Genomic DNA, 72,089 nt, shown 5'->3' with positions numbered 1-72,089 from the left:
GGCTTCTTTTGTTAAGACTTTTTGTTTTTGTCCTTCTTATTCCTAGGGTTTCTAGTCTCTTTCTTTTCAACCTTAGGGGGTTCTCCTAAAATAGATTTGCCTTTATCTAAGTTCTCACTAGCTATTTTAGTTTTAGCTTCATCATTCTTAGAATTAACATTATCAGCAAGTGAGACAAACACAGTTGTACTAGATGAGGTAATATTAGGAAAAGATAAATCATACCCCAATCCAGTTTTGTCAAAAGCAGCTTTCTAAAAGCTTAGCATCTCATCGTGCTTTGCACTGGAAGTCCTCTCTAGTTAGGCTCTAACCTGGAATAGCTCCACTTCAAGCTTCTTGGTCTTTTCAGCCAAGAAATTGTTCTCAAACCACAGTGCTCCAATGGTTTGATTGGCTTCATCAACCTTGGTAGAGAGCTCCTCTCAATCTAGCTCAACATCACTCAGCTTCTTGGTGGCCAACCTACATAGTTTCTTATGCTTCTCAAAAACTTTGTACAACTTTGCATAGGCTGTATGGATGTCATCTTGTTCATCCATTTTCTCAATCTTAGATTCCACCAAGTCCTCATCATCACCTACTATTGCTGTAACCCCTTCAGTAGGATCAATTGTAGTAGTGAAGGCATTCAAAATTCCCTCATCATCACTGTCATCTGACTCAATCTCAAGCTCAGTGTCACTCAAGGTAGCAGCAAGAGCCTTGCTTTTCCCAACCGACTTGAGACATGTTAGACATTCTTGTTTCATGTGTCCAAAACCTTGACATCCGAAGCACTTTGGTCCAAAGGGAATAGTGTACTGACTGCCATCCTTAGCATCCTTTTTTCCTCTGTCTTGGCTTTTGAATTGAGTCAGACTAGATTGCTTACGGTCCTTATCAAACCCTTTCGCATTGGCATTTTTCATGAACTTCTTGAACTACTTAGCAATGTAGGATTTAATCTTGGAATCTTCATCATTAGAAGACTCATCAGTCTCATTACCTTTGGCCTTCAGTGCCATGCTCTTACTTTTGCTTCCTTTCCCAATTCTAGTCAAACCTAATTCATAGGTTTGCAAGTTGCCAACTAGCTCTATCAAAGGAATAGAATCAATATCCTTTGATTCTTCAATGACAGTGATCTTGGCATGAAATCTCTCAGGTAGACACCTTAGCACCTTTCTTACAACCTTGGGTTCGGAAATGGTTTCCCCAAGATTAAAGGCTGAGTTGACTATGTCCTTGAGTTTGGCATAGAACTCATCAAATAACTCATTCTCCTCCATCTTTATCTCCTCAAAGCTAGTAGTAAGCCTTTAGAGCTTTGAATTCTTGATAGCCTTGGTTTGTTCAGAGGTTGTCTAAAGAATGGTCCACTCTTCCTTAGCAATTTCAGTTGAAGATATCTTCTTGAACTCCTCCTTAGTCACCGCTCTGAATAGTGCATTCAACGCTCTGCTGTTGAAGTTTGTCGCTTTGATCTTGGCATCATCCCAATCAACCGGTGCTTCCTTTGGCTTAGTCCAGCCAATCTTCATAGCTTGCCATACCTTTTCATCTAAAGACTGCAAGGAAGCTCTCATGCATACTTTCCAATATGCATAGTTAGTGTCATCAAATAAATGAGGTATAATAAGAGATTGTCCTCTATCCATGACAAACAAGGGTAAAAAATGTATTGCCCCTTTGGTAAATTAATTAATTAAGTCAATTTAATATGCAATAAGCATTGTAGCACAAACAAATCACCAACTAAGTTAAATGCAGTATAAAATAAATTTGACATAAGTGATTTGTTTACGAATGGGGAAAACCACCGAGGTAAAACCCCACTGGGTGAATTTAAGGTCACCACTCCCGAGAATCCACTATTATCAAAACAATCGGTTACAAGTAAAAGGAATCTCAGTACCTAATACCAACCTACAGTTGAACCCTTACTCCAATACCTAATTAGACTTGTATTGTAGCGGTGATCTCTCCTTTCAATGCACATATCCTAGTACATGACTAACCAATGATGCATGGATCCCAATACGTGACTAACACACCAACTTGAGGAAGATGTTGGCTGCAAAGTTCTTCAATTCATCCAACAATGAAGATCAGGAAGCTCTTTGGTCACAAAACCCTTGGCATAAAGACGCAGTAGCTTCTATAAAAAGAAAGATGAAGTAGGGCAATTTCTGTCTCCGGTCACACAATGAATGTATATTCACCTTACATCACCTTTTGACGGCCCTTAAAATAATCCTTATATATGTCTAGGGTTGTGAGAAAAAAAAAAACCCTACACAAATACTCAAGGATATGCATGTAATCAAATATGGAATTTATGATTTTGTAATTCTCAACAGATATAGCTTGTGTCGAGCTTTTGTTGAGCTTCAATATTAAACCTCAATAGAAATGATTTTATCGAGACATCTGTCAAGTTTTAATGAACAACACTTTTTCACTTGTTTCTTGGTCAGATTTGCATGGCTTTTGTACTAAACTTGAACACTTATTTCTTGAAGTACTAAACCCATTCTAGATCTACCCAATTACAAGTAAAGTGCGTTTTGTCAAAGGATAACCAATTATATCAAAAATGTCCCTAATAGAAGCCTTAGGAGCTATCCTTCCAATCACATCTATGCCCCAAACTGAGAATGGCCATGGAGAAGTCATGCTATACAACTCACTAAGCAGTATATGGTTCAAGTTGGCATGTGTCTGACAATCGTGGCAACTCTTTATATAGTCCACATAGCTGGTCTTCATAATATTCCAAAAGTACCCTATCCTTAGGATTTTCTTGGCTAACATTCTTCCATTCATATGAGGGCCATAAATCCCTTGATGAACTTCTTCCATTACTTTCTTGGCTTCTCCCTTCTTCAAGCAATGAAGGTGTATGCCATAATAGGATCTTCTATAGAGTTGTCCTCCACATAGGATATATTGTGCTGCCATCATCCTAATGGAACGATATTCTGTCTTGTCGGAATCATCTGGATATGCCCCTAGTTCTAAGAACTTCATAATGTCATAGTACCACGGAACTTCCTCTTCCTCTATGGTCATTACTGAAGCTTCAATCTTCTTTTTGCACACTTCCTCATAACTTCGCTCAATCTCCAAGGGTTGTGTTCACACTCCCTCAGGTATCTCAAACATGGAGGATAAGGTAGCTAAGGCCTTGTTTGGATGCTTTTTTTTCATCACTCAATTTCCATCACTCAATTTCCATCACTCATCACTCATCACTCATCACTCATCACTCATTACTTATCACTCATCACTTATCACTTAAAATACCCTACCCGTTTAGCACCATCACTCACTTGTCATCACTCAATATTTTTCACACTGTTTGTGGGCCCCATACCTATCACTCGGTGCAGTTTTTTTTTTTTTTTTTTAGTACCCAAACTCATCGAACCCAATAAAAAAATTAAAAAAAAAAAAAAAAAAAAAAAAAAAAAAAAACCAGAAACGAAACCCAGTGAAAGAAGAAGAACCCATGAAATCGAACCCAGTGAAAAAAAAAAAAAAAAAAAAAAAAAAAAAAAAAAAAAAAAAAAAAAAAACCCACATGCAGTGAAGGAAGAAGAAGAAGCCACCTAGTGTGAAAGGAAAAAGAAAAAAAAGAAGATGAAGAAACGCACGCACCAAACCCAGTGAAGAAAGAAAAAAAAAAAAAGATGGTCCAAAGTTACAACTGAGTCTGACAGTGGGTCCCTCCATGTAGTATTATTCACGAAAATGTCATTGAAAACAAAGTTATGGAAACTGAAAACAGCTAAAATATGTTTTCAGTTTCCATAACTCATAACTCAAAAATCAGAGAATTAAATTATGGAAACAAAGTTATGGTGGTGCCAAACGGACTTCTAGCTATGGGTCCCACCATTTTTGAGTTATGAGTTATGGAAACAGAAATATGAGTTATGGAAATTGATGAACCAAATAGCCTCTAAGGCATTCGCAAATTAATTTTAAGCTTTAGGGATGATTATGTATTCAATTCTGAAAGTTCAAAAACGTGTACAAAACACCTTTGAACGTTTAGACCCCCAAAATACAACTTAACCAATACAAGCAATATGTCAAACAACTAGTGTGCGGAAACTTAACACATGCTATAATACAAAATTGGTTAAATACTATCTAAGCCATAACAGAATAAAACCACAGCAGATAATATAAAGGCAAAGATAGAGAGGAAGGAAGATGCAAACACAAAGACAACACGCGATGTGTTATCGAAGAGGAAACCGAAGTCCTCGGCGAAAAACCTCTCCGCCGCCCTCCAAGTGGTAATCAATCCACTAGAAAATACAGTTGGGATACAAGGATAGCAATAGACCCTCCAAGCCTAATCTACCCAGTGCACCTAAGCCCTCCAAGCTTCTTGCTCCAACGAGGTTGCGCCGAACCTTTTTCTTTTCTAGCTTCCCGGATTCCGCTACTAGACCGTAGCATCAACCAATGAAGATTGGTTCCTTCCTAACTGCTTCCCAGAAATCCAAACAACTGTCTCACAGTGATGATGATGGTGAGAACTAGGTTTGGTATAATGCCTCTCAAGGATTTGACAATGGAGAGGAAGAGAGTAAGGGAATTTGAAGAGACTCTAAGGTATAGATTGTGGGTGAAACAATCTTGTTTTTCTTTAGGGTTTCTCTCTCAAAATTCTCTCTGGAATCTCTTTTTCAATCGTGGGTAAAAGGGGTATTTATACTGGAGTCGGAGAGGAATGTGAAACGTCAAGTTTTACAAAACAGGGGTGGCTCGCGGCTTGACTAAGTCGCGAGATCCAGTCGCGAGTTAACCGTATGGCCAGTTGTCCTGTTTTGTCCTATAGTGCTCCAGCTAGCATGACTGTTCATCTTCTAGCATGCTTGGCACGTGTGCTGCTTCTGGCGGCTTGCAGCCGCGAGTCACCCGCGAGTCCCAGCCGCGAGTCTCTGTTTTCTTGCACACTCTTGAGCAATCTTCACTCTATCTCACTCACTACCCTTACAACAAACCCACCTAAATACAGGGTTACTAAATGCTGAATTACAAGCAAATTTGGCATGGAATAAAGCCAATTAGATGGTTGAATAAATTCAACCTTACAAATTCTGCCAAAGGTCTTGGTCCAGTCCTCCAAGTATTGTTAATAAGGCTTCAAATGTTCCTCTTTCACCTTCCATAACTTCTGTGCTTGGGCTATAACCAAAGTTGAATCTCTAAAGACTTCGGCCTCCTTTACCCCCAATTCTCGAAGAGCTTCCATTCTGGCAATACTAGCCTTATATTCAGCCATGCTATTAGTTGCTTCAAAGTACTTGATTGCTAAAGGTATATGAGATCTCTCGGGAGCGATCAAGAGTATTCCTATCCCATTCCTATATTAGTTTACAGCTGTCAAAGTACATCTTCCATGTCCCTAACTCAACATAAAAAATGTCCTAACTCAACATCGAAAATATCCTCATCTGGAAAGTCTTCTTTTCCATCTTCCCCCTCTATAGGATTCTCGGCATAGAAATTTGACACGATACTCCCTTTGATAGTTTTTCTAGCCACATACTTCAAATCGAATTTTGCCAACAAGGTCAACCATCTTGACAATCTTCCACTCAAAGCGAGTTTCTCAAAGAGATACTTCTATGGGTCCATTCTTGCTACCACCTATATATGGAAAAGTAAAATGATGTCTCAATTTCTATACAGCCCAAACAAGTGCAAAGCATGAATTTTCTATGGGAATGTACCTAGTCTCATAATCATAGAACCTCTTGCTTAAACAATATATGGCCTTTTCATTCTTATTATTCTCTTCTTGTGCAAGCATACTTCCAACCACATCCCCTATGATGGAAAGGTATAGAGTAAGGGTTTTCCATGTTATGGAGGCACTAGGATATGTAGGTGGAGGAGATATTCCTTAATAAATTAAAATGTTTTTTGGCACTCATCATTCCATATATGTGGTTCATTCTTTCTTAGGAGTTTGAAGATGGGCTCACAAGTAAAGCTATGCTTGGCAATTAATCAACTAATGTATTGTAATTGACCTAAGAAACCCCTTATTTCTTTCTCACTTTTGGGTGAAGGCATCTCTAATATGGCTTTAATCTTGGATGGGTCAACTTCTATCCCTCTATCACTCACTAGGAAGTCTAGCAATTTCCTGGTGATTACTCCAAAGGTACACTTTTGTGAGTTCAAAATGTATGGTGCCAAAACCAAAGGCTTATTCATCAAAGAAATATCAAAAATTGAGTTGTATTGATAAAAAAGTATGAAAAGTGGGAAGGCAAATGAAAAGCTTTCGATCAATGTAAACACTTTGGTGGGGGGTCATATATGTTCATTTCTACTAGTTAGATAGGTCACTTAACTTAGTGCTAGTTGTGTATGACTTGGACCAAATTCCTGAATCCTATGGGTGATATGTATGAGTGCATCATCAAGGAGCTCTTTGCTAATGCATTGATGGAAGGCGACCACATCAATTGTTAGGTAAGGGGGAGAGAGTTCATAATTTTGAGGGAGTCAATCCAAGAGCTCCTAGAGATTTAACTGATGACTCTAGACACCTCTCAACACTATAATGAGAGGAAAGAGAAACTTCAGCCTCTTATGCAAGTTCTTGGAGGTCAACTCAAGAAGAAGGCCTTGCACACGATTAAGTTCTCTCCAAAGATGAGAGACTTGGCCTACATCATGAACTTCAACCTTTATCCGATGAAGAATTTGACAACCTTGTTAGTGTAAAGGAGTGTCTTCCTACATGATCTCTTTACTCACAAAGAGATTGATATTTGTGGTCACATCTACCATCTCTTCATCAAGTGCATCAAGAAGAGAAATTCAAGGCTAACTCTACCATTCCCATGCCTTGTCATGTCTCTAATATCAAGGGCAAGGGTGAAGATTCCAAGTGGTCTTTCGGTCATGCAAAGGGAAGAACCTATCAGTGAGCAAACCATTATCCGGAGCAAAGCTTACATTCCTAATCTAGGCACCAGTACATCTCAAATTCTAAGAGATGAAGTTGCAGAAGAAGGAGGCAACACCATTGAGGAAATTGAGCAATTTACTTCTGTACCGAAGGATACTTCATGGCCTTCTTCTCAAGCTAGAGCACCCGGCCACCTTGATTATGTACATGGAAGGGTAGAAGAAATGCATGCCATGCTGACTTCACATATCGACTACTCAACAAGGCAGTTCACATACCTTCAAGGCCAAATCACTACCCTTTCTTCTTAGATCCAAGACTTAGAGAAATCATAATCGAAGTCTGATGCATTCTAGGACCTTTGGGCATTTCGATAAAAAATGAGGAGTAGATTAGTTTGAGGGAGAGTATAGCCTAAGAGGGAGTAGTAACACCATTGGTTTATTTTGGTGGTTTTTGTTATGCTTTTCTAGTTTATGTTTATTTATAGTGCTTTATTTAAAGCTTTCAAGTACTTTGGTTTAAAACATAGTTTTCTTTAGTACTTTATGTTCCTTGGTTTTTATAGCCGTTTCTTGATGCTTATAGTTATCTTTTGCTTTTTGCCTTAGTTTCTTTAATGCATTATGTGGTATGTTGGACATGCAATTGATTTCAGTATTGCTCTTAATTGCATTGCATGTCCGGATGATTATTTACTAGTTAAATGTTCATTGTGGTCATTTCCTAATTACTGTTCATGTTTGATCAAGTTGTACTTTATGTCTTATACTTCAATTGGTATCTTGATCGCATTTTACTTGTTCTTCATACATGTCTTGTGTTCTACTTATCTAGTGCTTAATGATGTTTATTTGTTATGTGCAAGTGTTTCAGGATACAGGTGTATATGGTTTAAGTGCTTCACAACTTTTAGATTTAGGTGCGAGTGAGTTGTGCCTATGTTCCCAAACTCATGTTTAAGTCTAAAGTCTGTTTAGGGGTTTTGTCACGAAATAGCCAAAGGGGAAGATTGTAAAGTTATGATTCCCAACTAGCTTATGTTGGCTGTAATTCCATGCCAAATTTGATTGTAATTTCTTCAATCATTTTCCTGTATGCATATGAGTTTATTTGTAAGGAATGAGTGTGAAAGATCGGTGAAGAATCAAGCTTCAAAAGATGAATTAGTGTAATTCGCAATTGGTTCATGAGAAGCTCACGAGAAGCAACCTGTGAAAAGGCCACATGTGAAGCACATGATTGGAAGTTGAAGAGTCACGCTAGGCTGTCAAGTTCACAAGTGTTTCGCGAGAAGGGCCATCCCGCGAAGTACCAGCGAAACATTCTGTTTGGCAAAAAGTTAAATTGTTTTTCCAAATTCTTTACCCACACTATAAGTACCCTCATTACCCAAATTGTAAGGAGTGTTTTTTAGAGAGAAAACCCTAGCAAATACACATGAGAGTTAGAAATTGTAATACCCACTAATAGGGATCAATCTAAGGTTAACTCGTCCATAGTAGTCATCCATAACTAGACCACATCCAAAAAGTTCTGTGGAGAAAAAGGAACTCAAGATGAGCATCATAGGTGGAAATACAACTCGTTCATAGGTAATAAAGTCATCCAATTTCAAGAAGGTCATCCATGATCCAAGGGCATGGACAACTAGAGGACACTTGGTGAATTCTACAAGAAACTTCTCAAAAGGCTTCATATAATTGGACCATGATGCACTACTCCTAAAATGTGGAGAGGATTCCCCGTAATCTGCTCCACATTTCCCTTTTTTCCATTAACCACACACATCACCCATGATGGTGGTGGATTCAAACAAGTAGACCCACTTCTAACTTTGTATAAAAGGAGTAAGTCCCATTCAACCAAGGTAAGTCCCACCATTCAATATTTTCCCTTCCTTGTGTTCTAAAGAGAAAATTGACTTAACTGTTGGAGGGTCCTTGACCGGGTTACACCAGTTACCCTTAATAGTTCTTTCTTTTCTTTTCAGGACCAAAAAACCATCACCATAACCCGAAGCATTCGAGCCTACTGATTTTCGTGCATCATCAGTTGGCACCGTCTGTGGGAAGTAGTGAGTTAAGTTTCTAAGTGTTAACTTCTTAGCTTTCCAAGACAAAAAGGCTACATGGTTCGAACTAGGTCTATAGCCACCAGTCCAGGACACCAAGAGAGTGGAAACACCTCCAGTCACCCAAATCGTGCACCAACACCCCTGATGACCGTCCAATAACACTTGCAGTCCATGGCAGCTGTAATAGCCGAATTGACATAACAAAATCAGGAGTTAACTAGAGAAGTTAATAGACAACGCCAAAATTGATGTGGTGAAGAATGGGGCCAAAATTTAGAGAATGAAGGGGCTGAGAACAATGCTGAAGGAGACCAATCCAGAGGTTCCATTACCCATAGGGTACCACATTTGGAGAGGGAGATAGCTTAGATGAAAAGAGCCATAGAAGAGATGAAGGATTCTATGAGGAGAGCAAATTATGTGGATGACCTCGTCCACAGGACGGATTCCTCATTCATTGCGTCCATCACAAGTCACCCCCTGCCTTTTAAATTCAAAATGCCTACCCTAGACTTATAAGATAGGGTGCGTGATCCTTATGATCATATTGCCACATTCAAAACAACCATGCATCTTCAAGGTGTACCAGATGAAATCATGTGTAGAGCATTTCCTATCACATTAAAGGGCCTGGCTAGAGTATGGTTTGGTAAGCTACCACCAAATACCAAAACTTCGTTTCAAGAGTTAAGCAAGTTGTTCGTCAACAACTTTGTTGGAGGTCAAAGGTAAAAGCGTTCCTCGTCTATTTTGTTAAGCATAGAGCAAGGAGAGAACAAAATTTTATGTTCTTTTATTAACTGCTTTAATAGAGAAGCCTTATTTGTGGACAAGATCCTCTTGGCAGCCTTTTACAATGGAGTCAGTTTAGATTTGTTCATCCATAAGTTGTATGACCAAGAGCCACAAACGATGGCTGAGTTGATACATTCAACCCAAAGATTCATGAACGCAAAGGACGTGATTATTGCTAAGAAAAAGAAGAAAGGTGAACGACTGGAGAATGGTTATATACATCATCCAGAGTAGGGTTCTCATCCAAAGAAAGCCAAAGTAAGGGAGAAAAGGGATCATGATGGAAAGAAGGCAGGGTCATCCTTATGGCAATATTCCAACTACACTCCCCTGAATACTTCACCCGACCAAGTACTAATGCAGATTAAAGATGACCCATCATTGAAATGGCTTGAGAGGATGAAAGGAGATCCTAGCAAGCCGAACAAAAGTAAGTACTGTTGTTTTCACCAAAACCATAGGCATGATACGGACGAGTGTTATGACTTAAGTAGCAGATCAAAGTTCTTATTAAACAAGGGTAGTTGAAAAATTTCCTTGGACAAGATCACAAGGACAAAAGGCAACCAATGAAAGGCAAAGTAGAAGAACCAATGCGTCATCCATTTAGAGAAATAAGAATCAATGTAGGGGGCACATCAACTAGAAGCTCGTCCAAAGCCAAGAAGACCTATCTACTGGTAGTCCAAAATGTTCAATTATCTAGACGACCACCAACAATGATCAAAGAAGACAAGCCTGCCATTGTTTTCACAGATGAAGATGCAAGCCGATTACACCATCCTCATGACGATGCAATTGTCATCACTTTGGCGATTGCAAATTATACAACTAGAAGGGTGATAATAGACAATGGGAGTTCAGTAGACATCCTTAACTATCCAGCCTTCTATCAAATGAGGATTAACAAAGAATTACTTCGTCCAGTGAATGTGCCGTTAATTGGATTTGGAGGAATGAAGGTTCTACCAGTAGGCACCATCTCCTTGCTAGTCGTGGTTGGCTTACCATGGCAAATCAATAAGGAAATGAATTTCCTTGTTGTGGACTGTTCGTCCTCATACAATGCCATCATTGGACGACCAACTTTGAACAATTTGAGGGTCACATCATCCACCTGTCATGTGTCTATCAAATTCCTAACAGAGTATGGCATTGGGGAAGTGCAAGGAGATCAACTAGCTGCTAAAAAGTGTTACTTGGTGATGTTAGCCAAGGACAAGCAGGTAAACAATGAACATTAAAGAAAGAAGAACGTTGGTTGAGCTAATTGAAGTATTGGAAGATGTACCTTTGGACGAGTCCAACCCTGAAAAGTTTACCAAGATTGGGACGAGTATAGGGGAGAAGACAAAGTAGGATCTCGTCGAATTCCTCAAAAAGAGCACAGATGTTTTTGCTTTGAGCCATGAAGACATGCCTGGGATTGACCTAAGTGTGATTACTCATCATTTAAACGTGTCCTCGTCTTATAAGCCCATCTGTAAGAAAAAGGGAGTGTTTGCCCCAAAACAAGATAATGCCATCAAAGAAGAAGTTCATAAGTTAGTCACTGCAGAGTTCATCCACGAAGTTACTACCTTGATTGGCTAGCTAATGTAGTGATGGTCAAAAAAGCTAATGGCAAATGGAGGATGTGCGTAGACTTCACAGATTTAAATAAGGCATGTCCAAAGGATAGCTATCCTCTTCCACGCATTGATCAACTGGTGGACTTAACAGCTGGACACCAGCTGTTGAGCTTCATGGATTCATTCTTAGGATACAACCAGATTAAGATGGATGAGGCAGACCAAGAGATACATCCTTCATTATAAGCCAAGGTTTATCTGTTACAAAGTAATTCTGTTTGGTCTGAAAAATGCAGGAGCTACCTACTAAAGGCTAGTCAACCACATGTTTCGTCCACAAATTGGGTGAAACGTTGAAGTATACGTGGACAACATGTTAATCAAGAGCGTAAAGGAGGCTCGGCATCTAGGCGACCTTCAAGAAACCTTTGATACACTTAGGCGATATAAGATGAAGCCAAATCCAAGCAAATGTGCCTTTGGAGTTACATCAGCAAAATTCCTTGGTTTTATGATTTCATAGAGAGGGATTGAAGCAATCCCCAATAAAATCCAAGCGATCTTGAACATGGAGCCCCCAAAGAATTTCAAAGACGTCTAGAGCCTCATTGGACGAGTAGCCGCCCTTAACAGGTTTGTTTCAAAAGCTGCTAACAAGTGTTTACCATTTTTCAAAGTATTAAGGAAAGCATTTAAATGGACAGACGAGTGCCAACAAGCTTTTGAAGACTTGAAGGCTTATCATGCTTCAACTCTGCTGTTGAGCTTATCCAAATCAGGTGAAGAATTTTATCTCTACTTAGCGATGTCCCCTTATGCAGTGAGCTCGGCCTTGATCAGAGAAGAGGGAAATGTACAAAAACCCGTCTACTACACTAGCAAAGCTTTAAGAAGAGTTGAAGGACTATATCCACCATGGAAAAGTTAGCATTTTCATTGGTGCGAGCAGCAAGAAAGCTCAAGCCTTATTTACAAGCTCATGTAATCAATGTCCTAATAGATCAACCATTGAAGAAAGCTATGAATAAGCTGGAGGCTGCTGGATGATTGATCCAGTGGGCGGTGGAACTTAGTGAATTTGACGTGTGATATAGACCAAGAGAAGTAATAAAAGCTCAAGTCCTTTCAAAATTCATTGTCGAATTCACTCCTGCTAATAATCAGCAGAACAAAGACCAGGGGGCAAAACAGTGGGTCATCCATATGGATGGTTCGTCCACACAACATGTAGGAGGAATTGGGATAGTATTACAATTACCAGAAGAGGATCATCTAGAGTACGCCGTCCGTCTACAATTCAACACAACCAATAATGAAGTTGAATATGAAGCCTTGCTTCAAGGCTTGGAATTAGCTAAATCACTTGGAGCAGATTTAGTCCTCATCCAAGGAGACTCACAGTTAGTGATAGGCCAGGTGAATGGAAAGTGTGAAGCTAAGGAAGAACGAATGAAGAAGTATTTGAGCAAAGTTAATCAATGCATCAAAAGCATTGCAACAACACAATTTCAACAAATGTCAAGGGAGGATAATGTGGAAGCTAACGTCCTAGCCAAGATGGCATCTGCAGATGAGATTGTGAGTGATCAAATTAAAGTCTAGTACATCTCGAGTATTGACATTCTAGAAGTACACCAGATAGACGGAGTAGCCAATTGGACCACTCCAATTATGTCTTATCTTAAAGATGGGCTCCTCCTAGAGGATAAGGAAGAAGCAAGGAAGCTAAGGGTGAGAGCGATAAGGTTTGTCCTTATGGATGAGGTGTTGAGCAAGAGAGGTTTTTCTCAACCTTATTTAAGATGTTTGACTCCAGATGAGTTTCATTACATCTTGAGAGATGTCCACAAAGGAGCCTATGGAAAACCACTTGGGCGCCAAGTCCCTCATTCATAAGATAGTGCACATCGGATACTACTGGTTGTCCATGCAAGCAGATGCCAAAGCTTACTTCAAAGCCTATGACAAGTGTCATCACTACAACAATGTGCCTAGATGACCATCAGAACACCTCATTCCAATTGTGGCCCCTTAACCAATGGGGACTTAATATCCTTGGACCCTTTCCCATGGGGACAAGGAAAATGAAGTTTTTGGTAGTAGGGATTGATTATTTTACTAAATGGGTGGAAGCAGAGCCATTGGCAAAGATCACCGAGCATAACGTCAAAAGCTTCGTCTAGAAGAACATTATCTACCATTTTGGTATCCTTAGGGTGCTTGTCTTAGACAATGGATGCTAGTTTGACAACACACCCTTCAGAGAGTTCTATAAGCAGCTGGGAATCAAGAATCACTACTCCTCACCCTTCCTTCCACCCACAAGCTAATGGACAAGCAGAAGTTGCAAACCGATTCTTGCTGAAGATCATTAAGACTCAACTTGAAGGGGCAAAAGGGATATGGCCAGATGAATTACCAAGTGTCCTTTAGGTATACAGGATGACAGTAAGGACTCAAATTGGAGAAACTCCTTTTAAGCTAGCATATGGAAGTGATGCAGTGATACTTATGAAAGTTGGTTTAACTAGTTACAGGGTGGCCCACTATAATAATGAGGAGAATGAGAAACAGTTTCATCTAAGCCTTGACTTTATGACGAGGTAAGGATGGATGTAGAATAGAGGGTGGGGCGTTACAAGAACTTGATGACTAAGCACCATGACACATTGGTGAAGCCAAGGCAATTCAACATCAGAGATTTCGTCCTAAAAAGGGTGTCCTTGGCTACTAAGGACCCCGCTTATGGAAAGTTGGGACCTAACTGGGAAGGACCATACAGATTTATCAATTCCAAAAGGTGAGGTTCATATTACTTGGAAGCCCTAGATGGATGAAAGCTGGAACACCAATGGAATGTGGAGTACTTGAGGAAATACTACTAGTGAAGAAGACTCATTAGGAAGGTCAGCATGGTCGAGACTAAAGATTACTAGTGATCATTAGTAATTTATTCATGTTATCTTTTAGCACTTATGTTTTTCAGCAGTATTTTATGTTTTTTAGCATTTGAATTCCCTAAGAAGCACTAACTACTAGCGTGTGCTATGGACGATGTCATGAACAAAGTCCTTTTGTGTATAAAGTAATTTGAATTTCCTAAACAAAGGACTAAGTACTAGCATGAATGATGTCTTTGGACGATGCTACGTACTAAGTTCTCTGATGTTTATGGACAATGTTATGTACATTTTTATTGTATATAAAGCAGTCTGAATTCTCTAATTTAAGTGTTGATGATATTGTGAAATTAACATGAAATTAACGACGTTTAAAATCTCTGGATGTGGAGATGTATCGTCAAGAGCCATTCTTAGACGAGGAAAAGTCAAATTGCCATAAAAATTATGGCAATAACGGTAAGTACAAAGAGAAGGAACAAACACCTCCTAGTACACTCGTCCAAAAATAAAGGACGAAGAAAAGGATGCATGCAATACACTTTATATGGACGACACATCCAATCCACTAAGCAATCCAAGCTATGGACAAAAAGAAAAATAGCCAAGAAAAATTCCAAGAATAAGTCTAAGGACAGGGAAAATATTCGTCTATTCCAAAATAAAGTCCCAATTATGGACGAAGGACAATTGGAGTTAAAATTTGCAATAAAAATAAGAATAAGTATTCGAACATGGATGAAAATATATTCATAAATAAGAGAGTAGACGACCATCATCCAAAAACCATTTAATGTATCAAGCCTAAAAAAGGCAATTCTATAAATGCCCGTCCTTAAACTTGGACGAGCTAATGTACTTGCATGAATCTAAATGGTCCAAAACAACGGACCCCTTAAATAAAAGAGAGAAGAAAAAAAGGAAGGTAAATAAAGATGGTTATAAATTCTTTTATAAACCACTGGGGACAGTATCCCTAGACTTTGGGTCATCCTTGGTAGGCTGGTTGGAGGCATCGTCTTCGACGTTTATATCTTTAGAACTTGTTTGGAGAAGAGAGCTCTCAACAGCAATGCGAAGTTGATAGGGCTGAAATCCACTCCAGGTAAGTGTTCAATTGCGTCCATACGGAAGTCTTTAAACCCAACAGCATAGTTTTTGTCCAAAAGGTTAGTAAACTTGTTGGATGCCTTGAACTCCTTAATATCTACTTCTTTAGTTTTTGCTAGAAAAATGCAGAGCTCGTCACTTCTCTTTTGGAGGTGATCTAGGTGAGTGTCCTTCTTAACAACACCTGCTTTTAACTTTTCGACGAGGTTCTTCAGCTCCTTTACCTCGTCCTCTAACTTAGCCCTCACTTTATCTTGACGATTGGATTCTCTCTCCATCTCGCGAATCTTTGCCTCAAGCTTAACCCTTTGCTTGTCCAATTCATAAACTTGTCTGGACGCAGCCATAAACTTAGTCATAGCTTGTATTAAAATATATGGACATGAGACAAGTGGACGAATATTTTAATTTATGAATGATTAAAGACGAGAAAAAATACCTTGAAGAGGTCATGAACTGTAGAACGCTCAAACTCCTTCACAGACATGTCATAATAGATGGCAACGTCCTCCTTATACATAACTTGCTGAAACCTCCCCAGGCAAGGCCTTCATTCCTGAGAAGGGTTATGGGGCTACCACTTGGAGGTTTGGACGAGGTGGCTTCAGGAGGATTAGATGAATCCAAGTCAAGGATCTGTACTATGGATGGCTGTTTGGCAGGAGCAGGAGGGACGACAGAGCCAGTCTTGAAGACCCCAGATTTGGATGACCCATGCCTTGCCTTCTTATGGCCTCGACGACTAGGAAGACTCCCCACGTCTATTGTCTTAGAAAGAGCCTTCTTTTCTCCGCGCCAGTTGGATGAAGTTGGGAGTGGACTTCTTCCTTCTGGGTAACTTCTTCATTTGCCAAACCCTTCCCCTTGTTCTCCTTCACGGTTGCCATTCCTACAAGAAGAAAGATGTGTTAGAGTTTAGATGAAGTAAACAATTAGGATGCAATGTAAGCAACTCACGTCTACACATGGTGAGCTTGTGAGCAAGTGCCTCTTCAGTTGGTTCAAGTCTAAGCTTCCAAGGAGCTAGAAGACGTTGAGTTACTAAAGAATGAAAAGCCCTACCTGTGAACGAGCATGCCTACTGGACGCGATCAAGATAGAAATTACTCAAGGAAGGTCGTATTACAACTGTAAAAAAGAAAGCAAATAGAGTTAGATAGATATAACAAAAGAGGTAAAATATGTAGTGAAAAGTAACATACCCTCTAGACGAAGATTCCCTATCTCACTAGCAAAGGCATTAAGAGGCAACCTAAGCCCCCCTAGAAGATAAGCCTTATATATACCTACTCCAAAATGAGGATTACAACACCATTCACCATAGACGGCCAAATGAGGGTTAAGGTTGTCAGGGATCTGGTACCAACTTCTAAGGGAATTAAGTTTGCTCTTGTCTGTCTTAGAAGGGACGCCTATAGCACAACAATATAAAATCTCCTCTTCACTTGAAGAGGTAGACGAGGGGGCACTGGCAGATGTACCAGCAAGTGACCTAGAGGCCATTCTCGTCCCCATCTCTTCTTGGAGGACTTCTAGGGAAACTCTAGGAACCCTAGACAAGTATTACTCGTCTGTGGTTTTCCCCCCATTATTATTGCTACTGTCGCTACTACTATCATTACTACTACTACCACTAGAGCTACTCTCGTCGTGATACTCGTCTATCTCCCTCTTATCACTATTACTAGATGAAGACACTATAATCTCAGACATTTTGAAAAAGCTCTAAAGAAGAAAAACCTAAAGACGAGAAGAAGAGGATACCTAGGTCAATGGAAAACCACCATGGGTCAAGCCAATGGAAGCATGGATGACACAAGGACAAGGGGGCAACTGATGGGGATCAATCTAAGGTTAACTCGTCCATAGTAGTCATCCATAACTAGACCACATCCAGAAATTTTTATGGAGAAAAAGGAACCCAGGATGGGCATCGTAGGTGGAAATACAACTCGTTCATAAGTAATAAAGTCATCCAATTTCAAGAAGGTCGTCCATGACCCAAGGGCATGGACGACTAGAGGACACTTGGTGAATTCTACAAGAAACTTCTTGAAAGGCTTCATATAATCGGACCATGATACACTACTCCTAAAATGTGGAGAGGATTCCCCGTAATCCACTCCACATTTCCCATTTTTTCCATTAACCACACATATCACCCATGATGGTGGTGGATCCAAACAAGTAGACCCACTTCTAACTCTTTATAAAAGGAGCAAGTGCCATTCACCCAAGGCAAGTCCCACCATTCAATATTTTCACTTCTTTGTGTTCTAGAGAGAAAACTGACTTAATTGTCAGAGGGTCCTTGGCTGGGTTACACCGGTCACCCTTGATAGTTCTTTCTTTTCTTTTCAGGACCAAAAAGCCATCACCATAACGTAAAGCATTCTAGCTTACTGATTTTCATGCATTATCACCCACAACATCTACAAATTTCCTTATGGTTTTCCTCAAGCCCTACCTTTCCATCTCTACATCCTTAAGAGGTTCATAGCCCAAACACTTAATACACCAGATCTGAGTGCTGAGTGAGGTTTTGGTGCTGTTGGGAACCATTGGAAGGAGCCATTTAGTGGCAGATATAATTGGGTTGAATTGCGAGATTCGGAAAGTTAGAGAAGACAAGACTCCGAGAAGTCCATTTGTAGCAGGAATTTGGATGGCTCAAGTACATGGGGTAGACTAGGCTTGGAGGGTCTTTTGTTATTCGTGTACTCCAATTTTATTCTCTAGTAGATCGATTTCAACTTGGAGAGTCGCAGAGAGATTTTTCGTTAAGTTCTTTGGTTTCCTCTTCGATAACACATTTTGGTGTTATCTTGTATTTGCATCTTTCTTCCATTCTCTTTAAGCTTTCATTTTATTGTCAATTGTGGATGGATATAACTTAGAGTAGCGTTATCGGTTCATTGCGCACATTTACTCTTGTTTTGCACTTTGATTAAGTAAGAGTAAAAGCAATCTAGCCGTAAATTTTAATTGGAGGTCTAAACAAGTTCTTGTATTTTAGCACAAATTCGAGCTTTTAAAAAAAAAAAAGTGTAAGCTAATATCATGTGTTTAATTTGAATCTCATCTCAAAAAAAGTTTAATTTGAATCGTATGATTATAATTTTTTTTAATTGTACTGGTGTATATGCATGAGGTTACATCTTAGTCTCTAGTAATGATAAAGCTTTTTTTTTTTGGGTTGAGAAACAGTAATGATAAAGCTTGATTTCTTCTTGTTAATGTTCTTGTATTCCAACAATTACTGTTTTAAATCTTCCATCTTCTATTGTATTGAATTAAAGAATGTAAAACAACCATTTGAGAGAGAGAGAGAGAGAGAGAGGGGACACATGCAATGTTTCTTAGGGACATATGAGAAAACACCAAAACTGAGGGATACTGAAGGCTGAAGCAAAACATAAAACCGAAAAAGAATATATACTATAATTTATTATTAAAAAGAAAAAGAAAAAAGAAGAGTAAACAATCTGGGAAAAAAAGTCAAAAAACACAAAGTGAGGACAACATGTTTCTGATTCATCGCGAGAAAATCTCTGTTAAACGTTCTCCTCAGATTCCCCTGCCAACATGACCATGTACTATATTATTATTATTATTATTTTGAGAAATTTTATTACTATTATTATTATATAATAATACTACTACCAGTCTATTATGAGATAATAATACTACTACCAGTCTACTACTCATAATAATAATAATAATAATAATAATTTCAAAACAAAAACATGTTTTTATAATTAATCGTGGGAGAGAGAGAGAGCCACCAATTCTGTTGCTTTCGACAGTCCAAAAAAATCCACCACCCACGTTAATACCTCTCTACTGTCTCTGTCTCTCTCTCTCTCCCTCTTAGTCTCTAAAACTAAAAAAGCAAACAGAGACTTCCCAAAAAGGTCTTCACAGTTCACAGGTGCTCATTGCTTTGCTGTATATTTTTCTTAGTTATTGTTGCTCTTCTGTTTTTATTTATTTAATTTAATTTTGGTTTTGTTCATCGTGGCCTCTTACAAAAGCAAGAGCAAGAGCAAGAGCAAGAACAATAATATGATGATGATGATGATGTTAGAGGGAACACAGAACGTCGTCGTATCATAAATTTGTTTTTGTGGATGCTTTTGGAGTTTGATGGGATATGAAGAAGTCCGATTGTGTAAGCGTCCTATCTTTTTATTTTTTTGGTAGTAATAATTGTAGTTGGTTTGTACTAGTACTAGTTCTAGTTCTACTAATTAGATTTGGTGTATGGTGTATGAGTTGTTTTTCTTTTTCGTAGAGTAGTCTTAATTGCCTGAAACTATTTGTTATTGTTTATTTGAGAGAAGAGAAGAGATTGATTGAAGTCCAAAACAACAAATTAGGGAAGTAAACAGCAACAGTAGTAGCAGTAGCAGTATGAGTTTGGGATAATGCAATGGTCCAGCAGCTCCCCAAACAAAATAACATTGCTATTTGGGTTTGGGGTGGATGATGTTTTCATCAATCAAATTACAAAATCTGGTTATTTTTACTTTCAATGTTACCATTTTTTTTTTCTGGTAAAAATATTTCTCAATTTGATGATATTTTATCGACAGGTGTTGTTTGTGTTGCTATTTATATTTCTGATTCACTCTTATCCTTTTAACTTCCCTTCACAGGTATCTTTTCTAGCAGATCCAAACAGTCGTAGATCATGTCTTTGTAGCATTTTCCCCACTGCTTCTTTGCTTTGTCTAGTGTACTTCATAGGGAGTGCATTCATAGCACCGAATTACAAAGAGGTAGTAGCTATAATATGTTTCACTCTAAATATCTTTTTTCTTTTTTTCTTTTTTTTAAAGTTTTTGGCCTTTCACAGTTATTCAATATTTTCTGAAAATGCTTCTTGTTGTGCAGAAATTATCAATATGGGGACTAGGTGGTAGTTTGCAGAATTCAGCAGTCAGCAACTGTGGGGTTTGTTCTTCCTCTCTTAGGGCTTTTGTACATCAATTTGTGTGTGTGTGTGTTTTATATCTTTCCTGCATATGAAATTTCTGGGATTCGTAGCTTATATATATTTTTTTATATATGTTCATCTGTTTTAGATTAAATGCCGGCCTTATGGAAGTGAGGCATTACCTGAAGGTATTGTTTCCAAGACTTCTAACTTGGAAATGCGACCATTATGGGGCTCTCGAAAGGTAAAGGTTCATGAGATGAAGGACTGGAGTTTCAATCTTTTGACCACTCAAATTTTATTAATGATCTTTGAATTGTGAAGAAATTTTAAGGATTATGTAGTTCACCCTGATCTGAGGAATCTTAATTAATTAATTTTTTTTTATTGAAATTTCAACTTTGTGTTGATCTTAATTTGATTTGATTTTTTATCTACTCGGCTGTCAAGTGTCAGCATTAATATATCTCCCAATTTACAGTGCCTATGGGATCTGATTGAGTTGATAAACACAGAGAAGTTGACTTATGAAAATTCATCCAAATGTTCAATGGAGTCTGATATAGACATTTTTTTTTCCCAATCTTTATAAAGGCGATTATCTAGTGCTGAGAAGAGTAGTCTGGATAGATTTTAACCTTTATGATGTTACTACTCTTGGTGTTTAAGACGTGGTGTCTGGCAGTGTATATCCATAAAAAAGGAAAGAAAAAAGAAATCTAATATCCATGGTGCCACAATGATATGCACTTAACTTTTACTCTAAATTGATTTTTTTTTTTTTTAATTAAAAAAAAAGAGACAGAAGTTAGAGGAATTTAGACAGAAGAGTCAATTTTGCCATTCTCAAACTTCAGAGGTTTTAATTTCAAATTAAAAGGCCAGGTGGTCAGTTTGGTTTTGACTTAAAGTTCAGGGAGTGTTTTTGCATTTTCCCTACATTTTTATTTCTTAGAACTTGCTTCAATTTTTGCTGTTTTAGCTACATGCCTCCCTCCTAACAGTGGTTCCAAAGTAAGACTTTCTTATCCCCTGTTGCTGCTACTCTGTAGGTTTCTAATTCTTAAGAACAGTCTTTCTAATCATCAACTTTAATTTAGTTTTTCTGTTCATCCAGATTGAGGCTTATATGATTGTGGCAGTTGTGCATTGTGCACTGTCTTTTGCTTACTCTTCAATAACTTTGAGTGCCTTAAAGTTTTTCCTCTCTTGTTCAATTACTTTATTATACCCCAAATTATGTCGATTAGATTTGTATGAATATGTTATAAGTGGGTGTCTGCCAAGTCCCACAATGGGTGTTTATTTGGTCGATTTGGGCTATATAAACGATTACGAGGAGTCTTATTTGTAACTTGACTAGTCCTTATGGGTATATTGTAGATGTGGCTAGTGCTTCCTCATGTTGTGACAACTTTATTTTTCTTTTTTTTCAACTTCTTCTTTCTTTTTTCTTTTTCTTTCTTTCTTTTTAATTACAATAGAATGTCAGCTAGAATTGAAAAGCCAAAACCTATTTTTACAACTTTTGCAGTTTTGCCTCTATGTAATTGATTGCTTACCAAGTACAAACATGTGAATGATGAGTGAAGGCATATAGCTGGAAATTTAATTATTATTACAGCCTGCTTATGGCAATAGAGCTGCAATTTCCTTGGTCAATGTCACACTTTAACTGTTAGACATGGATGCTATGCTTATAGTGTCATCATTATGACATTATTATTGTTATTATCATTATCATTATCATTATCATTTTATTTTATATAAGTATTGACTTGTATGCTGTTTAAACAGGCTACTTATAATGTAAGTTTTCAACAGACTAATGTGAATAACACGAATAATTTATTTGCTATGGCTGTTGGGATAAAGCAAAAAGTTCTTGTGAATAAAATGGTGAAAAAGGTACTTAACTGATTCTGTGTACGTTACTAATTGCAATTTACCCTGTTTTATCTTGTGGCTAATTGCCCTTTATTACCCCTACTGCAGTTTCTATCAAGCAATTTTGTTGTGATGCTTTTCCACTATGATGGTATTGTTGATGAATGGAAGGATTTTGAGTGGAGTGATCATGTCATACACATTTCTGCAGTCAATCAAACTAAATGGTAAGTACTTTATCCTTCCACTCTAATCTTCTTCTCTAAATGAAGTTGTATTACACTAATGTTTTTTAGTAAATCTTGGTTTTCATGATTGCTAGGTGGTTTGCTAAGCGTTTCTTACATCCTGATATAGTGGCTGAATATAGTTACATTTTCCTTTGGGATGAGGACCTTGGGGTCGAGGACTTCCATCCTGAACAGTATGTTGGCTGCACCTTACTGTAGAAAGCATAGAAAAAACAGTGTGTGTGTGTGTTTGAGTGGAAAGTTGCAAAGTAGCTAGAGTCACAAGCTTCCATGTCGTTATCTTATATAAAATTCTATTGATGCATTGGGTGCTGAGAAGATTTTCCTGTAGCTGAGGCTTATTCTAGAAGTTCTGTAACATGTTCATGTTTGTGGTTGTAGCTGTGCTTCTTGATCTTTGAATTTGACATATTTCTTGTTTTAGCAGTAAGATGAATAATGGCCAAAGGCCACATACTAGGTAATAGATTGCAAAGGTCAAGAAATTTCTATGTGCAGTTGAATGATGAGCCCGAGCCTAAATAGAAATTGTAAAATAACCTAGGGTTTTAAAATACTAAAGCCCTATATTGCTATAAACCCATGGAAGCCGATTTACTAACTACATTCATAAATTTCATAATAAAAAAATTGATTCCATGTTCATGACCAACCCCTTGATTATAGAATTTTCACTTTTTGATTTATTTTGTGCATTAATTATAATATTATAAACCAGTCACTGCTTGCACAAAACTTTTTAGAACCTGTAGTCTCTTATTGTTCCATGATCACACATTTTTTCTGTTGGATTTCATCAGTGATTTGTCGCAAAACATATTTTTAATGGAGATTAAACTAATTCTAAACTGCTCACCTTGAAGATTGGGATGTTAGGAGTTCCTTCAGTTATTTGTTGCCCATTGCCTTGAGAAAAGAAGCACTATGAATGCTTCTAACATGCATTTATGCTCCAACTTTGGGGGCCAGAAAAGTAAGACTGTTTCTTGAAAAAAATATTTATGATGAAAATTTGTTTCCCAGAACATATTTTCTGGTAAAAATTATGTTTTATATAATTCATTTTTTTAATGATTTTGTATTAAAAAATCATGAAATTTTGTACTCTATCAAAAGAGAACAGAAAAAAGCATGAAATTTTTAGTGATTCTTTAGGCATGTCAGCTGTGGAAGTTTTTCAGAGAAAATTCATAACCCTGTAATCTTAAGGTTTAATAGTGAAAAGGTGTAGAAATAAATTTTTATTGCAAAAGCCACCCACTGACAACAATGCTATTAAATCACAAGGTGCCAATGGAAAGGTGCTTCTTTATCTTAAAGGAAAGCACATTAAATGAAGTGCAAGACACATGCTTTTTGTACGAGTACCAAGCCCAAAAGAGTGCCATTGATCAGTACACTCAACCAATTAGGAATGACCATTGATCAGTACACTCAAAAAAAAAGAAAAGAAAAGAAAAGAAAAGAAAAGATCATTAATCAGCAACCAATTAGGAATGACCATGGATCAGTACACTCAATATATTTTTATGTATGCATTAATGTGATCATTTTTCATGGTTGGGTGTTATTTTCTAATATATGGGAAAGTGCAATATAACTAGTATCTGGATTTTATTTTTAAATTGCATTCCATTTGATGATTTCTTTTCTGCAATTTTATTCAAATGTATTTTAGAGATATTTTAGGCATACAACCTTTGTGCAATCGGACAATGATCTAACAAATTTAGTTTAAGATAAATGAAAAATTGATTTGATTTTTTTTTTTTTTTTTTTTTTTTTAAATGAGGTATTGTGAATCTTTATTGGGATTAACTATACCTTGCAGTTAAGAAATGTGTGCTTTACTTGATGCACGCTTACGCTTTTCACTTAGGCTCCATTAGGCCTTTGCACTCAAATGCACTTCGAGCCTTTAACAACACTGATTAACAAACTTAAATTTTGTTTCATGCATGCTTTGAAACCCAAAATGGTTACACTTTAAATTCTTTCTACTCTCGACATTTCCAGGTATGTGTCTATTATTATAAGTGAGGGGCTTGAGATATCACAGCCGGCACTTGATCGTAACAAATCAGAGGTGCATCATCAAATTACTGCTCGTGGGAGGAGAACAAAAGTGCACAGGTTCTCTGGCAGGCTTATTCTCTTGTTAATAATTTTTTATTTGTTATTCTTTTCTCTCTCTATCCCATAATGAGTGTCCCTTTTGCCAATTTTGTTTGTCTCATGATGTGCCTCTCATCAAAATATTAAAGGTTCAAAATTTCTACTCGCTCTTTCTCTCTATCTTTTTCCTCACCTTAGGATTTGTTCTTTTATGAAAGTTTAGAGCATAAGGGTAAATTGAATGAATATACAAAATGTTAAGAGTTTGTGAGGCATTAAAAGCTCCTTAAAAAGTATGTATTTTGCAAAAGAGACTTATACGGGACGGATACTTTTTATTATTTCATTTTTTGAGTTCCAAAACATTTTAAGATCTTCTGTTTGATTTGTTGTAAATTTTTAATATACTTTTTGTTCATCATCATGAACATAAAGTATTTTTCATCTTCAACAAAACTTCATTACTTACTATTAAAAAAATAAATAGCATTTCTTTTTATTACTTTTGATTTGTATTGAACAATTTCATACTCTTAGATCAGCAGACTTTAGTTACCATTTGAGTACCATACTACGAATATTAAAACCTGATTGCTATTTATGTGAGATGGTGCCACCCCTGATTCAGGATTGGTTGTTTATCAATTTTATCTTATCAGATGGAGCAATAGGATGTTAATTCAATATACACTTAGCACCCTGTCTCAAACTGCTTCAGTTGCCTTTCATGGGCTATAAACTAGAAAAACCTCTAATTTTCAAACATGACCTAACTTTGGTTTAAAGATTAAAAGTTTGAAACAAAGATACATTTCTGGTCATTCTGTGTGCAGAAGGACGTACAAGCCTGGTGGAGGGAGGAAAGGTTGTGATGGCAGCAGTACGGCCCCTCCGTGCACTGGGTAAAAGTTTGCATATATTAGATGTATTTATTTTAATAGCTTAAAAGGTTTATACAGATGGTGTTATAAAATCTATTTTAGAGAATTCCACTTCTTGCATCATTTTTCTTTGTTGGAGTTATCCAACTTGACAAAACTAAGATGAAAAGCAGTATTGCAGGTGGATAGAAATGATGGCACCTGTTTTTTCAAGAGCTGCCTGGCGGTGTGTATGGTATATGATCCAGGTTTGACCTTAATACTTTAGTAGTGATGAAAAGAAGTTGAAAATCTGCAGCAAGTTTTTATTAATCTAGATGTTCAGTTGATTCTATAAGATATGCTTAAACTGACACAAAATAGGAATGTTTTAAGCTAAAATCTCTTACTTTATATAAGGAGAGACCTTTAAATAATTTAAAGACCCAAACTAAACCCATATGGGAATAATATTGGCAAAACTTAGATCCAGACAGACAATGACTAACTTCAGCACTAAAATACTTAAATCCGTAAAATAACCAAAACATGCCCAATATGAAAATCTCAGTTTTCTCTCCATATCTAAAGGAGTTTGGAACCAAGCTGGTTTAACCATGCCCCACCAAAAATATTTGTATATTATTTAGACCTCCTGTTTGTCAGCTATGGAAGCTATATTGGCTCTGCATATCCACATGCACACCTGACCTCATTTCATCAACTAATTTACACTTTACAATTTTGAATTTTTTTTTGGGAGGCGGGGGACAGGGTGAGGGTGGCCACTGGAGCACATATTCTGGATATTTGGTACAAAATTTGAGAGGATATATACATAAAACTGAGAAATGTATGATAGCATTAAAGTCCAATGCAATGACAGGAGGAATGGGGTTGTTTAGGGTTTTCTTGTAATATTCTGAATAATACTTGGCTTCTTTATTCTTTATAGTTGTAATGCTGTAGTTGATAAATTTCTACCATATTTTTTCAGAAGCTCCTTAACCTCTTTTAACTTGGTGACTTAGATTGTAACTTAAGGTCTCATCCAGATTAACTCTGGATTAACTCATTTAGATTCCTAATTATTTTTATAGAATGACTTGATCCATGCTTGGGGCCTAGACATGCAGCTCGGATATTGTGCCCAGGCAAGCTCCTTATAATTTTTTGTCTTCTCTCTCTCTCTCTCTCTCTCTCTCTCTCTCTCTCTCTCTCTCTATATATATATATATATATATATATATATATATCCTTGGGCCAGACTTGTTGCCTAAAGCCTTCAACCCCCCCTCCCCCCAAAAAAAAGCAGGGTGATCGAACCAAAAACGTTGGTGTTGTGGATGCTGAGTACATAGTCCATTATGGTCGTCCTACACTTGGTGGCAATGAAGAAAATGAGGTCAGATTTCTGACATCTCTATCACAGTAGATTAGCCTAAATGCTTATTTGCTTGAAGTACCTTCAAATTTGCAAATCAGCCTAATCTTTGACTTTTATATGTGTGTGTATATATATATATATACTCATTTGATGGGATTGATGGAGACATGGAAGCTATTGGAAAACAAATTGAACATTTAGTAATTAGTATAAGTAGTACTGATGTGGGATACACAATGATATAATTTTTTTCATTTAGTTTTATATCTTTTTAGCCAACATTGTATTTTTATTTTTGGTCCTAGCAGTTAATTAGGTTAATTATTAATTTTATTTAGAATCAAGGTTATTTTTGTAACAAGGCAATTAGGGTTTTCTACATCTCCTAAATTAGGGTTTAGTTTTCCTATTTATCCAAACTATTTTACTCCTTTTGGGAGATGATTTTTGAAGAATGAAAATTTCTTTTGGTTTTTGGTATGGTGCCAACTAGGAGTCAACCCTAGGTGTTCCTAGTGGTTTTCTTCGCTTGGTACTGATTCCAAGAAAGTTTAGGTGTTGATTCCTAGGTTCAAATCCTTTATTTTCCCGTCTTTTAAATTTTCCATTGAATCGTTCTAGTTTGTCCTGTGTCAGGTACTTGCTAAAGTGGTTGGGTAAGCCAACGGGAAAAATTACATGAATTGGTGATAGGAGTTGACGAAATTGATCTATGCTGTATGCTGAAACAGCTGAGGTTTTCTTGTCAAGACGAGTTTTTCCTAGTTTAGAGAGAATAATGCAGCTAAGCCCAAAGCCTAAAAGTCCCATTAGTCCATTTTTTCTAACTGTTAGAGCACCCACACTAGATGTGGGATATGTGCCAAATGCTAAATATTTGGCACATATCCCACAACAAACCCAATTTTAGCCCATTTAGTAGATGTGGGATATTGTTTTTTTTTTTTGCAATATTGAACAGTACCGTGGCAAATTTACCACGGTACGGAAGATATGTGGTATATTATTTGTTGTTTGTTTATTGTGTTGATGAATAGTAAATATTATTTTAATGTGTAGTAAATATTATTTTAATGTATAGAATTGAATTATAAAACATCTGATAAATGGGATGTTGTAAAATGATGTGGTAAAATAATAAAGTAGGCATTTGATGTGGTAAAATGGCATAATTTTTGGAACATTTGCTACGGATGCTCTTAGCTATTACAATGCTAGCCTTTTGTTTGCAATGCTCTGTTTTTTTTATTGTTATGTATTTAGTATTTTAATTGGTTGTGATGAGAATGCGATGAGCATGTGACTTTTTATGAAAATGGATAGTTAGGGTTTAATTGTTATATGAAAGATAAAGGATTAGGATTCTATGGTTATTAAAGGACTCTAGGGTTGCTAAAAGCTATTATATAATATCCTTTTTGAGGAGTTGTAGTAGTCTTTTCTTATCTATATTTTGAAATTCCAAATTTGAATATTTTTTGAGATCTTTGAGCCAAGAAATTGATATTTTATTATTCAAAGTTTAATTCTGTAAGGTTGAATTTAATCAACCATTTTGTTGGCTTTATTCCGTGTCAAATTTGCTTGAAATTCAGCATTTAGAAACCCTGTATTTAGGTGGGAATCATGTAAGGATAGTGTGTGAAAGAGTGTGAAGAAAAACTCAGAAGTGTGCATTTTGCAGAGACTTGCGACTGGATCTCGCGAGTGGCTCGCGGTAGGCAAGTCTCCAAAAGAGGCACACGTGTGAAGCATGCAGAGGAGCTGAAGAGTCACGCTAGTTGTTGCACTACAGGACAAAAGTCCTAGGCTGGGCAGATAGTTAGCTCGCGATTCAGTCCATTCGCAAGGCCAAGTCTCCAGATCACTCTGTTTAGGAAAAACTAACATTTCGCATTCCAAACACACACACCAGCATATATACCCTTTATACCCACGTATTGTAGAGAGCTTTTAGAGAGAATTTTGAAAGAAAACCCCTAGAGAAAAAAAAGATTTACTCATCCACAATCTTCATCTTTTGATTCTCCAAATTTCTCTACTCTCACCCTCTCCATTGTTACATTCTTGAGAGGTACATTAGCCAAAACATTTTCTCACCATACCCATATCTGTGAGGAGGCTGTTTAGTGCTTGGGGAACAGTTAGAAAGGGACCAATTGATATTAGTTAATGCTATGAGCTATAGTGGAATCCGGTAAGCTAAAGAAGACAAAGGTTCGGCGTAACCTCGTTGGAGCAAGAAACTTTGAGGGTTTAGGTACACTGGGTAGATTAAGCTTAGAGGGTCTCTTGCTGTGCATGTATCCCAACTTCATTCTCAAGTGGATTATTGACTGCTTGGAGGGCGGCGGAGAGGTTTTACGCCGAGAGCTTTGGTTTCCTTTTCGATAACACATCACTGTGTTGTCTTTGTGTTTGCATCTCTCTTCCTTTAATCTTTGCCATTTATTTTCTGGTGTGGTTGTGACTTTATTTGGTTTAGATTGTTTTATCAATTCTGGTTTAGCTTATTTTCACATTCCGCACATACATTGATAATAAACTTGAATTGGTAATTTGTAATTTAGGGGTCTAAACATTCAAGGTATTTTACACACTATTTGAACATTCAAATTCTATTATCTTCTCTTTGTTATAATTTTGTTTTGTTGCTGGATTATTTCAATGGAAAACTTTGTGTAAAAATAGTTTTTCGTGTTCTCTAGTGTTTAGATTATTTCAATAGAAAAAGTATGATTTATTTTTAAAGATTGTTTTTTACTAAATTTTTTTGGAAAACAACTATATTTCATAGCAAGCTAAATAAAAGAAGTTAGAAGATTGTTTTTCAATTTATTTAAAGTTGCTATCAAAAATAGGAAAATAAGATAATTTTATTAAAAATATTTTTTAGAAAATGACTCATTTTCTAGAAAACATTATCGCCGATACAAATAGAGCACAAGTGTCAATTTTTGTGAAAGGTGACACTAAATATATCAGATCTACATTGGATCTAAGTTCTCCTATCCACATTATGGACCCACACACACACACATATACACTCAACTCTACTAACCAATACTAAATCTGGGTTTTTCAACTAATTGGAGTCTGCACAATCTATGCCAAGATTCTTAAGAGAGACTTATATTTTTCTTCTTTGATTGCTCTTGGGCATGAGCATAAACTTCTTAGCCCTTCAAGGATGAATGCCCTTGGATTACCTAGCAACTGGTTCTAGCGATTGGGTCAGTTGCTAATAAGTTTTACTAACTAGAGGCGACTCTATAGGACTCCTTTTAAGAAAGGTTCCCTAAGTTATATATTATACTTCTTTGCTAGTAGAATGTGATTTTGTACTTCTAAGATTATATACAAAACAAGTTATGAATTATATAGTAAATAACATCCTATTAACTCAAAAAGTGGCATGCATTGGTTTCTCAATGGGTAGGTGCTGCTATGGCCATGTTGAGGCAAGGCCTCCCACAAACAAGTCGTCCCCCCTTACCCTTGGGGAAAGGACCACAAAATGTGACATGCATGTCAAGAGTAAAGATAACATATAATCCAATGGTGAGGTTTTCATAGAATCAATTCAATAAATTGTTATTAAGTGGTGTAACATTAACAAAGAGTTACACTACATATAATATGATCTTGACCCATATGTGTGTGTGGCATATAAACCTTGGTTTCTTTTCATAATGTGATAATGTTTTGACTTCAATATTATATTCATTGAAACTTAAGTGTTTGTATTGCAGGCATCATCTCACTCTCATGCAAAGGATCATAGAGTTGATGTAAGTTTCTAGTCTAAACAAAAAATCCATCTTCCCCTCCTACCTCTTTCTTTTTTCTTTCTTTTCTTCTTGGTGGTTATACTACTTTTTATGGGGAGAAAAATGTGGCAGTTTAGGAGGTGCATTGAACTTTATGGAATCTGGTTTCTTTGATGATGTCAGACTTGATTTGATCTGGTGCTAATGGTGTTATCAGGATCTTGTTGTATGGAGTGATAGCAGTATGAAGACAATAGAACATAATCAGAAAATAGACTAAAAAGAAGAAATATACCTGGCATTAACCAAATTTAATATATATATTTTCATAAAAATTTATTTTTTTGTGTGACAGTGCAACATCTCTCTCACATGAGATGGACCCCACAGTGTGGGACCCATTTCCATGTGAGAGGGATGTTGCTTGCGTCTGTTACACATAATACCACCTCCTATATACCAAAGCTGGCAGTAGAATTACAAACTCACTACAAATGAAAACCCCAAAATCCTGTCATTTCCACCCCAAATGGTAGATACGTTTACATGCATAACAATATGTTCTCAGAAATCAGAATCAAATGCTACACCTCCCAGCATGATTCCTTAGCTATCTCTTGAGATTTAGTGTTCCAATCTATCAGTTCTTTTGAATGGAGTAAGAACATATTTTGCACAGGTGAGGAGGCAGTCGTACATTGAATATGAAGTTTTCAGAAAACGATGGAAAAAGGCTGTTGAGGAGGATAAATGTTGGACTGATCCATACCCACAGCCAGTGGTGGAGAGCATCTATTTTTGATGGTCTTCGAAGGTTAATGTAAAATATGTACACCATTATACATCACAGATGTTGTAAAGATAAGGCAACACCTCGAGGGTCCAAAGCAAAGTATTTAGGGCAGGACAGGACCATAGGAGATATACTGGGATCTTGAACTGTGAAATACTGATAAGACACATGACCGAGTATTCCTTAAATTGAGACTTTGTTTGAAATTCATTTCTGTGGTTCTTATGTGTTGTAGTTAACTCCTGTAATTTTTCCACTCTTTCCAAAGGTACTTTTATATCAATAAGCAGATATAGAAAGAGATGAACTATATTTTTCTTTTATAACAAATCTTGTAATCTCTCATACAATATGAGAACCGACCTTTGTCAACTCAACTTGATTTTGTAAGGTGATTTTATTTAATTTGAATTTGATTTTAACTTTTATTGAAGATGTTAAGCATATTTTTTGGTAGGGTATTAGTAAACAAAATAATCTTGGTCCACAAAATTTGGGGTTGGCCGTTGGTAGGGTATAATTTATATAATTTATTTCCATCTTATTGCCGATATTTCATTATTTTGATTGTTGTGGAGATGGCATTAGTCTGGACAGAATTACCATGTGCTTCTTGTATATAGTAACAGTAGCACAATTTGATTTTAACATTTATGTGCTGTAGAGCAAACCCTAGGCTTCACCACCATTGGGTGTTTGTGGTGTTTGGCTGTAGAAAAAACATAGTTTATATCGCATACAAAACATACGCGCAACGGAAAATTAACGGATCTACTTCATTCGCAATTGATAATATGTATTATGTAAATTTCAAAATTTAAGAATAAGAGAGCGTACTTTGGTGCAATGAAATTCCAAACCAAATATTAAAAGTACTTGGAAACACTTTTAATCTTTACTCCAATTCCACTTATGTTCAAGAAGTATGGTCTCTCGTTCAGTTTATACGTATGTGCTCAAGGGAGAATAAGAGAGAGAGAGGTTTACACTCACATACAGACCATTTTCATACATTACAAAATTCTGTATGTTTCTCTCTTTATATATGACTGATTATCTAATTGGGTTGGCCTTTTGGGCTATTCCAATTGGACTTTAGTATGTGGTTTGGAGTGGGACCAAAATGGACAAATAAGACACTAGCTCCAATGGGTTTTGGACATTTCTATCAACTCTTGATAAGCCCAAAATTTCCATTAATTATATTTAATACTACTATATAAATATAATTGCACTCTAGACCTTATTAATAAATTATATCCCAAGACTTTATTATCCATTCAACCCTTTCATTAAAATATTCATAGTAATACAAAGCCATGAATGTTGATTGCCACTTTGGAGATTACTACATATTAATCCTTGAATATCCGGTTTAATCTTTTAAATTATTCATCATATATTTATGAAATCCAATTTCATAAATATATACTTTAGTAACTCCTTACTAAAATAGTTAGGCCTGACACTCTGAATAACCAAACCTATTAAATTTATCTCAATGGAATATTTTATATCTCTGTTAAGAGATTAAGAATTTCATCTTGAGAATATATGTCCCTTCAACATTAAATGTGGCTACCCAACATACTAAGGTTTTGATTATGATTTTAGATCTCACTTTTGATATATCAAAGCAACCTACACTTCATGATCAGGTTCATTATTCTGTTAGGATTAAGAGTTCATGTAAATAGAAGTCGTGAGATTTATTATTCATTTGACAGTCGTTAGTAGAATAATAAATCTCACAACAATTCAGTTCAATATGTCTTAACACTTAAAATATATCAACATATCAACTAGAAGTCTCCACTCCATAATCAAGACAAATCATCTTAGTTGATATGTTATAGTCTTCGCAGATGAAATGTCCAATTTCATCACCGACTACGAATTAAAATTCTGAGTTTACAAATAACTTGTGATTTATATTTTCTATGACTAAATCACATAAATCACATACTATGCATCTCATAGACTATATGATAATGTCCAAATATTCATGTTATCATTATTTTAGATAATAATAAAAATAACTTTATTAATCACAATATAATATCATACATAATGTCATACATAGCATCATACAATAGGATTTAAAGGGCACATATCCTAACATTGGCTTCACCACCAAACATATAACATAAAATTTGAAATATTCTCTACTTTTCAAAATGCACTATCCCAAAATTACTAGGGAGCCAGCCTCAAATAGGCCCAATTACAATCATCGTAGATGCCATAATTTCAAATTATAGTCAACTAATACAAAAAATGAAATAACTAAAATGTTGAAGTCAGAAATAGAGACTGAAATCAAAATAAGATCACAATGAATGCAATGCCCTGGTCAATGCTCTGGTGTTGGCACCATCATGTTTGATTCTAAATTATATATCTAGTTTTACATAAAATCAACTATAGTTTGCTTTGATATTCTGTTTGATTGTTAAGAAAGCATTAAAATTAGGTCAACATTTGGATCTTGTGAGTAGTCTGTGTACAATGGTTTACCCCATAATAAAAATGTCATTCTTATTTCTCTTCATGCCAATGCTAATATTTATTTAGTAATCATTATAGGGTTCAGGTACCTATGGTGTACGAGGAATGTGACAACCTTTTTACATTGCTTTTATCTTTTTAACTGCTAACTTGGCAAGTTATGATTTTTATTACATTACTTTTACGTAATTTATTATTAACATAATTTTTATTATTCATCAGTTACAACTTTACTTTTCAATAGTTGTGAAAACTGTCACTTGACTTAATTGAATGAATACCCATTTCAAGGGGGTAAAGAATTTAAATGAATAGGAAAATGATGTCAAATAGGTTAATTTGATAGAAAGATAAGATCAAATGGCTCAATCTTATGTATATATCAGCATACTTTATGTAGAATAAAAGACAAATATGCTTTTTAAGTTTGATCTAACCACCTAGAATTGTGGTCCAGTGGTTAGGATTTTGTTATAAGGTAAGTCCATAGTTTAAACATTTTGGGGTGATAACATCACATTGATTCGACTAAAGGACTATTGTCTTCCACTACAAGGAGCCATTGGTGCTTTGGATGAAATTGAGATCAAGTTACGACTCAATTCACTTAGGAGAGTGTGTCGCCTCCAATTTGTGTAAACCACTCAGGCATTGATTTATCGGTTGATACCTTAGTTGATAGAGGAGTTATTATAGTCATATTTAGTAGATAACCATGGGTTGTCACCTCCTCTCATCCTCTATCATTTGTAATAAAGATAACTTTAAGGCTACGTTTGGTTTGAAGTATTAGGCAAGAAAAGAAAAGGAGGAGAAATAAATTCTTTTGTTTGGTTAGAGTGAATCGGGGTGAAGGAAAAGAAAATTGAGGGATTCATTTTCCTCCATAGCCCACTGCCACCATATTCTTTTCGAAGAGAGAGAGAGAGAGAAAGAGTTCTCATGGTGAGACCCATCAATAATGTATATTTCCTTCCATTTCTACCTTATAAACAAAACAAGTAAAAGAAAAATAAAAAATGTTATCATTTCTCCTATTTTCTTTCCCCTCTATTCATCTCTTTCCTTTCCGTTCGCTCCTCCTTATTTTTGCCAAACATAGCAAGTTTGATCTAATTATGGAGCTTTACAAATCAGTCACATACTTCGAGGTCTTTGTCAATTCTTCCATTCTCCTTTTGGCCATATATGTATTTTTCAAACTCCCTCTATTTGTCAATCTCCCACCGATTAAAACAATGTAAGTGTTTTGAGAATTGCCTTTGTTAATCACGTCTTTCTTTGTTTCTTTGTTTGTTTGTTGGTTTTTTGTTTTTCTTTTGAAGTTAACCACAGTATCTTGAAAACTGTTTTTGGGTTCAGATTTGACTTTCTATTCATGAAAATAAATCTAAATGGAGTTTATTGTAATTCCCAAAACTTCATACAAATTTATCTAACATTTACCAATTCCATGATTATAAAATATAAGTCTTTAATGTTAAATCTTGCTAAAAATAAAGACATGAAAATGTTCTCTAACATAATGGGTGAGATAGTATTGTTTCTTGGAATTAATTACACTTTACCTATGAATGTGATATGGGATTTTGGGCTTATTTTGGAATTTTCTAGAAATTGCTAAGACAATGCTTAGAGCATTAGCATCCTAGTTTGTATAAAAGTTCTTATTTTACCATCTAAAACTTATTTTATCTATTACACCATCCCACTTTACAAAAATCTCCCATTTCCCCTCTTTCATCTCTCTAATTTGTCTCTATCTCTCTTTCAACCACCCACCGCCAAACCAAAACCCAAAACCACCACCAACAGCTACAATTGGCACCACAACAATCACCACAATCCTTCATAGATAACCCAGCCCATCTCTTTCTCTCTCTTCATCTGCTTGAACTCATGGCAAAATCAATAGTCAAACCCACAAATCGCAATAGAAACCCACCATCACAACCATCACCATCAGAATCAGCAACCCATTTGCCATAACCACAATCTCCTCCATCAACAACACAACCATCACCCAAACCCAAATCAAACCAACTAAAATTGAAATAGCCACCCAAGCACCACCATCAAGACAACCAAACCTGGCATTCACACCAACACCGATCTAAAAATCAACCCTACCACCGATCAACAAACTCAATCTAAAACCCACTACCACTTATTGGAAGAGAGGGATGAGAGAGAAAAGGGAAAAGTCTGAGGGAGTGTCTGCGTGAAAGAGAGAAAGAAAAAGAGGCAGAGAGAGAGAGAGAGAGAGAGTTGATCTGGGTTTGTAACTTTGTATACGTCTTTAATGTTGAATCTTGCCAAAAAGAAAGACATGAAAATGTTCTCCAACATAATGGGTGAGATAGTAAAACCCCCAAAATTGCTATTTTAGCAACCCACCTGCTCAAATTGAGCTTTATTCGGGTGTGTGTTGCTTAAAACATTTTAGCAACCATGAATAGTAAGTTTGTGTATATACAACCTATTTTTCATAGGTTATAAACATAAATTATATTAATTTATTCTCTCTCTCTCACTCTCAGACTCTCCCTTTCTCTCCTCTCCTCTCACTATCTCGTCCCCCTTCTCTCTCTCTCTCTCTCTCTCTAGGACCTCAGTGGTTGAATTAGTGTTGGAAAGGTGGTAGATAGGCAGTGGTGGTAGGTTTTGATCAATTATGGTTATGGGTATCGTGGTAGGTTTTTATCACAGTGGTGGTGGGTTTTGATCGATGACAACATGTGGGTTTTGGTGGTTGTTGATGTTTGTGATGGATGGTGATGGTGAGTCTATTTTTGTGGTAATGAGTTGCGGTGGTGGTGGTGGGAGTGGTTAGGTAGTGTTTCTGGTTTAGGTTTCGAATTTGTTTTTTGTTTTTTTTGTTTTTTTTTTGGTTTATGGGTATGGATATGTGATTTTGTTGGTTGTTGATGGTGGTGGTGGTGGTGTGGATTCTAGGTGGTGCTGATGGGCTATGGGGGTGGTGGCTACAGTGGTTGATTTTTATTTTTATTTTATTTTTTGCTATGGGGTTTGATTTTGGGATGGGTATTGACTATGGTGAAGGTGGTTGGGTTTGATTGTTGTTGTGGTGGTTGTTGGTTGGTTTTGATTGTTGTTGTTCGGATTTTTAGTGGTGGTTATGGCTGAGTTTTGGTGGAAGGTGGTTGTGTGGGTTTATTGGAGAGAGAGAGAAAGAGAGAGAGAGAGAGAGAGAGAGAGAGACATAAATTTTTTATTTTATATTATTTGATTGTGTAGTTTATATTATTTTATTGGAGTGTATGTAAAAATAAAAACTGAGATGTTGGAAGTCTTGTAAAATGGGTTGGTAAAATAGATAAAGTAGTATTTGTGGATGTAAAATATGTTTTTATTTTTATTTTTATTTATTATTATTATTATTTTTTTTTTTTTTTACATCCTCGAATGTGAATGCTCTAATGCTCTTATGGCTCTAAAAAAAGAAAAATTAGTTTTGACAACTATTGTTATTGAGATTGAATCTAGCCGTGTCTCAACATTCTTGTAGAATTTTGTGTAATAAAACCCATTGAAGGGAGACTAGTGATTGGTGGTTTAGAAATCAATGGGATTTTTTGGTAGGGTTGGCAAATAGGGCAAAGTGGGGATCAAATCAAGGGTTTCTCATCCCGGCTCCATCTCTTCCTTAAGGTAGGGAAAATCTATGTGACATAGTAGGGCATGATTGGTAGGGGTAAGTTTGAGGTATATATTTTACCATTAATGTCTATTTGGGAACAAATTATATATATATATATATATATATATATAACCAAAACCTTTGACTTTTTGTTGACATCTCAAGAGCTTGCCACGTCATTATTATTTTTTTAAAACAAAATTATTTAGCTTTTATTTTTTTAACTACATAACGAACACCTAATGAAAGGACCAGCTATGTTTCCTCAGTCATTCTCAAACGTAAATGCAAACTCAATGTCTCCCCCAAAAACAAAACCCAAAAACTCTCTAAGATCTCTCACCAAAAAAAAAAAAAAAAAAAAAAAAAAAAAAAAAAAACTAAAACTGCCGATCAACTCTCTTTCTTCCATCTCCTTCTTCTTAATGCAGCCCCATCACAATTTTCCACCTCTTTTTTTTTTTTTTTCTTTCAAATTCTTTGTTTATTTTTCTAATTCCCCATCTCTCTTCGTCTCTCCCTCTAACAACAACAATGACCAACGGACCTAAACCTTCGATCTCGTTGACTCTGACCCTTGCTTTCACACCCAAACACAACAGTGGCATGAACACTCTTATTATCTACATAAGTAGCCTAGTTTTCCCTTTTCTTTTTTGGGACAATTTTTTAATTTCTTTTTGAGAGATTGTTCAAAATGTGATATGTGGGTTTTGTTCTATGTAAGCCTTTGTTTGTTTCTTGGGAAAGTTTTATTCAATTTTAGGTTTTTTTATTTTTTTATTTTTTTATTTTTTATTATCACAAATTTCTTTGTGTGTTCTACTATCGTCGATGTTAGAGTCTCAAATTTCGTCAAAGTAAGGTACTACTAATCTCTTTTCCAATTTTCTTCAATTAGGGATTTCAATTCCTAATCCTCTTTCCTCTCTATTATTTTGAACTCGGGGAAGCACAATAGAAGATCAAATTCTACCTGGGCTCTTTAAGGAATAGTTAGTGATATTTTTAATTTAATTTTAGGATTTTCTCCTTTGCCATTGTAGAATTTAATACTAAATATTAAATTTGATGTTTCTATTGTTCTTTCACTATTAAGTTTTTATTATAGCAAGGGCCAGTTTCAAGTGTATGATTTTTTGAAATTGTGTTCTGGCCCATGCATGATAGGAAATATGATGAGTTTCTAAAGCTTTGATCTCATAAATATGAATAAGAAACATTTAGTTTGTTTTGATAGAAAGAGCCCCTATACGTTTATGCTCAATGAGCTCAAAAAACTTATATATAGTTGCATACATTCCTTTCACAACCAAATATTCAATTCTTATATTATTAGTACTTATCAAAGTAGATGTAAGAGAACTTTTATAGTAATGGATTTAACTATATATGAATTGCATTCACCTAGCATAATTTTTTTTATTATCATTTTCAAGTCATAGTACCTTCAAGTAAACTAAATAATTTTAATATTTATTTAACATAAAAATAAGTATTTCTCAAATGTGAGGATAGCATGTATTATACAGTACCAACAACAATTTTGTAGGGGTATTGATAATAGTAAAAAATATCTTGAGTTTTCATTCATTTTTGCATGGCAACCTATGGTATTTCAAGGGAAAAAGAAAAAAAGAAAAAAGAAAAAAGAAAAAGGGGAATGATCATCAATGTTGAAGCTATTATGGCTTTCTATAGAAAATTTCTGTTTTGTTTGTTTGATTTTTAAATCCATAGTTATTGCTGCTTCTCAAGTAAATATAGTGTTTTGCAGCTCTGTTTTATTGTAGGAATTAAAATTATATTTAGAATATTTTTTTTAGCAGCTAAACACATTGGCATGACAACAATCTAAAATCTGATTGGCATGTATAAGGCTTGCTTTTTTGTTCTTCAAAAAGAAGTTTATAACTGCATGTATAGTTCTTTTCCAGTTGTAGTTTCTGATTATTCAAAATGTTCTCTTCTATTAATGTTTCCTGAATGTTTGTTGAAAATTGAATTCTTATTGTTTTTAATTGTTTTGCTGACAAGGATTTGACATTTTGTTATTTGGGTTATTTGGAACTATGGATCCTCTATATTTGTGTAGGACTCTTAATTAAAGTTTGTGGTACCTTATATCAGATTAAACCCCACACATTTCCCTCCCCCCATTATCTACCTACCTAAAAAAAGAAAAAAAAGCAAATGAGTTTTAATTTTTTTGTCGTTAATCTATTATTTAGTTTGAATATATATATATATATATATATATATGTATGCATGTATGTATATGTATTTATGTATGTAGCTTGAAAGCTTTTCATTTGGCTTCCATTTTTCATACTTTTTGGTCGATACAACTTAATTTTTGAGCAACGATGCCATGAAATTTTTTATATTTCTTTCAGGAATAAGCCTTTGGCTTTGACATCATACATTTTGAATATATTTTGCTCCACCTTTTCCTAGTCAAACTAGTTTTCGAAGCAAGGCTTTTTTAGCTCTTTCTATTTTTAGAGATTGACGCTTGTAGAGCTTTTTGACATAAGAATAAATGTGAGGAGACATGTAGGCACAAGTCTACGCATGTATTTGTTAGGATATGTGCCTTTTAAATCCTATTGTATGATGTTGTGTATGACATTATGTATGACATTATGTTGTGATTAATAAAGTTGTTTTATTATTATCTAAAATAATGGTAACATGAATATTTAGACATTAAAATATAGTTCATGAGATGCATATTATGTGATTTATGTGATTTAGTCACAGAAGATATAAATCACAAGTTTTTTGTAAACTCTGAATTTTAGTTCATAGTCGATGATGAAATTGGGCATTTTATCTGTGAAGACTATAACATTTCAACTAAGATGATTTGTTTTGATCATGGATGTGGAGACTTCTAGTTGATATGTTGATATGTTTTAAGTGTTAAGACATATTGAACTGGGCTGCTGTGAGATTTATTATTCTATTAACGATTCTCAAGTGAATAATAAATCTCACGACTTCTATTTACATGAACTCTTAATCCTAAGAGAATAATGAACCTGATCATGAAGTGTAGATTTTTTTGATATATCAAGAGTGAGATCTAAAGTAACGATCAAAACCTCAGTATGTTGGGCAGCCACATTTAATGTTAAAGGAGCATATACTCTCAAGATGGGAATCATAATCTTTTAACAGAGATGTAAAATATTCCCTTGAGATAAGTTTAATGGGTTTGGTTATTTAGAGTGTTAGGCCTAACCACTTTAGTAAGAAGTTACTAAAGTATATATTTATGAAATTGGCTTTATTCCGTGCCAAATTTGCTTGTATTTCAGCATTTAGTAACCCTGTATTTAGGTGGGTTTGATGTAAGGGTAGTGAGTGAGATAGAGTGAAATTTGCTCAAGAGTGTGCAAGAAAACAGAGACTCGCGGCTTGGCCTCGCGGGTGACTCGCGGCTGCAAGCCGCCAAACGCAGCACACGTGCCAAGCATGCCAGAAGGTGAACAGTCATGCTAGCTGGAGCACTACAGGACAAAATAGGACAACTGGCCACACGGTTATCTCGCGACTGGATCTCGCGACTTAGTTAAGCCGCGAGGTCAAGCCGCGAGCCACCCCTGTTTTGTAAAACCTGACGTTTCACATTCCTCTTACACTCCAGTATAAATACCCCTTTTACCCACAAATGTAAGAGAGCTTCTAGGGAGAATTTTGAGAGAGAAACCCTAAAGAAAAACAAGATTGATTCACCAACAATCTATACCTTAGAGTCTCTTCAAATTCCTTAACTCTCTTCCTCTCCATTGTCAAATCCTTGAGAGGCATCTTACCAAACCTTACTCTCACCATTTTCATTACTGTGAGAAGGCTGTTTGGATTTCTGGGAAGCAGTTAGGAAGGAACCAATCTTCATTGGTTGATGCTACGGTCTAGTAGCGGAATCCGGGAAGCTAGAAAAGAAAAAGGTTCGGCGCAACCTCGTTGGAGTAAGAAGCTTGGAGGGCTTAGGTGCACTGGGTAGATTGGGCTTGGAGGGCCTATTGCTGTCCATGTATCCCAACTATATTTTCTAGTGGATTGTTTATCATTTGGAGGGCGGCGGTGAGGTTTTACGTCGAGGGCTTCGGTTTCCTCTTCAATAACACATCGCGTGTTGTCTTTGTGTTTGCATCTTCCTTCCCTTTATCTTTGCCTTTTATTTTCTGCTGTGGATGTGATTTTAATTGGCTTAGATTGTTTACCAATTCTGTATTAAGCTTTTGTTCATGTTCCGCACATTAATTGTTTGATATAAAGTTTGTATTGGTAATTTGTATATTGGGGGTCTAAATGTTCAAGGGTGTTTATACACATATTTGAACTTTCAGAAAGGTTAATTTACCCAAAGCTTGTGACCCGAGGAGTCGAACAAGGTTGAGGTTTTGTTTAACACTTAAAGGCTTTCCACACAAAGGTTAATTTACCCAAGGCTTGTGACCCGAGGAGTCGAACAAGGCCAATGTTTTGTTTAACACTTAAAGACTTTTTCCAAAAAATGATTTCCTAACCAATTTCATCCACAGTAAAGCGCAAATAAATCAAACATGAATAACAAAGAAGTTCACATCATTAATAATAATAACGCCGTAAATTATTTACATTCCAAGGACATGGAATTACATTTTCATCCAGGTCTTCCAAATAATAAGCCCCAATACTAGCCATCGAAGTTATCTTGTATGGTCCTTCCCAGTTGGGACCCAATTTTCCCCAGGCTGGGTTCTTCACCATCCTCACCACCTTTCTCAAAACTAGCTCTCCTGGAGCTAATGGTCTCAACTTCACTCCTTTTTCATATCCTTGCTTAAGCCTCTACTGATAATGTGCCATTTTCACTGCAACCACCTCTTTTCTTTCCTCAACCAAATCCAAGCTGTTCGAGAGCAAGCGGTTATTCTTCTTAATGCCAAACTGATTAGTTCTTAGGGTCAGGAACCTGGACTCAAGAGGGATTACTACTTCTGCCCCATAGGTCATTGAAAAAGGAGTTTCTTCTATTGATCTTCGGGGGGTAGTACGATAAGTCCACAGCATATGGGGTAACTCATCCATCCATTTTCCCTTTGCATCATCTAACTTTTTCTTCTACCCAGACAATATGACCTTATTGGTAGCCTCGACCTGGCCATTCCCTTGAGGATAAGTAGGGGTAGAATACCTGTTCCTAATCCCCAATTCCCCACAATATCTTTGAAAAACTTTACTATTAAACTGAAGACCATTATTTGAGATTAGCATGTGTAGGACTCCAAACCTGGTGATGATATTCCTCCATATAAACCTCTTAGCATCCATGTCCTTGATGTTAGCAAGTGGCTTAGCTTCTACCCACTTGGTAAAATAGTTCGTCCTAATGAGAAGCCACCTTCGGTTTCCTTTAGCTCGGGGAAATGGTCCCACTATGTCTAAGCCCCACTAGGCAAATGGCCAGGGGCTGGAAAGTGGATTTAGGACTCCCCCAGGTTGATGAATGTTTGGGGCATATCTTTGACACTGGTCACACTTCCTCACATAGTCCAGAGAAGCTTTCTGCATGCTCAACCACCAATATCCTCGGGTGAGGACTTTATGGTCCCGTATAAGAATGTTTGTACAACTTCTACTCTTCGGATAACCAATAATAGGGAGCCTTCCTGCGTACTTTTTCTACCTCCCCCTTGTCCTCAGGTAATAGACTTTGCTTCAAAAAAGTCACTAAGGGGTCCATCCAGCTTGGCCCAACCTGGATGATATGCATCTTGACCAAAGGCTTACTCATAAGAGTGGAACTAGCCATATCTTCAACAATACAACTCGAGGTAGATTTAACCCTAGAGAGGTTGCCAGCATGGCTAAAGAGTCTACATGAGAGTTCTGTCCTCTTGGGATCTGCTTTAGAGTAAAGCTCTTGAAATGGACCCGATTTAATTTAACTTTAGAAAGATACCCTTGCATTCGCTCATCCCGAGCTTCAAATTCCCCATTGACTTGGCCCACCACTAGTCAGGAATCTGAGTACAGCTCTATGACCTGGCCCCTCAACTGAGTAACCGTTGCCATCCCAACTAACAAAGCCTCATACTCAGCCTCATTGTTAGTAGCTAGGAAACCCAACCGCGATGATTTCTCCACTACCAGCTTCTTAAGGGTTACCAACACAATCCCTATCCCTGCTCCTCTTTAGTTAGCTACACCATTAGTGTACACTTCCCAGGGGGAAATATCAGAGGCCGAAATGGTCATAATTCCAACTGCTCCTTCTCCCTCACCTTCTACCCCATCAGTAAACTTAGCCACAAAATCTGCTAGGACCTACCCCTTTATAGTAGTACGAGGCATATACTTGACATCATAAGCACCCAACATGGTTCCCGACTTAGTAATTCTGCCTATGTAGTTTGATTTTTGTAAGAGGGTCTACAAGGGAAGTTAGGTGAGTACCACCACAGTTTATGCCTGAAAATAATGAGGAAGCTTCCTGGTGGTGTGTACAATGGCCAATATTGCCTTCTCCAGGGGTAAGTAGCATATCTTGGCCTTTTGCAAGGACTTACTGACATAGTAGACAGGTTTTTGGACCCTATTCTCATTTTTGACCAAGACTAGACTAACAGCATAATCTGTGACTGCCAGATATGCATACAACACTTCCTATTTCTCAGGTCTAGAAAGGATTAAGGGGCTTGACAAATACTGCTTGAGTTTCTCAAAGGCCATCACACACTCTTCGGTCCATTGAAAATCCTTCCACTTATGGAGGAGCCGGAAAAATGGGCGACACCTATTTACTGACCGAAAGATGAACCTATTCAAAGCTGCTACCATCCCCGTTAGCTTTTACATTTCCTTGGGGTTCCGAGGAGGATGCCAGCTATTAATGGCCTTAATCTGATCGGGATTGACCTCAATTCCTCGGTGCGTTATCATGTAGCCTAAAAACTTTCCCGAGCTGTTAAATGCTCTTTAATCTGCCTACTCTTTATCACTATATCATCGATGTATGCCTCCACGTTCCTCCCAATTTGTGACTCAAACATCCGCGCTACACAATAGTGGTAATTCCTAGTAGGAGCCCGAAAAGTAGTTTTCTCCTGATCAGACAATGCTAAAAGTATCTGATGATACCCTTGAAAAGAATCCAAGAAACTTATCCGAGGATGTCCAACTGTTGCATCCACCAATTGATCAATCTAAGGAATGGGGAAAGGATCCTTCGGGAAAACTTTATTCAAATATGTGAAGTTCACGCACACACGCCACTTCCCTTTTTTCTTCTTTACTACAACGGTATTAGCCAACCATTCGGGGTAAAAGACCTCTTTGATTGCCCTAACTTGCTTATTATTTACTTCTACCCTTATTGCCCTAGCATGCACTTTTGATGAATGCCAAGGTGGCTGCCTTCATGGGGTCGCCTCTAGATTCACGTTCAGCTAATGACATATAAACTCGGGGTCAATCCCGGGTACATCATAGGTACTCCAGGCAAACACATCCATGTTGTCCTCCAAGAACTTCACTTGGGCTGCCTTTTCCAAGGACGACAACTAAGACCCCACCTGAAAGAACTTTTCTTCATCCTATCCAATCATAATCTTTTCCAACTCCTCGGACAACAACCCCTGAGACTCGATACTAAGTCCTACTTTGGGACCCTTTGATTGCTATGAGATTTGCTCCTCTACTGCCATGGCTTGACCTACAGGTTGCCGTGTAATGGTTGCTATCAGAAATTTCCTAGCCATTGCTTGACTTTCTACTAATTCCCAAATTCTTCCCTGTGTGGGGTACTTAACTTTCAAGTGTAAGGTTGATGAGATTGCTCCTATAGCATGAAGCCATGGTCTAGCCAAGATAGTTGTGTAAGGGGAATAGGCCTCCACAACAATGAAATTGACTTGCACCTCCTCATCTTCTACTTGTATAGGTAACCTTATCATTCCCTGAGGGACTACTATCCTCCCATTAAAGCCCATCAACGGTGAATCATACCCTTCTAGATCCTCGGGTTTTAGATTTAACCCTTTATACAAATTAGGATACATAATCTCTGCTCCACTACCCTGATCAACTGGGATCCTCTTGACATCATAGCCACCAATCCTAATAGTTACTATCAAGGCATCATCGTGGGGTTGGAATGTTCCTTCCTTGTCCTCCTTTGAAAAACCCAAAGTGGGGTGGCTTCCATCTTGGTTTTTTTAGGAGCTCGACATCCACTTTCTGAATCAAGACCCATCACCATGGACATGACCCTCGAACAAGTCCCAGCATCACCCCTGGGCTTAGTAAAAATCACATTAATTGTACCCAATGCTTGCTGAGGAGCTCCATCCCTCTGATACCCAGCTCATGAATGCCTGAACTGACCCGTTGGCTGATGCAAGAACTGGTTCAACTTCCCTAACTTCACCAGTTGGTTCAAGTAATCTTGCAAAGTCCTGCATTCCTCTGTTGTATGCCCTTTGTCCTGATGATAATGACAATAGAGGCTCTGGTTCCTTTTGAACACATCCCCACCCATCTTATTAGGTCACTTGAAGTAAATCTTGTCTTTTATCTTCTACAATATCTTATAAATTGGCTCTTTGAACAAAGAATTGACTACTTGAGCCCTTGAGGATGACGTCTGGTTAGGGAAGTCACTCTTGAGACAATTATTATGATATCCACCTCCTTGAGGATCTCTCTTCTCAGGGAAGACCTTAGCCTTGCCCTTCCCTTGGGCTTGATCTTCCTTTACTCTCTTATACTGATGACTTGCATTATTCAGTGTAATTTATCACTTCTCAACTTTAAACTTTAGTATAATTTTATTTATTTTGTTGATTTTAGACTTGATTTTTGTTATTTAAATTTTATTCCAGATTTGAAGAAAATAAAGATTTACTCAAATAAAAGAGATGTGAAGCAGCTAGAGAGAATATTGGGTCTTGGATAAATGGAACTAAAGGAAGATTTCTTTATGGCCTTAGAAGTTGGCAAGAAAAAAAGAGAAGGAGGCATGCACAAAAGAAAAGAGGGGCTGAACTAAAAGGAGCAACATGTTGGGGCTTTTGAAGCAAAACGTTTTGGGCTTTTTGGGCTGCAACAAGTTTTGCGTTGGCCTTTAAAAACGTAGGGCTAAAAGAAAAACAAAGAAAGGAGGTGCTAAAAGAGAAAGAAAAGAGGCACTTAACGGAAAAAGGAAGGGCTGAACAGAAAAGAAAGAAAGAGGCGCTGAACAGAGAGAACAAAAGAAAAGAGGCGCTGAAGCAGAAAAGGGCTGAAAAAGAAAAGACAGAGGGCTGAAACAGAAAAGAGAGAGTGCTGAAACTGAAAGACAGAGGGCTGAAACAGAAAATAGAGAGTGCTGAAATTGAAAGGCAGAGGTGCTGAAACTGAAAGATAGAGGCTGAACTGGGAGGATTGAGACGAGATATATTTTCAGCATTTATTTTCCTTCGAATCTCCTCAGAAAAAATGATGGTGAATTCGTTTATGTTGAATTTAATTTTTAGCATGAACTAAATTTTCTTTATTCTAGGAAAACGATGTAATCTAATTCCGAACTATGCTTGCTTTTCTATGGTAATTTGAATTAATTCTCTTCATGTTTGTCTGATTTATTCTGAGCTTATTGCTTCTAATTAACTAGCCATTAATTAGATGATTTTGATCTTGTGATTTGCTATCGAAAGAGGGAATTATAGGATAGATCTTGAATATTTCAGCATAGGTAAATATAGAGATCGAAAGACTTGTATGAACCTATGTAGTATTAAAATTGTTGGTCTTAATGCTTTCTTGCTTTATTAAATTGCATACTCTTGTGTAAATTGATGAACAAGAATGTTTCCAATTGACTGTCGAAAGAGGCTTTTGGAAGAATTTGGAGATTGCTAACAAACAGAGAGAATTAAATTCAATTAGCTAGATGAGTAAAGCATAGTGAGGGATTAGGTGAAATCGATTTCCTAGAAGTTTCTTTCTCATTAAGTTGATTTTCAAGCAACATCTTTCTTTTCCTTTGCGTATATTTTATTTAAATTGATTTTATTTTGAATTCCAATTACAAAAACCTTAGTGACTTCTCTAGATAAAATCGAGATTAGCATAATTTTGGTATTTGTCAAAAGTAAGCTACCAATCCCTGAGGACAATACACTTCTCATCACTTTACTATAAAACTACAATATTGTGCACTTGCAGTTTTGCACCGATCATATACTTACCAATACGATCCATGAGTTGGCGCATGCTAAGGGCAAACTTCATGGTCAGTGACTTCCGCAATTCATGGTCTGTTGGGAGCCCCACCTTAAATGTTCTAACTGCCATATCTTCAAAATCTTCATCTATTTCGTTGTACGTTTCCCAGTATCTATCTGAGTAGGTCCTGAGAGTCTCACGCTCCCTCATAGCAATGGAAAAAAGAGAGTCTAATAGCTTGGGGACTCTACATGTGACAAATTTTGCTCTGAATGCCCTTGTCAACTCCTCAAAGGACCTTATTGACCCCTCCTCTAGAGCATCAAACCACCTCATAGTCACAGGCCCGAGGCTAGAAGGGAAGACCTTGCACATGAAGGCTTTATTGCCAAAATGGACTGCCATCTTTTGATTGAAATGGCTCACATGCTCTACAAGGTCAGACCTTCTATTGTATGTAGTAAAAGTAGGCTATGAAAACTGATGGGGGAAGCCTGGCCTTATTGATTCTCCTAACAAAGGGTGACTTGGAGATTTGTAGGAGCGCTTTGCTCATCGCATCATTCCCCATGCCGAGGTGAGATGACCCTTTCTCGCACTTGTACTTGTCCTTTTCCAGCTTGTCTTGGCACGAAGACACTGAGAAGGATTCGCTGGATGGAGTTCTAGACCTATGGCGGTATAAGCAATCCCTACTTCCCCCTAATCCACCATTTGATAGGGGTGAAGGACTCCTCCTAACACGCTCCCTATGCCGTAGTTTCCTACGTAGGTGATCTATCTCTAGTTGTAATTTTCGTATCTCTTGGTCATGAGAAACATGACTCCTTGTCCTTGAGGGATTCCTCTTTGTACATTTTGTGTGGTAAGACTGCACCATAACACTCGATGTATGTTCCCTATCTCTCCTTTGCTCCAAGTTGACAAATTGGTTTTCCTGTTGTGAACCTATGAATTCCTCCTTATCTTGCCCTACGTTAGCCATAACTAATCAGGACAATCCCATAGCACCTTGATGTTCCCATAGGCGGCACCAATTGTAAGGACTCAAATATCAAAAAACCCACACCCACTTAGAACAATGATGTTTGCACAGTTCAACTAGGCCCAAATCAATATATTTGTAAGAGAGTGGATCAAACAAAAAGGGAGGGCTTAGCTTAAGGACAAAAATAGGGAAGAAAAACTAAAGATCATGGATTAATGTATGTAACAGGCTTATTACAAGCTTGCCTGATGAGGCAAATAATACACAAAATGAATTTCATGCTCTTCTCTCAATGTTCTTGTTTAAATGTCTATCTCCCTATCTTCTTTTTTCTTTCTTTCTTGGTTCCCCCCTTTATCTGGAAGTTTCCTTCCCTTATATACTCTTCAGTCTTTTGCTTCTTGGCCTCTCATCCCTACCTACCTAGGCTCTCACCATGCCATTTGTCCCCTCAAACTTCTGCTGCTAATGGTAGAAGGAGCTAGTTAGCTATGAATTCGACTGTTCAAGTCACTTCCTCATCAATGTAGTTGATAAAGTTGTTGCCAACTATTTAATGCGGAGGCAGTAGACTCACTCCCACTGGAAACTTCCCCTATCTTCCATGATTCTCTCTCTACACCCTATCCTCTTCATCCTAACCTCCCAGAAGTCTTTTGTCTCTTCTCCTACTCTCCTCGGCTAGGCCCCTTCTTCGGACTCAGGATACCAAAATAACAATAACCACAACTTAACGTTCCCTTCCTCCGTCTTCGAGCTCCCACACTTAGGATTTTAGATCTGCAATTTTTCTTTGTGTTTTTATGAAACTAAAATCAGATTTGTAATTTTTCTCATGTTTTTCTTAAACTAAAATCAGATCTGCAATTTTTCTCATGTTTTTCTTAAACTAAAATCAGATTTGCAATTTTTTTTTCATGTTTTTCTTAAACTAAAGTCAAATTTGCAATTTTTTTCATGTTTTTCTTAAACTAAAATCGTTGGAAAATTAAGACTCCAGTTGATAGAATTAACAAGTTTGAAACCCAAGTTGTTAATTAGATTTATTATAAATAAACCTTGTTAAAACAAAATAACATCAATATCATGTCAAAATCATGTAGTGGAAAAATAAATAAGACAAGATATGATAACCTAGGAAAACCAATGAAACAAACTAGTTTCACAGTAAAAAAACCTGGGGGGAAACCTTCCTAAAAAGCATTCTATTATAGAAAAGAGAAGTTTCAGATCTAATACAAAACCTTTGTCCCTAGACTCTCCAATCCCCGTAGATGAACTCACAACAAAAACCTTTGTCCGCAGGTATTGAGCTATCTGTCTAGCTTTAGTGAACAACTTTTTTTCACTTGTTTCTTGGTCCAATCTTCATGGCTTTAATACTAAACTTGAACACATGTTTCTTGAAGTATTAAACACATCCTAGATCTACCAAAATACAAGTAAAGTATGTTTTGTCAAATAATTAGCCAATTTCAAAAAATATGTCCTTAACAATCTCCCCTTTTGGCAATCCATGACAAAACCACAACAAACAAATGAAATATGAAAGAAGTCATAAATCACTCAACTCATATTCACTTGTTGAATACAATAAAATCTATCCTAACAAAAACTCTAGAAAAACTTTGCAAGAAGAGAGTTCATGGCAAGAAGACTTTGACAACCTGTATTTCTGAAACACTTTAAACAAAACTCATCAAGGCATCTTAGTGTGAAACTTAAATAATAGATTGCATACAAGAATAAGAAACATATGTATAAAGATAGAAAAGAAACAACACATGTAAAGGTAGGTGAAGAAGACATACATAATCATATATATAAATATATATCAAAGATAAGCACAATGAATGTAAACATGGTCACAAGACAGGTGTACAAGAAGAAGGAGGTAAGCACTCTCCCTAACAAGATGAAACACATCTCCCCCTTACAGAGGCATGTATTTCTCCCCTTAACATGTAGAATCTTAAAAAAGAAACCACATATTCTCCACAATTTCTCCCCCTTTTTGTCATGATTGACAAAGGGTACAAGAAGCTAGAAAGCTTCACCCGAGAAACATAAAGATGATCAAGAGGGTACAAAGAATCCATAAAAATGCATGAATGTAATGAAACAAGGTGCAATGGATGACAAGATAATAGAAAGATGCAAAACATGTGAAAAACAATGCATGCAATAAAATCTCGATCGATTGAGAGGTGTCAAGATGCTATCGAGTAGACAGGAGATTTCTCGATCGATCCACCTCAATCTCGAGAGGTGTCGAGATTGTGATAAAAATCAACTAAAGAGCTTGACAGATATGCCAGGTATCTAGGAGGGACGGATATAACCACACAAGCACAAACCTATGGAGGGCACAAGGCATGGCAAAGCCTAGATCTAGAGAGGCTAACTTAGAGATAAAACATAGAAGCAAGTAAGCAAACATCGACATGCATGAAGGAAATGATCTTTACCCTTTAATATAGGCCTAGGTGCACGGATGTAGGCATAGACCACGGGATCTAGATCCACACCCCACCGGAAAGGCCCAAAAGCAAGAAAGAGAGATATTAAAGGACAAAAAGGGCTATAGTAGCACATGGCATAGCAACCAACCTATATCTAAGCACAAACATTTAGATCTAGGCACAAACATGGCACAAAGCACATAAACACCTAGATCTAAGCATAAGGACATAGATCTAAGCACTAACATGTAAATCTAAGCATAAACATGGCAAAGAACACAAAGGCATGTAGATCTAAGCATAAACATGGCAAGGAGCCTAAAAACATGTGAATCTAAGCACAAACATGAAAAGTAGACATCTCCTAGTCCAAGAAGGCTAGGCCAACAACATCTGTGAGAGACCTCAACAAAAACGTCCCTTAAAAAAGAGATCCGGGTACCTTTTAAGGAACCTCTCTTTTTGGGTAAATGGTATGGAGTCGCCACTTATTTTTCATTATACCAAAAAAAAAATACTAATTACAAAATACATGAATGAATAGTTCCATTCATTGATTGAATAAAATTACATTAAAAAGTTACATAGCTTTGGGTCCTAGTTACAATCTACCAAAATACATGGCTTTTGTTCCTAGTTACATTCTACCCAAAAGAAATGAAGACAAGGCTAGATCTACTAAACCAAAAACCTAAATCCGGAGGCTAAGTTACGGAATGGGAAGGTGCTAGGCACACATTTCACCCAGACAGAGTCTGCTCTTCTAGACTCTTGTGACCAATGTACTTTCTTAGCATGTCATGAATGATATGTTGAACATGTGAAACAAAAATTAAATCACAAAAATTTATTTATGAATGAAGTCTCTTCTTTGTTTGTTTGTTTGTTTGTTTTTTTTTTTATTTTTATTTATTTAATTCAGATTTGTTTTAATGATTAAAAAATTATTTTGATTAGTCAGAATATTAGATCTATTTTGTAGTATAAAAAAAAGGTGGTTTTTGATGATAAAAATTCAGATATGTTTTGTTATATTTTAAAAAGTGATTTTTCATGGCAAAAATTCAGATTTGTTTTGTTATATGTTTGAAAAATATTTTTAAAGAAGAAAGTTTCACTCATAGTCCAAATTTATGCAATCATGAATTAAAATAAACACAAGCACAATAATACACAACCACTTTCTTTATTTCAACAATTTGCATGTATTAAGAAAATAAGATTTGCATCTTAAGAAAGATGCAAATCAGTTTTGATTTGAGAAAAATTTAGATTTGCATCTCATAAAGATGCAGATCTTTTTTTGTTTGAGAAAACTCAGATCTACATTTAAGGAAGACGTAGATCTGTTTTTATATTGAGAAAAACTCAGATCTACATCTGATAAAGTTGTAGATCTATTTTTTATATTGAGAAAAATTTAGATCTACATCTTATAAAGATGCAGATTTGTTTTGTTTTAAGAAAAAAAATTGTTCACAAGCAAATTTATTGACATTTAAGAAAAAGATTATAAAAATCACATAAAAAACAATCATGCTTTAACAAAACAACAATTTACAATTCATGTTATGGCTATTTGAAAAAGAAAGAGATATAACATGCATCATCACATCACAAGAAAAAGGGTGAGGGAAACAACTTCTTGCATGAGCACTCTTTATTCTTGAGAAGATGTTTTAGGGTTCAAAGAAATTTATGCAATTCTCATTGAAACCTAAAAACCATAATTTAAGCAACAACACTCGGAGAGGGGATCAAAAAATATAGGTGGTTTGAGAGTAAAAAACATATGCCTCTTAGAGCGTAAAAAAAAAAAAGGTGTCGAATTATGAGGTCCAGTCTCTATTTATAGAGGCCAGAAGACTCTAAAAAATAGGTACGGACGATTAGGGTTTGAATTCGGATGCATCCTTTTACGAAAGAATTGAAAAGGGTATGCATAATTGTCACCCAAAGGTCGTTAGGCCAAAGGCCACATCAGGGAAATTTGGCCCTTTCAAAGTGCCGAATTGGCCCTATGGCTCTGAATGCACTTTCTTCTAGGGTTTTTTGGCTGATCCTTGTACCTAGACGAATTTTCATCCTCCACCAATGATTTTTTCGTCTTTTTTTTGGATAATTCAGGATATTTAAGGAAAATTATCTTCTAGATAAATACCCTAAAATCAATCTTGATCAAGTTCAGATTATCCACAGTTTTGTTGTTATCCAATCATCCCTTTTATTCCCATGCATGCATCCCTATTTTAAACACTAATTATCAACCAATCACAAAATTATTTAAGTAATTTTAATTGTTTAACCAATCAAAATTAATTTAAATTGATCGTGTGTGGTTAATTCTACCTAAACACAATGCATGTTTATTGTGCATACTCGATCATGCGATATCTTTCGATCCGATAGTCCGATTTGATAACCGGAAACACCACTGTGACCGTTAAAATCTCAAGATCATTTTTATATATGCAATGAATGAATTAATTCATGTAATGCAAAGACAAAATGATGTAGGTAATGCAACAACAAATTGATGCATGTAATGCGATTATGATTTTTGGGGTACATGGATTGGTCATTCAAGTCATTCTCCTTGATTAAATCATGGATGCAAAGTTGAGTGTCTATATAATGCCCCTCGTTGATAGAGCTTGAAAAGAGAATGTCAATGTAAAACAAAGAGACTGATTTTAGCAACCACGATTTAATTGAGGTTGAATCTTCAAAGATTACCTAGCCCTCGAACCTAAAATCTTGGAACATTGAGCTAGCCTTATCTTTTAACTAAAAAAAAAATGAAAATGCTGGACTTAGCTGGTAGTTGATGACTTTGGAAATGATTCTTAGCAATTGGGGTGACCAGGAAACTTTCCTATCCTAATCTTGAAAATGGAGTTGTCTGGGATGACGATCAAAGGGATCTCCTCTACGTTGATCTCGATCTGGATTTGGAATTATGATCAAGAGGATCTCCTCTATCTCGATAATCTGGAACTAAAATGATGATCAAGGGGGTCTCCTCTACCTCAATCTAGAATTGGGAATGTCGATCAAAGGGATATCCTCTACTTCGATCTGGAATGGAATGATGATTAAAGGGATCTCCTTTACTTTGATAACCTGGAACTGAAATGATGACCAAGGGGATCTCCTCTACCTTGATCTGGCTTCGGAATGATGATCAAAGGGATCTCCTCTACTTTGATATTTTGGAACTGAAATGATGATTAAGGGGGTCTCCTCTACCTCAATCTGGATTTGGGAATGTCGATCAAAGGGATCTTCTCTACTTTGATAATCTGGACCTAAAATGATGATCAAGGGGGTCTCCTCTACCTTGATTTGGATTTGCTTTTTGCAAAAGTCAAAATTTTAAATTAGACTTTAATTGATAGGTGCTTCATGATTGCACCATTTCTGAGATGTGTGATTTTCATTTGCCCACTCTTGATTTGAATTTTGTCAAAAAAAGTTTAATTAACAAAAATTTTTCTTTTGAGAAACATTTGATCTTTGAAACATGGAAGTTTTGAAATTCTTATTTCAAATTCTAAGACTTTGGAACTAAGAAATTTTTTATTTGAAATCTGAAATTTTGTGCCTTAGAATTTTGATCATGAAATCTGAAGTTTGAATTTTTTTTTTTTTTTGGGTTGACTAAGTCAACTCAGTTTGACGGAGTTGACTCAGCTTTTGTTGAGTTAAAGAGTGTGGGGGCTGAAATTTTGGCCCCCCACTTCATTGTTTCTCTCTTTTTGCTTTTTAGCTTCATCTTCCATCAACTTCTCTTCCTCCATGAACACTATTCACCTTCTTCTTCTCCTTGATTTTTCTTCTTCATCTCACCATTTCTTCTCACAAAAAGCACTTTTCTAAGCTTCTCAACTCCCCCTCATCCATCTCTATCAATATTTCTTTAGATATTCATGTTCCGAGTATTTTCATCCGACACCCATTTTTGGTGAAACCCATTTTCTAAAACCCATTTTCTTTGCATTAAAATGGCTTCTTCCTCTAAGGGATCTTCTTTTCTAGCTTCTCATGGTAAGAAATATGATCCAACATTTGATTGGAATGATGATGATGGACTTGTTCAAGACCCAAGGACCCATGCTCCATATTGTCATGTGGACACCAAGGTGAGTTTTTCTTTGGTTTCTTTGCTTGGAAAAATGTTGTTGCATGTTTCATTGAAAGTTTCATGGTGAGATATTGTCACTTTTGAAATTTTGGGGGCATTGTGTGATTGATCATGTTTGGAATGTTGGCTTTAGAGCAGTCTTGAAGTGTGTTTTTTCTTTGATCATGGTGCAATTTTTGCAATGTTGGTGGCTTTTGGAATTTTCACAATGTAGGTAATTCATGATGTTGTTGGATGAATTTTGGTTTGGATTTTGGAAGTATTGGCATTGTGAAAACTTTGTGTTTGACTTGTATGAATGTGCTCATGATGTATGTGGGAAAACTTGTTGGCATGTGTAAACTTTGTTTTATGAACATGGCAAAATTTAGTGGGTATGTGCATGGATATATTTATGGGTATTGGCAAATTTTGTGGGTATTGTGGAAAAATTATCTGAGAATTTATTTGTGCATCAAGTTGTGGGAATTTTTTCTTGGACATGTAGAAATTTTCTTTTTGCATGGCTATGGCAAAATTTGGTGGTTGTATGGATATGTGATAAATTTGGTAGTGGTGACATTTTGGTGGGGCATTGATTTGATTTTGTGGTGGTGGGGTATTGATTGTGAGAATATATATATATATATATATATATATATATATATATATTTATATATATAAGAAAATGATGGTGGTTTTTTTTTTTTGAAAATGCATGAGGCGTGGGCAAATGCCCCTAGTTTAGAACATAAATCCATGAGTCTTAAGAAAACTTGAGTTGATCACTTTTTTGAGAACAATGATGCAAGTGATGATTTTTTGAAAACAAGTGTGTTAGACTTGTCAAAATGTCTCAATTTGATTGAAAAAAATCTTTTTTGAGTGTCAAACGATCTTAAAAAATTACACAAGAACATGAAACTGCATGGAATTGCATAAGTGTAGGATTGAGGGGCTGCATGCCACATGGCAACTAAAGAGTGCCATTCGGCACTTTTGGAGTGCCGAATTGCATTGAGCCACACCATGACGCTCATGCAATGGTGGGCCGACTCCTCATGGTCTCCCAATGCATGCTTCACATTTTCGCCTTTTTTGAACAACATTTACTTCGTTTGTGATCGTGAAACTCTCTCCTAGTCAACTAAAAACTCTCTGAAACCTATTTCAAACTTGATTAGGAATTGATGCAGCTTATTTAAATGAATTCTCCTATGACAAATCTCTGCATAAAGGTTAGCAAAAAAAAAAAATCACAAGCAAAAGTCATCCATGGCTAGAAATCATAATTTTTCTCATTCAACAATTCATGACATCAATAGATGGGTTCGTAGTTTTGATTTTAGTACCAAAACCAATTTTAAAGCCTTTAAATTAGAAGGAATCAAGGTTCTAAGGAATGTCAAAATCAAGTGGGACTTCCTTCGTGCTGCTGTGAAATTCTGGGATCTCGAAGATCATGTGTTCCGCTTTAACACTACTGAACTTTGTCCGACCATTGAAGAATTCTCTGCTATCTTGGCTACGATTCGAGTAAAAATTTGTAGCAGTTTCATGTGGCCTAGGCATAAGGAATCTTTGTCTGATGCTCTCGGTCTTCCTACTTCCATTACTGATAGTATGATTGAAGGTCAAATGGTGAATCTTCATGCCATTATCTCTTAGCTAATTGACAAATGCACCTATGGAGTGACTGACAACATGCAGAAAAACTTTGGTTTGACTTTATGCTTTGTGGGAGAACTTTTGCTTTGCACTAGAAGACACAGCTTTATGGATGCTCGAGCTATTAGTGTTGTGAGTCAGATTAAGGATGGTGATAATCTTGTTTCTTTGATCTTGGCAGAAACTCTTCTGGGACTGGAAGTTGTATTTCATGGTGGAGAAACTCAGAACTTTTTAAGGAGTCCTTTGACTTTGCAGATATGGCTAATGGAGCTACTGGACAAGATTGCCAAGCCTACAGTCGATAATTATGGGCCCAAAAATTTTCTTAGCAGGGCTGTAATCAAGACTAAATGCCAAACTGAGAGTGACTAGGTGAAATTCTTAGACAAGAAATCTAGTACCTCAATTCAATGACACTGTTATTGGTGGAAGTGCCCACCCCCTTTACTAAGGTCTCCAGGATCAGATCATATTTTCCTTGTTGGATTGCAGAGAGCAACTTTCTACAAGGGAGATAAACTCTTAAGGCAATTCAAATATGAGTAAGGAATGCCTGGTGGCAAAAGAAGAAGACCTTTCTCTCCTGTGGATACAAATCCTACTTCTGTACATAACATGCTATTGGGTTTAGAGATGGCTGACTGAGTGGACCAATCTTTTGTAAAGGTTCACTTCCACAAGATGACTACAAAATACTCCAACTAGTTGATAGACAAGATTGTTGACAAGGAAGCTGAAAGGATTGCTATGAGAGAACAGTTTCTAGGAAAAACCCGATGAAGACAAAGTGATCTTATTTTTTTTGGCTTTGAATCATGTTTATTTTAGAAGTTGATGTAAAAAACTCTTGTGTTTAGGAATTATTTAGGATTTGCAGGTTAGGGATTCTATTTAAAGTGTAGGCTCCTGGGGTTTTGGAATTATTATGGTTTGGTTTAGGGTTTAGGCTTTTGGATTTTGTGTAATGGAATGGTTGAATTTTTTGTGATTTTGGTTAATGGGCAAATGGTGGGTTTTGGGGAATTGTGACCGAACCAATGCATGGTTGCCTACGTACCCCCTTGATAGAAGGATCAGGTCTGTAAGGTTGAATTTAATCAACCATCTTGTTGGCTTTATTTCATGCCAAATTTGCTTGTATTTCAACAATTAGTAACCCTGTATTTAGGTGGGATTTTTGTAAGGGTAGTGACTGAGATAGTGTGAAGAAATGCTCAAGAATATGCAAGAAAAACAGAGACTTGCGACTAGATCTTGCGGGTGACTCGCGGCTGCAAGCCGCCAGAAGATGCACACGTGCCAGGCATGCCAGAAGTTGAAGCGTCATGCTAGCTGGAGCACTACAGGACAAAATAGGACAACTGGTCATTCGGTTATCTTGCGGCTGGATCTCGCGACTCAGTTAAGCAGCGAGGCCAAGCCGCGAGCCAACCCTGTTTTGAAAAACCTGACTCTTCACATTCCATTCTCACCCCAGTATAAATACCCCTTATACCCACGAAAGAAAGAGAGCTTTCAGAGAGGATTTTAAGAGAGAAATCCTAGAGAAAAACAAGATTAATTCATCCACAATCTTCACATAAGAGACTCTTCAAATTCCTCTACTCTTTTCCTCTCCATTGTTAAATCCTTGAAAGGCCTTTTACCAAAACCTTTTCTCACCATATCCATTATTGTGAGAGGGTTGTTTGGTGTTCTGGGAAGCAGTTAGGAAGGAACCAATTTACTTTGGTTGATGCTATGGTCAAGTAGCGGAATCCGGGAAGCTAGAAAAGAAATAGGTTCGGCGCAACCTCGTTGGAGCAAGAAGCTTGGAGGGCTGAGGTACACTGGGTAGATTAGGCTTGGAGGGTCTATTGCTGTTCATGTATCCCAACTACATTTTCTAGTGGATTACTTACCGCTTGGAGGGCAGCTGAGAGGTTTTACGCCGAGGGCTTCGGTTTCCTCTTCGATAACACATCGTTGTGTTGTCCTTGTGTTTGCATCTCTTTTCCCTTAATCTTTGCCTTTTATTTTCTGCTGTGAATGTGATTTTAATTGGCTTAGATTGTTTACCAATTCTGTTTATAGCTTGTGTTCATTTTCCACACACTTGTTGTTTGACATAAAGCTTGAATTGGTTATTTTGTAATTGGGAGTCTAAACGTTCAAGGGTGTTTTATACACTATTCGAACTTTCAATTGGTATCAGAGCGGGTACACTTTTATTGGTTTCATTACCATAGTGTGATCCTTGACCCCATATTGAGATGGACCAGTCTTAATCCCTAAATGCACCTCCATATTTTGATGGTAGTAATTATGCTTTTTGGAAGGTCCGCATGAGAGCATTGTTATGTTCCATTGATGAATTAGTTTGGGATGCTATTGATATAGGTTAGACCAGGCCTGAGGAAGCTAAATCCACATGGGATAAGGTAGCACTCGCCACATCTAATGCTAACAGTAAAGCACTTAACGCGATTTTCTGTGGTGTGTCTCCAGATGAGTTTCACAGGATTTCTCACATTACCGTTGCCAAGGAAGCATGGGAGATATTGGAGACCATCTACGAAGGCACGAAGAAATTGAAAGACACCAAGCTGCAGATGCTAACCACTTGGTTTGAGGAGCTCAAAATGAGTGAGGATGAGTCCTTTGACTCTTTCTATAGCAAGCTGAATAAGGTGGTTGTCAACAAGTTCAATTTAGGGGAGAAAACGGAGGATTCTAAAATAGTAAGGAAGATCATTCGATCATTGCCGGAAAGCTTTCGTGCTAAAGTGACAGCGATTGAAGAGAGTAAGGACCTTGATGACATCAAAGTCCAAGAGCTGATTGGTTCTCTTTAGACTTATGAAATGTCGCTGCCCACTCAACGGAAGAGCAAATCTCTTGCTCTAAAGACCATTAATGAAAATTTGGAAGTCCATGACTCATTGGATGAGGATGTGGTTGACAAAGATGTTGCATACCTTGTGAAAAATTTTCGAAAATTCTTGAAATTCAAGAATAATGGTAAATTTGGTGACAAAAGGGAAATTCCAAAGTTCAGGAAGGGAGAAAAGGGAATTCAAAAAGAAAGATGAAAAAGAATCCCAATCTACACAAGGTGTCACTTGTTTTGAATGCAACGGGCATGGACACTTTAAGAAAGAATGTCCGAATTATTTGAAATCAAAAGGCAAGGTGTATGCCATGACACTGAGTGACTTGGATTCATCCAACTCAGATTCTGAGGAAAGCTGTGACGAAGAAGGGAAATATTCTGCTTTTATGACTATTGTCCATGTTGAGTCTTCAAACAAGTTGAATTTTCTTGTACGAGAACTTAGAGAACATAGTGATGAAGAATCATTAGGGGTTGTTGAAGAATCAGATGCTGAAGATGATGAAAGTATAGCCAATCTATAAGAGAATTATAACTCACTCCTGGAGAAGTCTGGTGAGTACACAAGGGTAGCCAAGGCAGCTGTGAGAAAGATGAAGAAGGCAGAAGAGGACTATAAAAGTCTCCTAATTTGCTATAAGGAGGCTAAATGTGAGATAGAAACACTGAATGGTGAGCTGTCAGAAGCCTACACAAAAGTGAGATTTCTTGAGCAAGAGGTTGTGCAAGCAAATGCCAAGATAGAGAGGGTCTCCACCAAGAAGCTAGATGATGTTATTTCATCTCAAAAGCATTTTTCAGACAAATTCGGGTTGGGATATACCGGAGGGAGTAGCTCATCTGGCAATATCACCAAAGAAGTGAAGTTTATAAAGGCCAAAGAGCCATTTGAAGTTGACCCTACTGCTGAGAAGCCCAAGATAGAGGAGAAGAGGAATGTGGAGAACTAACGGATGTTGAACAACCCCAGTAATCAATCTGTGGGCAGGTCTGAATCCCGAGCCAAGTCTCGTCCACGACCACAAAGAGGTCCTAGATCAAACTATGTGTGTCATCACTGCGGACTTCAAGGGCATACTCGACCAAATTGTCAAAAGCTGAGAGCAATGAATAGTGCAACTGCTCCAAGGTCACGAGGACCTAGAAATGCTAGGAGAAATTGGGCTGGTGAACCATCAAGAGATCAAAGTGGTGATCCCGGAATGATGGACGTGATGAAGATGATTGGTGTTTTCACCAACTGCTTGGAAAGCTTCACACGAAGGTTTGAAAGCCCTAACTCTCGTACCCAATCCTATAAGGAAATCACCCCAAACGCAAGTGACGTGTGGGTGAAAAAGGGTACTCATGCATAAGCATTACAACATGTCCATGCATCAATACTTCCTATGCTTTGTGACTTTGTTTGTCTATTATTGCATTCTTTCATTCATTTTTGTTGATTTTGATCAATCTTTTCCTTCTTATGTGTCAAAAATCCAAAAATCACATAAAAAGTAGAAAATCAAATAGTTTGATCGACATTGTTGAGTTTTGTCTCAAAACCTGTTTTGCTTTGTACCTTTATGCTAATGGCTTTGTGCATTTACAAGCATAGCTTGTTCCTTTGCACTCTTATCACTATGGAAGAAATCTTGAAATCTATGTGACTGTTGTAAATAGATCTTCAAACTTGTCATGAATGATTAGTGAATGGTTATGTTGATCTTGAGACATGCATAGACTTGTGCCTATATATCTTCCCACTCTTTATTTTTTTGTTTTTGCTAAAAATAGCTCACCAAATGTAAATTTCCAAATGAAAAGAGATATTGAGCTGCAAAAGCCTGTCACACATACTAGTATTTGACTAGGAAAAAGAGAAACCGACCAAAAATAAAGTGTTTGACTATTCAAAAAGCCAAAGGCTATCTCATCAAGGTGAAATATCAAACATCACTCTCACAATGAGAGGTGATTGTTTCAAAAGAATCAAAAAGATCAAATGTTATGATTGAAAGTGGAGTCAAATGTAAAGCTCCAAATTATGTAATCAAGTCTTGTGGGAGGTCATATGTGCATAATTCTATAATTGAGATGGGTCACATGATCTAGTGCTAATTGTGTATGCCTTGGTTGAATTGATCATTGAAGCTTCACATTAGACTAAGGACTATCTCATTGTTGATATCCACACACAACACACAAGTTTATGTTCAATGAATGTCATATTCATTTGTGTGATTGTACTTGATAAAATGTGTTTTCGCATGCTCAATCTTTGTTGATTCAAACACAAAAAGATTTTTTTAGTGTTTTAGTTGTTTTTGGAAAGTATTTTTTTCTCTAAAAAACTGAAAATTTCAAAAAACAATGTTGCCTTGTTTTGGCGACTCAGTCGCGGGTCAGTCAAGTCGCATGCCATAATTGCAAGCTCGCAGGTAAATTTTGGCGACTTGTTCGCGAGTGGAAGGTCCTATCGCGAGGGGTACATAGAGATTTTCGTGCCTCAGCTCGCGACTCCCTCACGAGTGAGACTTCTAGTCGCGAAAAACACTTAGTAAATTTTTTCAAAAGTTTTGGCTTGAAGTGTTTTGGTGGGTGATGTTGGCGACTTCCTGACGACTTACCTCAGTCGCGAAAAACGCGTGTTTTGCACAGTAAGGGCAGTTTTTAAAATCTTTTTCAGTTTTCCCTCGAACTTTTTGTGACTATTCACTCTCTCTCAACGGTTACTTACCCAAACACTCCGTGCCACCCTCTTCGAACCCCATTTTTGCTTCATTTCAACTCAAAATTTTCAAGAAAAAGGTATGGGTTCTCATTCTCTCACTTAGTATTTCTTGTTTTTGAGCTTTTCCCTCTTGATTATATGTGTTGATATTCTGATTTGCATTGGGTTGGTGATTCGGTGTTGAGCTTTGTCCATGTATGGCGTGTTGAGGATCTTGGTTTATATGAACTTGTTTAGGTTGCTAGATTTGTTCATTAATATTTGTCTTCTTTATGCTTAGGGTTTGTTGATTGACTTATACCCATTTCGTTTGAACCCACTTTATTTAGTTGATTCAAAATGATTGTGTTTTGTTTGTTGGGTTATATTGATTTGATTCTGTGTTAGTATATCTAGTGTGTGCATCTGTCTTGAGTATTTTGTGTCATTTCATACTCATCAAAATATATGTCTCATTGACATGTGTTCGTCCTTTAGGTGATGTTATACTCTACAACATTAGAACTCTTCTGCAAAATGTTGGTTGTTCTTGAGTATCTACCAATGGGTACACTCATTTGAGTTGTTGGTTTAAGTTTTGAGGCTTTTCCTTTATACCTGACTTTAAGCCATCTTTGGTTTTGTTGCTCTACACTTATCTCTTTATGACACTAACAAAGTACTGATTTTTTTTACACATGTACTGTACTTTATTGTTGTGGCCTTTTCTACTTGTCTACAGACTACTCCTTCATCCCCAAAGAAGAAAACACCTACCAAGAAAGCATATAAGAGAATGAAAATGGACCATAATCTGTTTAAGTCTGTTTCCCATTTTGAGAGATACAAGAATTTTTTTCTTAAAGGCAGGAATCATACAAGAAAGGTATGTGGATTTGGAGGATTTGAGAGACACCTTTATCCCTAGTTGTTTTGAGGGGAGAGGATGGGAAAAGTTGCTAAGTGATTTCCCAGTTGTGTGTGAACCCCTGATTAGGGAGTTTTACTCCAATGTTGTGATAAGGGAAGATGAATTGAGCTGCTAGGTTAGAGGAACAGAATTCACCTTAGATGCACATGACATTGATGATGTGCTAGGTCTTGAGGGGTTAGAAGATCATGATTTTGTCAGCTATAAGGATAGGATGCTGTCTATTGAAACTATACAACAAAGGATTGGTGGACAGATAGAAGGGAAATGCCTAAATACCACAGCCTTTCTAGTGGATATGAGGTGTCTCACTATTATCATGATGTTTAACCTGTATCTTATAAAGAAGTTGACTACAATTAACAATGCCAGAGCAATTTTTCTGATGGAGCTCAAGGAAAAGACATTCATTGATATTAGTTCCCACATATTTGATACTATTGTGAATGAGACTAAAACCACTTTTAGGCCTAAACTGACTTCCCCAGTCTACTCATGAGGATTTTCAGAAAGAAGGGTGTTGCAATCCCTCGAGACATCAGTCCCATGTCTACACCTTCAACAATTAACAAGCAAACCATCAAGAGGATAAGTGTTCGTCTTCCAGGTGAAGAAGATGAAGGTTATGAAGGAGAGGGTGTTCCAATGGAGATTGAGGCAGAGGCAGCAGGTCAGGCATCAACTTCAACACCCAGAAGGAGTGGCAAGAGGACTAGAGCATCAACTTCTTCAGATATACCTCCAGATGCATTTTAGGTCATTCTAGAAAGACTTTATGGAATCAAAGAGGTCCAGACCGAGCAGTCTGAGAAGATAGCAGCCATGCAAGACCAGCTTGATGTTCTATCAGCAAAATTTGACAGCATCACCACACATTATGGGCAGTGACCCTTTGGCCATTCCGGTCAAAAAGGGGGAGAAGTTTTTGAGAAGCAGCTCTTGAGGGGGAGTACTATTTTGAGGGGGAGTAGTCCAAAATAGTGTCTATCTTGTTTATTTTGTTTATGTTTATGGTTAAAGTATTATGTTGTGGATAATTGTTGTTACTATGGGTTTGGTACACTATGGTTATGGTTATTGTATGGTTTAAACTCATAACTCATGGATGTTTTTGAAACTTGGTTTACTTTTTATATATATTGATGTTTTTCAGTATATAATGTGGTTTGTACCCATGTTGCTTTTGTAAGCTTTTAGGGTTTGTTTTCATTATTTGTAGGCTTTATGGTCTGTACCATGCTTTATGCAGCCTTTATGCTTTGTTAAATCAGTATTTTTAACTAAATGTCATGCATTTTCTTGTTAAGTACTGTCACTCTTGTGCCCTTGTAGGATTTTTTCTAGATGCATATATTTAGTGTATTATGCATTGGTTGAGTGTTGGGCATACAAGTGACTTGCATTGTTCTTGTTAGCTTGTATGTCTAAGTGTTCATTCCAAGTGTGAATGAGCATTGTGGTCACTACCTTGTAGTGATTAATTGTTTGATCAAGCCATGGTTTGTTTCTTAACTCCATCTTTGCTTGATCACATCATGCCTGCTTCATATGCATTTCATGCTTTTCTGCATACAATGATCATGGTGTATTGTTGTGTTTCAGGGGATTCATGTTCATATGATTCAAGAGCTTCACAGTTTCTAGAGTTAGGTGTGAGTGAGTTTTGTTCAACTGTTCTCAACTCACATGTTAAGTCTAGAGTCTGTTTTAGGGTTTTGTCACGGAATAGCCAAAGGGGGAGATTGTAAGGTTGAATTTAATCAACCATCTTGTTGGCTTTATTTCGTGCCAAATTTGCTTGTATTTCAGTAATTAGTAACCCTGTATTTAGGTGAGATTTTTGTAAGGGTGATGAGTGAGATAGTGTGAAGAAATGCTCAAGAATGTGCAAGAAAAACAGAGACTCGCGATTGGAAAAGCTAGAAAAGCAATAGGTTCGGCGCAACCTCGTTGGAGCAAGAAGCTTGGAGGGCTTAGGTACACTGGGTAAATTAGGCTTGGAGGGTCTATTGCTGTTCATTTATCCCAACTACATTTTCTAGTGGATTACTTACCACTTGGAGGGCGGCGGAGAGGTTTTACGTCGAGGGCTTCGGTTTCCTCTTCGATAATATATCGTTGTGTTGTCCTTGTGTTTGCATCTTTCTTCCCTTAATCTTTGCCTTTTATTTTCTACTGTGGATGTGATTTTAATTGGCTTAGATTATTTACCAATTTTGTTTATAGCTTGTGTTCATTTTCCGCACACTTGTTGTTTGACATAAAGCTTGAATTGGTTATTTTGTAATTGGGGGTCTAAATGTTCAAGGGTGTTTTATACACTATTTGAAATTTCAAGGTCATCATGTAGTTCATGGATGATGATGGTTTTTTCTTATTTTCCTTAATTTTTGTCTAGGTCACCCTTTCAGGTTTTCAACCTAGCAGGCTCTCTCACTTTTTTTCTTTTTTTTTTTTTAATTATTATTATTTTTTTTTTGCTTTAACTTTTGCCTAGACCGCCCTTTCGGGTTTTTAGCCTAGTGAGCTCTTTTTTTTTAGTCAAACCTAGGAAAGGAAATAACTTAATTTACAACCACCTCAAACGTGGTATTTCTTCAATTGATTCATGTTGGTTGGCTCAGTGAAAGGGTTTGCATCCAAGTCCATCAATCTTATTGCTCCCCCAGAATATTTCTGCTTGATAATGTATGGGCCTGCCTAATTTTGCTTGAACTTCCCATTTGCATCTTGAACCAGGGCTAGGATTTCTTTTAACACTAAGTCCCCCAACTTCAAATCTTCGTTTCTCACTTTTTTGTCAAAATCTTTTCTAAGCCTCCTCTGATATCCTTGAATGTGATACAAGGCTTTGAGCCTTTTCTCATCTAGCATGCACAACTAATCATATCTGTTTTGCAACTAATCTGCTTCAAAGATTTCACTTTCCAATATTGTCCTCAGTGAATGGACACCCATCTCAATGGGAAGGACTACTTCCATCCCATACAGCAATGAATAAGGAGTGGTACCTATGGAAGATTGGATTGATGTTCTATACCCCTAGAGTGCATAGGGCAACTGTAGGTGCCAATCCTTGTAGTCCTTTGTGCTCTTCTTCGAGATTCGCCCAATGTTTTTATTAGCAACCTTAATTGCTCCATTAGTTTAAGGATGATAAGGCGAAGACTTATAGTGCTGAATATTAAATTGTTGTAGCAATTTTTCTGTTTCTCCCTTGAAATGCTGCCCATTGTCGGAGATAATTTCATGCAGTACCCCGTATCTACAAATGATATTGGTTTGCATAAATTGAGCAACTATCTTTGAATTCAAAACCTTGAATAAGGCATCTTCTACCCATTTAGTAAAGTAATCAATGGCTACAAGTATAAATTCATGGCCATTAGATGATGTAGGGTGGATCTTCTCAATAATGTCTATTCCCCATGTAAAGAATGGCCAAGGTGATGTCATGGTATGTAATGGCATGGGTGGCGTGTGCTTTAGATCTCCATGGACTTGGCATTGATGGCATCTTCAAACATGAGCCGCATAGTCGGCTTCCATAGTGGTCCAGTAGTAACCCTGTCTCATTGTCTTCCTTGATAGCATATGTGTATTCATATGTGGTCCATAACTTTACTCATGAACCTCTTCAATTATCTATTGTGCTTCCTTGGTAGTTACACAAAGGAGATGAATTCCATCATATGATCTTCGGTAAAGCCTTTCACCACAAATGATGTAATTAGTAGACAACCTCCAGATGTTTAATTGATCATTCTTGTCTGCAAACTCCGAGTATGTTCCATTCTTGAAGTATTGTAGGATGTCTGAGTACCATTCACCTTCCTCATTCTTTTCCTCATCTTCTTCTATTATCATGCAGTAGGCTGGTTCTTCTTTTTGTTCCAACACTATCGGTCTAGCTTCATCTTCTTTTGGTCCATCCATCATGGATGCCATAGTTGCTAAAGCATCTACAACTTGATTTTGCATCCTCGACACATACTGATATTGGATCTTGCTGAATTTTGATGACCACTTCTGGAGACATTGATGATAAGGCATCAGCCTTTCTTCTTTGATCTTCCATTTATTCTATGCTTGAGAGATTATTAAAGCTGAGTTTCCATACACCTCTAACTCTTTCACTACTAGGCCTAAGGCTACTTGTAGGCCCATAATGCAAGCTTCATATTCTATGGCATTGTTGGTAGCAAGAAAGTTGAGTCTGCCAAAAAAATGGAATGTGTGCCCCTTTTGAAGAAATTAAGAGAACTCCAATTCCACTTCCGTTTTGATTTGTTGCTCCATCAAAATACATCTTCCATGACTCTACTTCAATCCCCATGATGTCTTTATCTGGAAAGTCTCTTTGGATCTCTTTAGCTTCTTCTGGTGAACAATGGGTTCGTTGATTGGCAATTGCACTCCCCTTCATAGATTTCTGAGTCACATACTTAATATCAAATTTTGACAAAAGCAAAACCCATTTAGCAGTCTTTCCATCTTGCACAGGTTTTTCCATTAAGTATTTCAAAGGATCCATTCTTGTAATCAGCTGAACCTTGTAAGCAAGCATGTAATGTTTGAGTTTACGGGTTGCCCATACAAGTGCTACACATGTCTTTTCTAATGGTGAATACTTCTCTTCATAAGGTAACATCTTCTTGCTGATGTAGTATATGGCATTCTCCTTTCTAGTCTCCTTTAAGTATTGAGCAAGTAAAGCCCCCATTGTTGTATTTGTAGTGGTAAGATACAACAACAATGGCTTTTCGAGAACTGGTGGAACAAGTATTAGTGGTTTCATTAGATAACTCTTGATCTTCTCAAAGGCTTCTTGGCATTGTTCGTTCCACACGGTGGGACCTCCTTCTTAAGTAGTTTGAAGATTGGTTCACACATCACAATGAGTTGGGCTATGAACCTACTGATGTGTTGTATCCTCCCTAAAAATCCTCAGATCTCCTTTTCAGTCCTTGGAGGCTTCATATCTTCAATTGCCTTGATTTTGTCAGGATCAACTTCTATTCCCCTTGGCCTACCATAAACCCTAACAATTTTCTGGATGTGATTCCGAAAGTGTGCTTCTTTGGATTTTAACCATAACTTGTAGAATTGGATTCTCTCAAAGAACTTCCTCAAAGCTATTATGTGCCCTTCACGGTCTTTGGACTTTACTATCATGTCATCAACATAAACTTCTACTTCTTTGTGCATCAAATCATGTAGCAAAGTGGTGGTTGCTCGTTGGTAAGTAGCACCAGCATTCTTAAGGCCAAATGGCATGACCTTATAGTAGTATGTCCCACATGGAGTGATAAATAAGGTTTTCTCCATATCTTCTAGAGCCATCTTAATTTGGTTGTATCCTAAAAATCCATCCATAAATGAGAGCAGCGTATGCCCTGCTGTGTTATCAAGTAGGACGTCAATGTGAGGCAAAGGAAAGTCATCTTTTGGGTTGGCCTTATTTAGATCTCGAAAATCTACACACATTCGGATCTTCCCATCGTTCTTCGATATCAGAACCACATTAGCTAACCACTTTGGATAGTTGACCACTCTTAGGAATCCTGCATTGTACTATTTCTCTACTTCTTCCTTGATCTTGAGAGTCCACTCCGGCTTCATTCTTCTTAACTTCTGCTTGACTGGCTTCATGGTTGGATATGTTGGAATGCAATGCTGTACTATATCTATATCAATCCTAGGCATGTCTTCATATGACTAGGTAAAGACCTCCTTAAACTTGGTCAGCAGTGCCACTAATGCATCTTTCTCTAAGGTGGTTAGGGTATTGCCAACTTGGATCATTTTTGGATCATCATCAGTTCCTAGGTTAATGGAATGGGTTTCTTCTTTTTCTGGGTTCTAGGTATCCATGTTTTATTTCCTTATTATTAAGGATTTCTTTACCAATTTCAGAAATAAAAACATTCAAAGCCAGCAAATAAGCAGAATAAGAAATCATATTAAAAGAGAAAGAGTTTTTAACAGACTCTATAGACTCAACATACTCAACTAGAAAACTATCACAAACAAACTTAACAGGAATAGAAACACTAGCATAAATAGACTCAATAGGAACGAAAACAACATTCTTGGCAGGAGTGACTGGCTTGGCGGTCTTGATCTTCTTGGCAAAAGTGATTGACTTGAGGATCTTGATCTTCCTCACAGAGTCCTCCATAGGGTGGGTGGCTCCCTCCCATGCCCAGTTCTTTAACCCGATCATGGCTTACACAATGGCAGGTGGCTCCTAGTAAGCTCTTTCTTCCCTCAGCATCAGTACCGTGGGATTTACATCCATATAATCTATATCTTCTTCTTCAACCTCCATGTCTGTGGGCTTGTTGGTCACAAAAGCATCTAGGCGCTCCATGTTATCCATCCATTCATCAAATAGCTCATACTTGCCTCTGTTGCCCAAATTAGTGGGTTGAGGGAGATGCTCTGGCTCACTTCCTTCTATTTTCTTCTTATTAAGTTTCTTATTCTCAAATGTCATGAGTCTGAGACTGTGGACTATTAGCTTTTGGTCTAGAGCGGCCAGTCTGGCTTCTATGTCATCATCCTTTATAGTATGTAGGGTTGGTGTACTTGGTTCTGAATCGTAATACGGCCCCAATTCAGGAACCTCTCTTCCATGCTTGTCATACCTAGGGCTAGAACTTGAGCTAACATTAGTGATATCACTCCAATCTGAAAGATGCCCATCGGGATATTCTTCTTGATACATTTGACTAGCTTGTGCATTCTCTAACACATTTATCAGCCCGTATTGATCACTATCAGTATCGCTCCACCTATTAGCTTCAGTATCATCTTCAATATCTTGATCATAGTAGTCCACATCTCTTTCACTAGGGAGTTCATCCCAATCATCATTGCTGTACAAGCTATCATAATTTTTGTTGCTGTTGTCATCACTATTGGTGTTGCTGTCATCATCACCATGTCCACCATCACTGTTGATGCTGTCACTACTACTATAACTCTTGTCATCACCTTCATCTTCATCATCACTAGGGTTTGGTCCCCTTTCCTCGTCTTCATCATTAGCTCTTAGTTCATATGGGCTCTTCAATGTATGCTAGCAAGCCTCCCAATATTCTTCTTCTTCTCAGTTGTAGATATGATATCCAAGGAGTGTAGTCATGGCGTCAGGATCCATGTGATCAGCCCAATCAGTAGGAACCCAAGTGGTATCTTTATTCTTCAATTCTGGAACCTCATTGTTGCAATCAAGTAGTATCTCGAAACTGGGCACCATTATCTTTGTTATAGGATCAAATCTTGGTTCTAGGTATCCCCAATAATGTTGACTTTCTCCAGCTTTTACAAACTTCCCATTCAATGTAGGAGTGTAGGGCTTCAGAGGTTCTGGAGGACAAGGAAGTCCTTTTGCTTTGGCCTTGGCTCGGGCCATCCTTTTAAACTCCATTTCCAATAAATCATCGTTAGTGGGCTTATAGCCTAGCCCAAATGGTGGTGTGGCAGTAGGAATTGCCAAGTCTTGAATGGTTGGTTTCTTCACAGCTCTCCCCAAATTCATCCCAGGAAGGTAGTTCATTCTCCTCATCATTGCTACCACATTGTTGTTACCATAAGGAGCAAAGTCCACTGGGATCTTTTCAACTTGTTCTCCTCTCTTTTCAAAGCCAGGCTTCTCAATCTCAAAGCCATCCAAGGTCAATGGCTCTTTCTTAGAATCAATACCATAAAAGGGTTTAGGCATAGTAAAAGTATCTCCATAGATGGTCACAATAGCCCTTTCATGTGGAAACCAAACCTTTTGATACAGGGAAGAAGGTATAGCTTTTGTGTCATGGATCCATGGTCGCCCAAGGAGCATATTGAAGCATGAGGTTATGTTAAGGACTTGAAAATCCACTTTCTTAACCATCGGTCCTATGGTAAGCTCTAATGTTATGGTCCCCAAGACTTCTCTTCTACTATTGTCGTATGCCCTCACATGTTGATCAGTAGGTACAAAGTCTTCAAAGCTCAAGCCAAGGCAGCTTATAGTCTTTAAAGGATAGAAATTCAAGGCACTTCCATCATCCATTAGTATTCTCTTCCCCATGGAATCTATAGTGATATGCAACAGATCATTGTGGTGCTTCCCCTTCTTAGTCAAATCCTTGTCGGAATAAGAAATAGTGAGTTCCCTATTTATGGACCCAATCATAGCATTCAAATCTTGGGAGGTTGTGGTTGTTGGGACTTGGATTTGGTTGAGCAAGTCTACTAGGTTTTTTCGGTGTTTGAATGAGGCCATGAGTAAACCCTATAAGGATATGTTGGCTTGTGTCTTCTGTAGTTGCTTAAGAACTTCATCTTCTTCGGCGGGTGTTTGTTGAGTGGATTTATTCAGGGCTTCCATTGGGTTGTCGGTCTCTAAATGTGGGGGTTTGAAGTGTCTCTCCCCTTGTGATGTGGGCAATTTTGGTTGAATCATGGGGATTAGTGTTTCGGGGTTTGAAGTGTCTCCCCCCATTTACGAGTGTTTGGTTATTCTCTTGGGGTTTGAAGTGTCTCCCCCCATTTGTGGATATTTGGCTATTCTCTTGGGATTTGAAGTGTTTCCCCCCATTTGTGGATGTT

General features: G+C 37.1%; 1 protein-coding gene across 5 annotated transcripts; it reads left to right on the top strand.

The window, feature by feature from the left end:
* The first annotated feature begins 19,139 nt into the window (after positions 1-19,139).
* Positions 19,140-31,811, top strand: LOC126691224 (uncharacterized). Of its 5 annotated transcripts, none has more exons than XM_050386297.1 (15): positions 19,140-19,312; positions 19,416-19,552; positions 20,040-20,162; positions 20,278-20,337; positions 20,469-20,564; positions 22,145-22,228; positions 22,316-22,434; positions 22,530-22,631; positions 24,475-24,591; positions 25,407-25,475; positions 25,636-25,702; positions 26,534-26,587; positions 26,749-26,838; positions 30,573-30,611; positions 31,270-31,811. In XM_050386297.1, the coding sequence occupies exons 2-15, from the start codon at positions 19,535-19,537 to the stop codon at positions 31,390-31,392; spliced, it is 1,161 nt and encodes a 386-aa protein (XP_050242254.1). In that variant the 5' UTR covers positions 19,140-19,312; positions 19,416-19,534; the 3' UTR covers positions 31,393-31,811. The 5 variants fall into 5 exon arrangements, with proteins under 5 accessions (XP_050242254.1, XP_050242243.1, XP_050242263.1 ...); XM_050386286.1 differs by having other exon boundaries at positions 22,118-22,228; XM_050386291.1 differs by having other exon boundaries at positions 19,143-19,312; positions 19,422-19,552; positions 22,118-22,228.
* Positions 31,812-72,089: the final 40,278 nt, after the last annotated feature.

This window comes from Quercus robur, chromosome 1 (assembly GCF_932294415.1).
Source record: "Quercus robur chromosome 1, dhQueRobu3.1, whole genome shotgun sequence".
Classification (NCBI taxonomy): domain Eukaryota; kingdom Viridiplantae; phylum Streptophyta; class Magnoliopsida; order Fagales; family Fagaceae; genus Quercus; species Quercus robur.
This window is presented reverse-complemented; position numbering and strand designations above follow the sequence as displayed.

Excerpts from the sequence above, each read along its gene's own strand:
- LOC126691224 (XM_050386286.1), top strand. Across the intron at positions 20,163-20,277 it reads TAGCACCGAATTACAAAGAG|AAATTATCAATATGGGGACT; the intron begins GTAGTAGCTATA and ends CTTGTTGTGCAG. Across the intron at positions 22,435-22,529 it reads GCAGTCAATCAAACTAAATG|GTGGTTTGCTAAGCGTTTCT; the intron begins GTAAGTACTTTA and ends CATGATTGCTAG.